At 33.1% G+C, this 72089-nt stretch overlaps 5 protein-coding genes across 7 annotated transcripts in view; 1 reads left to right on the top strand and 4 right to left on the bottom strand.

Annotated features, from left to right (window-relative positions):
- Nucleotides 1–2918, top strand: part of LOC129902735 (DNA ligase 1) — a 10676-nt gene extending 7758 nt beyond the window's left edge. The window contains exons 9-17 of the mRNA XM_055978111.1: nucleotides 335–447; nucleotides 970–1071; nucleotides 1142–1203; nucleotides 1284–1355; nucleotides 1449–1522; nucleotides 1614–1670; nucleotides 1988–2065; nucleotides 2312–2389; nucleotides 2499–2918. Coding sequence (XP_055834086.1) covers nucleotides 335–447; nucleotides 970–1071; nucleotides 1142–1203; nucleotides 1284–1355; nucleotides 1449–1522; nucleotides 1614–1670; nucleotides 1988–2065; nucleotides 2312–2389; nucleotides 2499–2567 — 705 coding nt within the window. The 3' untranslated portion in view covers nucleotides 2568–2918. The remainder of the gene's footprint in view (nucleotides 1–334; nucleotides 448–969; nucleotides 1072–1141; nucleotides 1204–1283; nucleotides 1356–1448; nucleotides 1523–1613; nucleotides 1671–1987; nucleotides 2066–2311; nucleotides 2390–2498) is intronic.
- Nucleotides 2919–15799: 12881 nt separating this feature from the next.
- Nucleotides 15800–17183, bottom strand: LOC129902826 (uncharacterized). Of its 2 annotated transcripts, none has more exons than XM_055978245.1 (2): nucleotides 16967–17183; nucleotides 15800–16706 (listed from the first exon to the last, which is right to left on the bottom strand). In XM_055978245.1, exons 1-2 carry the CDS (start codon nucleotides 17018–17020, stop codon nucleotides 16038–16040), a joined length of 723 nt encoding a protein of 240 aa, XP_055834220.1. In that variant the 5' UTR covers nucleotides 17021–17183; the 3' UTR covers nucleotides 15800–16037. The 2 variants fall into 2 exon arrangements, with proteins under 2 accessions (XP_055834220.1, XP_055834221.1); XM_055978246.1 differs by having other exon boundaries at nucleotides 16972–17182.
- A 31053-nt stretch (nucleotides 17184–48236) lies between these two features.
- LOC129902959 (SHUGOSHIN 2) lies at nucleotides 48237–51759 on the bottom strand. Of its 2 annotated transcripts, none has more exons than XM_055978422.1 (9): nucleotides 51363–51759; nucleotides 50878–50915; nucleotides 50657–50765; nucleotides 50519–50542; nucleotides 50363–50428; nucleotides 49390–49431; nucleotides 49203–49293; nucleotides 49063–49123; nucleotides 48237–48770 (listed from the first exon to the last, which is right to left on the bottom strand). In XM_055978422.1, the coding sequence occupies exons 1-9, from the start codon at nucleotides 51531–51533 to the stop codon at nucleotides 48482–48484; spliced, it is 891 nt and encodes a 296-aa protein (XP_055834397.1). In that variant the 5' UTR covers nucleotides 51534–51759; the 3' UTR covers nucleotides 48237–48481. The 2 variants fall into 2 exon arrangements, with proteins under 2 accessions (XP_055834397.1, XP_055834396.1); XM_055978421.1 differs by having other exon boundaries at nucleotides 49390–49437; nucleotides 51363–51755.
- Nucleotides 51760–52788: 1029 nt separating this feature from the next.
- Nucleotides 52789–65790, bottom strand: LOC129903286 (uncharacterized). Its single transcript, XM_055978796.1, has 13 exons — nucleotides 65665–65790; nucleotides 65477–65567; nucleotides 58304–58475; nucleotides 58150–58212; nucleotides 57949–58054; nucleotides 55786–55890; nucleotides 55638–55714; nucleotides 55417–55546; nucleotides 54729–54801; nucleotides 54310–54501; nucleotides 53692–53812; nucleotides 53298–53522; nucleotides 52789–53215 (listed from the first exon to the last, which is right to left on the bottom strand). Exons 2-13 carry the CDS (start codon nucleotides 65557–65559, stop codon nucleotides 53168–53170), a joined length of 1395 nt encoding a protein of 464 aa, XP_055834771.1. The 5' UTR covers nucleotides 65560–65567; nucleotides 65665–65790; the 3' UTR covers nucleotides 52789–53167.
- A 3924-nt stretch (nucleotides 65791–69714) lies between these two features.
- On the bottom strand, nucleotides 69715–71702 carry LOC129904393 (protein NUCLEAR FUSION DEFECTIVE 4). The gene has a single exon (XM_055979959.1). It carries the CDS (start codon nucleotides 71554–71556, stop codon nucleotides 69850–69852), a length of 1707 nt encoding a protein of 568 aa, XP_055835934.1. The 5' UTR covers nucleotides 71557–71702; the 3' UTR covers nucleotides 69715–69849.
- Nucleotides 71703–72089: the final 387 nt, after the last annotated feature.

Raw genomic sequence — 72089 nt, 5'->3', positions numbered from 1 at the left:
AGTCAATTTAGATGCTCTTCCAGGAGTAATAAACACAACTAATTCCTGTGCAGAGATTTTTATGTTGATAAAAAAGAAGATTCTTGGCTATCTATAGGTTTGATTGTTGCCAACATATATATAGGGTTCTTAAGTGGAACTTAAGGTTTTAGTTTCTTTGGAAGGAGGTGGCCTTGTGATGTCCTAAGATCTCATTCTCATTCTTAATATATTAAACTGTTCTGTCATATTGATATCTGGTCATGTTTACTTTTAGTACGTAGATGGGCTTTTGCTCAATGGATCCGATCCTTTTCTCCTATATTAACGTTCTTTGACTTCTGGCTTCAAGCAGCATCTTTACAAGTCATTTGAAGAAGAACCTGGATATTTCCAGTTTGCTACAGCTGTAGCCTCAAACGATCTCGAGGAAATAACAAAATTTCTTGAAGATGCAGTCAACGCCAGGTAACCAAGTCCTTTGAGAAACTTATGAGCATTTGAGCTATTATGAGTGCCTAAGGTGATGGTGGATTGAGAGGAAATGCTAAGTGAATTGCATCTCAATTATTTTAGCAGTTAATAATAATAGCAATTGATACTTAGAGCCTGTTTGGATAGGCTTATTTTAAGTACTTTTCAAGTTAAAATAGCTTTTAAGCTCTTTTATGTTTTATGGTGTTTGGGTAAATGAAGAAAGTGCTTTTGAACACTCATTTTAAGGCAAAACAACTTTAAAAAAGCTGAAATTTCCAATTTAAAAAAAGCAGCTTAAAAAAAGCTTATCCAAACAGGCTCTTAGTAAATGAAACTAAAAATATTTGAATTGTAAATAATGAGAGCCTTTTGCTTTGCCTTCACTTGTTATGCGAAGTAAACACGTCCTTTTAAAAATGTCTGTTATTTCAGGATTCAAAGATATGTTTCTTCCATGAGACATGAGACAGAGAAAATTAATTTTAATCACTTCAAATTTGTCCATTTCTGCAGTTGCGAGGGATTGATTATCAAAACACTAAGTAAAGATGCTACATATGAGCCTTCAAAGCGGTCAAATAACTGGCTAAAACTGAAGAAGGACTACATGGAGAGGTATGTGTCGGGAGTACTGCTTTAGATATGTTGCTGCTTGAACTTTCAATTTTACCAATTTGAGTTTCAGTATTGGCGACTCATTGGATCTGGTACCAATTGGTGCTTTTCATGGTCGGGGGAAACGTACTGGTAACTTCATCTACTTTTACGCTAATAAACTGAGCCTTGTAATTTTTGGTTAATTGGCTAATGCACTCGTTTTCGGACAGGTGTTTACGGAGCCTTTCTCCTAGCTTGTTATGATTGCAACAACGAGGAGTTTCAGAGCATATGTAAAATTGGTAAGCTATTTACTCCTGTAAACATTAAGTGGCAACAAATTAGCCTACTTATATACTTGGTGTTTATATGCCATGTTTTTTTTTTATTGTAAGGAACTGGGTTTTCTGAAGCAATGCTTGAAGAACGCTCTTCCAGCCTTCGTTCTAAAGTTATTGCTAAACCAAAGGTTGCATTTTTCTTCTTTCCCAAGTTTGATGGAAGCACTTTGCTTTCAGTTAGTGGAATTCATGTGCCCCTCTAACATGTGTGATATGCAGTCATATTATAGGTATGCAGAAACCATCAATCCAGATGTATGGTTTGAACCTACCGAGGTAATAGTTTTTACATTCCACACATATGCCTCAGCACCAATGGGCTTTATCTTGTTGAGGCAACACTAAGCAATAAATATTCACTCAATTGCAAAATTTCCAAGCTCTTTATCCATAGAATTGTTGTGCTTATCATTGTTATATTCTTGAATTACATGTAAACCATTGTATTTTATTCTTCATTTGTACCTTCTTTGAAGCTGTGCTTTAATTGGGTTTTGCACTTAATGTCTCAATAGAGCTCAATGCTTTTTTGCACTTTTCGCCTTTGATAACACTGATTTTATAATATTTATACAACTCTTTATTAATATCAGGTATGGGAAGTGAAAGCTGCTGATCTTACCATCAGCCCTGTGCATCGTGCTGCCCAAGGTATCGTGGATCCCGGGAAGGTATGTATCTTTTGAATATAACATGCAACGAGAAAACTGAATCTTGCACTTTTACGCCTGCTTAAGTCGTTCTTCATTGTTTGGCTTACCATGCCAAAGCATTTAACAAAAGTTAATAGTGCTTTTATATATCGGACCCTAAACAGTTGGGACAATCTCTTAGTCAAATGTGCAGAATAAATGCCAATATAGTGTGATTAGTGGCAAGTTGAGGATAACTATATCATTTACTCTTTGTTGTCTTAGGGAATTTCTTTACGATTTCCACGTCTGATGCGTGTACGAGAGGACAAGAACCCCGAGGAGGCCTCATCAGCAGAGATGGTGATTTTTTCTTAAATTTCTTGTCATCTCATCTTTTGCTGGTTTCTATTCTATTTATTCGTGATCTCATTGGTTTGAACTCTTTATCTCCTCATGCTTTGCTTCTCAGATAGCGGATATGTATAATGCTCAAAAGCACAATAATAAAAACAATCAGGATGACAATGATGAAGACTAATCAAAGACCACTTCACGTCTAAAAGTGATCAAGGAAGACAATGAAGAGACAAACCAAAGATCGCTTCACGTCTAAAAACTTATCAAGATGACAATTAAGAAGTCTAACTGAAGATCGTGTCACGTCTACAAAATGATCAAGATGCCATTGAAGAAGACTAATCAAACATCACTTCTCATCTTTTATCTGAACAAATGATCATGTCCATTGTACAGACTACAGATTGATGTCCTTGGCAGATGTAAGTTGCCTCAAACCAATTTTCTGAAAGTTGATCTGTTAGTCTATGTGTCAACACTTGTAGTATGTATAATTTGATCAGTTTAAAAGTGAATTTTCAAGCCTGCTTTATTTTGCTTTACTTGAGTCGAAGGTCCTCTTTGCAGTCACATGATAGGGGTGAGGTCCGCGTGCACAGTATATCCCACACTGAGTGCGTTGTACTTGAATCATAGATCTATATGATCTTTTAAGACATAAAAATTGACCCTTGTTTTGGTATTATTATTATTCCATGTGATTGTTAAATGTTAGTGAACCACATGTAATGTGCAGCAACATGTTTGTATGCTGCATGGACCTCATTGTTGACATGTTTTTCATAAAAGGTCTGGTCTTTTGACTCAAAAAACCCATGGGATTAGTTAAGCTTTTGGTTGACAGAGTCATCCAATAGTGATATTGGTGGGAGAGAAAATGACCAAAATAGCCCTTAATGTCCTTAATATTATACCGCTTAACATAACTATGGTCCTTGATGTATACTAGAATTTGGTCATTTTCTTTGTTGGCGGAAGGTAACATGTATGTAGTGTAAAATAATTGAGATGTGGGGAACTAGCTTGGATATCGCTATTATAGAAGAAAAAAAAGGGGATATTTACGCGCTGTGTAGGTGTCTTGAAATATCGCCATCATTTTCAAACTTGAAAAATACATCTTTTGTTAGATTTCTTAACATGTCTCGTGATTGTGATTATTCAATTTAATGTTGTCATATTGCAAGAATATTGACATTTGGCATGTTCAGTATCTGTATTGAGACTCGACTAAATCGAGATTTATGCATTTCATGGCCTATCCGTAGATGCCAATCATTCTCAAACTTGCAAGTTGCAAGCACTTTGTATTTTAAGCTTTACACAAGATTTGTTAGATTTATGGGACTCTACCTGAACAAAGAAAATAAATTTCTTCTACGCAATTAGGTCTTTTAAAATGGTCAATTCAATTTTCTTCCAACTTATTGTTTCTCGTTTTGTTACTTTTTCAAGAAATAAAACACAACTTTTTTTCAATTATTTTTCTTAGCAAGTCTTGTTTTGTGATGATTCAATTAATGTTGTCACATAAGAATATGCATGCATGTATATTATTATAAGAAAGCAAGAATATGCATGTATTAAAAAATATTATTCTCCATACAAAACACACCCTATGCATGATAAGAAAACAACAATTCGATATTTCATGTTCTAAAAATCAAAACTCAAACTATTACTTTTGGATTTTTACTGGTGTCAATCCAAATAACTGTCTTCATTGAAAATTTGGATTGACACCAGTAAATTTTCAAATTTTCAGTCAAATCCATGAAAATTTGGATTTTTGTGTGTGTTAGCCCATGAATATTTTGGTGATGACTTCAGTTAAATTTTTTTCCAAACCTTTATGGGACCCTCCATAAGTACCCGTGGGAGTAGTACTTGTAGTCTCAGCAAGATCCACGACATATTCATATCATTTAGGGGTCGCACTAGCGGAATTAGGCTGTTTACTCATTTTTCGTATATGTTAGTCCATGAATATTTTGGTGATATGAATTTCGATTAATTTTTTTGGAAACCTTTATGAGACCCTCCGTAAGTACCCGGAGAGCAGTGTTGCCTCGACACGATCCACGACATATTCATAGCATTTAGGGGTCGTACAAGTGAAATTAAGCGATTTTCTCATTTTTCGTGTGTGTTAACCCATGCATATTTTGGTAATATGGCTTTTGGTCATTTTTTTTGAAACCTTTATGGGACACTTGGTAAGTATTCGGGAGAGCAGTACATGTGACCTCGGCACGATCTACGATATATTCATAGTATTTAGGGGCCGCATAAGCGGAATTAAGAGATTTTTTTATTTTTCATGCGTGATAGACCATGGATATTTTTGTGATATGATTTTCGGTTATTTTTTTCTCGAAATCTTTATGGATCCTTTGTAAGTATCCGGAGGAGTAGTACATGTGCCTCAGAACGATCCACGACATATTCATAACATTTAGGGACCGCACAAGCGGAATTAAGCGATTTTCTTATTTTTCGTGTGTGTTAGCCTATAAATATTTTCGTAATATGGATTTCAGTCAATTTTTTGAAACATCTATGTGACCCTTCGTAAGTACCTGGGTGATTAGTACGTGTAGCATCGGCACGATCCACGATATATTCATAGCATTTAAGGGTCACTCAAACGAGATTAGGCAATTTTTTCTATTTTTGTGTGTATTAGCCATGAATACTCTGGTGATATGGCTTGCAATCAATTTTTTTTCTGAAACATTTATGGGACACACCATAAGTATATGGGGGAGAAGTACATGTAGTCTCTATAAGATCCACGACAATATTCAAAGCATTTAAGGGCTGAACAAACGGAATTAGATGATTTTCTCTTAGCCCATTAATAGTTTGGTGATATGACTTTAGGTCAATTTTTATCTGAAACTTTTATGGGACCCTCCGTAAATATCCGGGGAAACAATACGTGTTGCCTCGACACGATCCACGGCATATTCATAGCATTTAGAAGCCGCATAAATGGAGTAAGGAGATTTTCTCATTTTTTGTATGTTTTAGCCCATGACTATTTTAGTGATATGACTTTCGGTCAATTTTTTTCAAAACCTTTATGTGACAATCCATAAGTACTCGGGAGAGCAGTATATGTGGCCTTGGCACTATCCACGGTATATTCATAGCATTTATGGGCCGTACAAGTGGAATTAAATAATTTTCCCATTTTTCGTGTATTTTAGCCCATGAATTTTTATAGATATAGTTTTCTGTCAGTTTTTTACGAAATCTATGTGGGACCCTCCGTAAGTACCCGGGAAAGCAGTACGTGTATCCTCAGCACGATCTACGATATATTCATAGCATTTAGGGCCGCACAAGCATAATTAGGCGACTTTCTCATTTTTCGTGTGTATTAGCCCATTAATATTTTGATAATATGACTTTCGGTTAATTTTTTTCAAAACCTTTATGGAATCCTCCATAAGTACCTGGGTGAGTAGTACGTGTAGCCTCGGCATGATCCACGATATATTCATAGCGTTTAGGGGTTGCTCAAGGGAATTAGATGATTTTTTTTTTATTTTCGTGTGTGTTAGCCCATAAATATTTTTGTGATATGGCTTGCGGTCAATCTTTTTTCTGAAACCTTTATAGGACACTCCGTAAGTATATAGGGGAGTAGTATGTGTGTTATCGATACTACCCACGATAATATTCATAGCATTTAGGATCTGCTCAAGCGGAATTAAGAGATTTCACATTTTTCGTATGTATTTACCCATGAATATTTTAGTGATATCGCTTTCGATCAAATTTTTTTCGAAACATTTATGCGACCCTCTATAAGTACCTAGAGGAGCAGTACGTGTAGCATCTGCATGATCTATGACATATTAATATCATGTAAGGCCGCACAAGCGGAATTAAACTATTTTCTAATTTTTCGTGCGTGTTAGCCCATAAATATTTTGATAATATGGCTTTAGGTCAATTTTTTTATGAAACCCTTATGAGACTCTTCGAAGTACCCAGGACAATAGTACGTTTGGCCTCGACACAATCCACAAAATATTCATAGCATTTAGGGGTTGCATCATCGAAATTAAGCAATTTTTTCATTTTTCGTGTGTATTTGCCAATGAATATTTTAGAGATATGACTTTCGTTTAATTTTTTTTTGAAACCTTTATGGGACCCTAGGTAATTAATTACCAGGGGAAGCAATATGTGTGACCTCAACACCATCTATGGCATATTCATAGCATTTAAGGATCGCACAAGCGAAATTAGGCAATTTTCTCATTTTTTGTGTGTATTAGCCAATGAATATTTTGGTGATATGGTATTTGGTCTTTTTTTTTCTAAACCTTTATGAGACTGTCCGTAAGTACCTGGGGAATCAGTATGTGCTGTCTCGACAAGATCCATGATATATTCATAGCATTTAAGTACCGCACAAGCGAAATTATGTGATTTACTCCTCTTTCTTATGTATTAGCCCATTATATTTATGTGATATTTTTTTTTATCAAATTTTTTTCAAAACCTTTATGGAACCTCTGTAAGTATGCGGGAGAGCAGTAAATTTGTCCTCGGAAAGATCCACGACATATTCATATCACTTAGGGGCCGCACAAGAGGAATTTGGTGATTTTCTCATTTTTCATGTGTATTAGCCCATGAATATTTTGGTGATATGATTTTCGATCAGTTTTTTTTCGTAATCTTTATGGAACCCTTCGTAAATACCCGAGAAATTAGATTTTGTAGACTTAGCATGATCCACGATGTATTCATAACATTTAGGGAGAGATTAAACGAAATTAGGCAATTTCATCATATTTCATATTATTAGCCCCATGAATATTTTAGTGATATTACTTTTGGTAAATTTTTCTAAATTCTTTATGGACCCTTTATAAGTACCCGGAGGGGTAGTACTAGTAACATAGGCATGATCTACAGCATATTCAGAGCATTTACTGGCCGCGCAAGCGAAATTACAAGATTTTCTCATTTTTCGTATGTGTTAGTCCATTAATATTTTGGTAATATGTCTTTCGGTCAATTTTATAAAAAAACTTTATGGAAACCTCCGTAAATACTCGCGGGAGCAGTAAGTGTTGTCTTGGCACGATTCACGACATACTCATAGCATTTAAGGGCTGCATAAGCAGAATTAAGTGATTTTCTCATTTTCATGTGTGTTAGTCTATGAATATTTTGGTAGTATGTCTTTTGGTCAAAAAAAATTCAAAATCTTTAAGGGACCCTCCGTACGTATTCGGGGGAGCAGTAAGTGTTGTCTCGACATGATTCACGACATACTCATAGCATTTAGAGCTGCACAAGCAGAATTAAGTGATTTTCTCATTTTTCGTATGTGTTAATTCATGAATATTTTGATGATATGTCTTTCGATCAATTTTTTTTGTAACCTTTTTGGGACCCTCTCTAAGTACTCTAGGGATCAGTACGTGTGGCCTCGGTAAGATCAACGATATATTCATAAAATTTAGGTGGCGTACAAGCGAAATTAGGCGATTTTCTCATTTTTCGTGTGTTAATGTTAGCCTATTAATATTTTGGTGATATGATTTTTGATCAATTTTATTTCAAAACTTTATGGCATCCTCCGTATGTACCCGGGAGAGAAGTACATGAGGACTCGACATGATCCACGACATAATTATAGCATTTATGAGTTGTAGAAGCAGAATTATGCGATTTCATATTTTTCATGTAGGTTATCTCATAAATATATTGGTGATATGACTTTTGGTCAATTTTATCTAAAACCTTTATGGGAACCTCTATAAGTATACAGGGGAGAAGTACGCAGGGACTCAGCACAACCCACAGCGTATTCAAAGCATTTAGGGTAGGCAATTTTCTCATTTTTCGTGTGTGTTAGACCATTAATATTTTGGTAATATGACTTTCGGTCAAAAAAATTCGATACCTCCGTAATACCAGGGGGAGTTGTACCTGCAGTCTCGACACGATCTACATTATATTCATAGCATTTAGCGACCACGCAAGTAGAATTAATTGATTTTGTTATTTTTCGTGTATGTTAGCCTATGAATATTATGTTGATAATAATTTTTGGTCAATTTTTTTTCAAAACCTTTATGGAACCTTTCGTAAGTACTAATAGGAGCAGTACGTTTGGCCTCGCCACGATCCACAACTTATTCATGCATTTAGGGGTCGCACAAGCAAATTAGTCGATTTTCTCATTTTTCGTGTGTGTTAGCCCATTAATATTTTAGTGATATGATTTTTGTTCAATTTTTTCATTAAAACTTTTATGGAATCCTACGTAAGTATTCAGGGAAGTAGTACATGTTGCCTCGGCATGATCCACTGTCTATTCATAGAATTTTAGGATTGCACAAGCGGAATTAAGTGATTTTCTCATTTTTCGTATGTGTTAGCTCATTAATATTTTTGTGATATGAATTTTGATCATTTTTTTCAAAAACTTTTGTGGGACCCTCTTTAAGTACACGAGGGAGAAGTATGTGTGGCCTCGGCACGATTCACGACATATTCATAGCATTAAGAGGATGCATAAGCGAAATTAAGCGATTTTCTAATATTTCGTATATGCTATCTCATTAATATTTTTGTGATATGATTTTCGATTAGTTTTTTCTAAAACCTTTATGGGACCCTCCCCATGTATCCAAGGGAGCAATACGTGTAGCCTCAATACGATACACGGTATATTAATAGCATTTAGGGGTCGCTCAAGCGGAATAATATGATTTTCTCATTTTTTATGTGAGTTAGCCGATGAATATTTTTGTGATATCGCTTTCGGACAATTTTTATCGAAACTTTTATAAAATCCTCTGTAAGTACCCAGAGGAGCAGTACGTGTAGCATCGGCATTATCCACGGTATATTGATAACATTTAGGGGCGCACAATCAGAATTAAATGATGTTCTCATTTTTCGTTTATGTTAGCCCATAAATATTTTGTTAATAAGGATTTTGGTTAGCTTTTTTCGAAACTTTTATGAGATCCTCTGTAAGTACCCAGTGGAGCAGTACATGTAGCATCAGTACGATTCACGGTATATTCATAACAATTAGGGGCCACATAAGCAGAATGAGGCGATTTTCTTATTTTTCATGTGTGTTAGCCCAAGAATATTTTGGTGATATGATTTTCAGCTAATTTTTTTAAACATTTTTTATGGGACCCTCCGTAAGTACTCGGAGGAGTAGGACGTGTAGCGTCGGAATGATCCACGATATTTTATTAGCATTTAGGGGCCACCTAAGAGGAATTAAGCAATTTTTCTCATTTCTGTGTGTGTTAGCCCATGAATATTTTGTTAATATGATTTTTAGTTAATTTTTTTCGAAACCTTTATAGGACCCTCCATAAATACCCGGGAGAGCAGTACATGGAGCCTCGACACGATTCACGATATATTCATAGCATTTTGGGGCCGTACAAGTGAAACTAGACACTTTTCTTATTTTTCGTGTCTTAGAGCATGAATATTTTTGTGATGCGAATTTTGGTCATTTTTTTTGAAATCTTTATGGAACCCTCCGTAAGTATCTGGCGGATAAATACGTGTAGCCTTGACACGATCCACAATGTATTCACAATATTTAGGGTTTGCTCAAGCGGAATTAGGTAATTTTTTTTATTTTTCATGTGTGTTAGCCTATTGATATTTTGGTAATATAGCTTTCAGTTAGTTTTTTCTGAAAACTTTATGGGATCCTCCGTAAGTATCCGGCGGAGAAGTACGTGTAGTATCGTCATGATCTATGGCATATTCATAGAATTTAGGAGCCACAAAAGTGAAATTAAGAGATTTTTTCTTATTTTTCGTGTGTGTTAGCCCATGAATATTTTGGTGATTTGACTTTCGATCAATTTTTTTTAAACCTTCTGGGATCCTCGGTAAGTACTCAGGGAAGCATTACGTGTAGCCTCAGTATGATCCATGACATATCCATACCATTTAAGGACCGCTCAACCATACCATTTAAGGACCGCTCAAGTGGAATTAGACAACTTTCTCATTTTCATGTGTGTTCGCCCATGAACATTTTGATGATATGACTTTCAATTAAAAAAAATTCAAAATTTTTATAGGACCCTATGAAAGTACCTAGTGGAGCAGTACGTATAGTCTCGGCATGATGCACGACATATTCATAGCATTTAGGGTCCGCTCAAGTAAAATTAGGCGATTTTCTCATTTTTCATGTGTGTTATCCCATTAATATTTTGGTGATATAAATTTCGTTAATTTTTTTCAAAATGTTATGGAACCCTCAGTAAGTACCCGAGGGACAAGTATGTGTAACATCGACACGATCCACAGTATAATCATAGCATTTAGGGCCGCACAAGTTAAATTATGCAATTTTCTCTGTTTTCGTGTGTGTTAACCCATTAATATTTGGGTGCTATAACTTTCAATATTTTTTTAGGAACTTTTAAGAGAACCTCCGTAATTACCTGGGGGAGAAGTAAGTGTAGCCTCGACACGATTCACGCCATAATCATAGCATTTAGTGGCTGCACAAGCGAAATTATGCAATTTTCTCATTTTTTGTGTGTGTTATCTTATTAATATTTTGGTAATATGACTTTCGGTCAAAAAATTTTTGAACCTTTATTGGATCCTCAATAAGTTCCTGGGGGAGTACTACGTGTAGACTCGGCATGATTCATGGCATATTCATAGCATTTAGGTGCCGCTCAAGCAAAATTAGATGATTTTCTCATTTTTCGTGTATGTTAGCTATGAGTATTTTGGTGATATAACTTTCAGTTAATTTTTTTTTCATGGGACCCTCCATAAGTGCTCAGAGGAGTAGTACATGTAGCATTGACACGAGTCATGGTATATTAATAATATTTACGGGTCGCACAAGCGGAATTAAACGATTTTCTCATTTTCATGTGTATTAGTCTATGGTTATTTTGGTAATATGGTTTTTCATCAATTTTTTTCCAAAATATTTATGAGACCCTCCATAAGTATCCGGGGGAGTAGTACGTGTAGTCTCGGCACGATCTACGGCATATTCATACCATTTAAGGTCCGCATAAACGGAAATAAATAATTTTCTCATTTTTCATTTGTGTTAGTCCATGAATATTTTGGTGATAGAGCTTTTAGTCAAAAAAATCGAGACCTTTATGGGGTCCTCCGTAAGTAAACAAGGGAGCAGTACGTGTAGCCTCGGCTCGATGCACGACATATTCATAGAATTTAGGGGTACTACAAGTGGAATTAAGCTATTTTTTTTATTTTTCATATGTGTTAGCTCATAAATATTTTGATGATATGACTTTCGGTAAAAAAAATCCAAAACTTTTATGAGACCTCTGTAAGTACCCTAAGGAGCAGTACATATATATTCAGCACAATCCACAACATACTCATAGCACTTAGGGATTGCACAAGTGAAATTTGAGACCCTTCGTAAATATCCAGAGGAGCAGTGCATATAGATTCGGCATAATCCACAACATACTCATAGCATTTAGGGGTTGCACAAGTGAAATTTGATGATTTTCTTATTTTTCGTGTGTTAGCCTATGAATAATTTATTGATTTGACTTTTTGGTCAGTTTTTTCTGAAAACATTATGGGATCCTCTATAAGAACCCGGGGGTGCATTACATATAGCATCGGCATGATCCATGATATATTTAGAGCATTTAGAGGTCGCACAAGCAAAATTATGTGATTTTTTTACTTTTCATGTGTATTAATCCATGGATATTTTGGTGATATGACTATTGGTCAATTTTTTTCTGAAACATTTATGGAACCCTCCATAATTACTCGGGGGGCAATAGGTGTGGCCTCTGTACGATCCACGATTTATTTATATTATTTAGGGGTCACACAAGTGAAATTAGATAATTTTCTCACTTTTCGTATGTGTTAGCCCATTAATATATTGGTGATAGGGCTTTCGATTAATATTTTTTAAAAACATTTATGGGACCCCTCCTTAAGTACCTGGGGGAGCAATACGTGGAGCCTCAACATGATCCACAACATTTTCATAGCATTTAAGGACCGCACAAGTGGAATTAGGCGATTTTCTAATTTTTTTCATTTGTGTTAGCCTATGAATATTTTAATTATATGACTTTCGATTAATTTTTTTTGAAATTTTATGGAACCCTCCCTCGGGAGAAGTACGTGTAGCCTCGTCGCAATCCACAACAAAATCATAACATTTAGGGGCCGTACAAGTGGAATTATGTAATTTTTTTATTTTTCATGTGTGTTATCACATTAATATTTTGGTGATTTGGCTTTTGGTCAAAAAAAATTCGAACCTTTATGGGACCTTCAGTAAGTACCCGGGGGAGCAGTACGTGTAGAATTAGCACGATCCACGACAAATTAATAGCATTTAGGGGTCGTTCAAGCGAAATTAGGCGAAATGCATATTCATAGCATTTAGGGGACGCTCAAGCGGAATTAGGCGATCTTCACATTTTTCGTGTGTGAGCCTATTTATATTTTGGTGATATGACTTTTGATTAATTTTTTTATGGAACCTTTATGGGACCCTCCGTAAGTACTTGGAGGAGCAGTATGCGTAACATCGACACGATCCATGATATATTAATTGCATTTAGGGTCCGCACAATCAGAATCAAGTAATTTTCTCATTTTCGTATGTGTTAGTCCATGAATATTTTGATAATATGACTTTCGGTTAATTTTTAAAAAAACCTGTATTGACCCTCTTTAAGTACTAAAGGGAGTAGTACGTGTAGTTTCGACACAATCCACGACATATTTATAGCATTTAGGGGACGCACAAATCGAAATCAGTGATTTTCTCGTATTTTTTTTGTGTGTGTTAGCCCATTAACATTTTGGTGATAAGACTTTCATTCATATTTCTTTGAAACCTTTATGGAACCCTCCGTAAGTACCTGGGGGAATAGTACGTGTAGCCTTGACACGATCGCTGGCATATTCATAGCATTTAAGGGTTGGACAACCGGAATCAGATGATTTTCTCATTTGTCATTTGTGTTAGCCCATGAATATTTTGATAATATGACTTTCGGTCAATTATTTTCAAAACTTTTATGGGACCTTTCATAAGTACCCGTGGAGCAATACGTGTTGATTCGACACGATCCACAATATATTCATAATATTTAAGGACCACACAAGCAAAATTAAGCGACTTTCTTATTTTTTGTGTGCGTTAGCCCATAAATATTTAGTTGATATTGCTTTTCAGACAGTTCTTTTTCAAAATCATTATGGGATCCTCCGTAAGTACCTTGGGGAGCAGTATGTGTAGCCTCGACATGATCCACAGCATATTCGTAACATTTAGGGGCTTGCAAGAAGAATTAGGCGATTTTCTCATTTTTCGTGTGTCTTAACCCATGAATATTTTGGTGATATGACTTTCAGTCAATTTATTTTCGAAACCATTATGGGTCCCTCCATAAATATCTAGGTGAGCAGTACCTGTAGCATTGGCACTATACACGACATATTCTTAGGATCACACAAGTGGAATTAGACGATTTTTTTCATTTTTCGTGTGTATTAGCCTTTGAATAATTTGGTGATATGACTTTCGGTTATTTTTTTAAAACCTTTACAGGATCCTTTGTAAGTATTTGGGAGAGACATACATGTGGCATTGCCATGATCATATTCATAGCATTTAGAAGCTACACAAGAGAAATTAGGTGATTTCTCTTTTTTTTTTTATGTGTTAATCCATGAGTATTTTTTTGGTGAATTTAGTTGACTAGTACAGTATTGGTATTTTTTTAGTTGGTGGTTTGTATTTTATAGCCCTTTTACTTGGAGAACAACAGATTATTATATGCATTTATTAAAAAACATTATTGTCCATACAAAACACACCCTATGCATGATAAGAAAGCAAATAATTCGATATCTCATGTTCTAAACAGAAACTATTACTTTTTTATTTTACTGGTGTAAATTGACATCCCTTCGTTGAATAATCGTCTCTTTTATATACATAATTTTCAATGAACAGAGTTATTCGATGCTTATTCCAGTATGAACTAACAAGTACTATTATTTTGATAGAACTAACTAGACGCGCATAAATTAGTACAAACACTATTATTATAAATACAAGAAAAGATCAAACATATTCTTAAAATATGTTCAATTTCATAGCGGAAAAGGTTAATTATGATCTTAAACTATGCGAAATTGAGCAGATATATCCCTCCTTCTTGTGGGGTTTGACAAGATAAACTTCACCTCATAATTGTTATGTTTAATATCATAATCTTGTGAAAAAGCAAAGATACATATGGATTGTCACAAGAAATGAACTAGTGGGATTTTTGATAGCAAAAGCATAGAGACTAATTGATCAATTTAGAGAAAAGGGAGAGAGAGAAAGAATGATTAAGAGAGATACATCAAATCAAATTTAAATAATTAATTTTAACATTATATTAGTAGTAGATCCTAATTTGATTTGTGGGTTCCATTCCATTACTCACTCACCAGACAAGGTTGAGATCTTAGACCCTTCTGGTTGTTGCTCTCTAACAACTCCTTAGTCCACAACAAAAAAAAAATCCAAAATAAAATAATAATAATAATAATAATAAATCAAGAAAAGCTAATATTTTTGTCTGAACAAATAAGATTTGTTCTGATGGTTAAGCATTTTTATTGATCAATAATTAGAGATTCGAGTTGAAAGGTTAATCAAAATATTGGTGATTCTCTCAAATAGAGTGTGAATGAGAAAAAGAAATAGTTCCCTCCAACATGTATACATTTTTTTTTTTCGTTTTTCCTAATTCAAAAAAGGAAAGGAGGAAAAGGAATCAACCTCTACAAATTGTAATCATACCAGCTAACACATCGAAGTTAAGTGTGTTCAAAACAAGAATAGTATTAGAATGAATGACCTATTTACAAGAAGTTCTCATGTTGCCTCCTTCCTTTTAAAAAAAATAATCCGAAAGTGGTTATAGAGTGAAGGAAACAAGAATATATTAAAGAACCTTGGAATTGAATATCTTTATCCAATGAGTAAAACTTGTTCAAGCCAGTGAACACCTTCACCATCAATCAGTAGGTCGAGGGTTCGAATCACATTGAAAGACAAGTAATAACACCATTGATTCTAATGATTTGAAGATTTAAGTCACACTGATTGATAAATCAGAACACTATTGATCTTCGAGAGGATTCGACTTACACTAAACACTAAGTGAAACTGAATTTCAATTCTCGTATCTCTCTTTTATACCATTATCTAATAACAAAAGAAAGAAAACCAAGAAAATGCAAGGAGTAGGATAGTGAACTCACTAGCAAATTTACACATCAAGAATCATGATAGGAGAATTTTTTTTAATCAAACTCTAAATGATTATAATAATGATGAAGGAAAGAGACAATCCAACCAAACATACTATTACTGAACCAAACCAAAAAAAAAAAAAACTAAAAATAGCTCAGAACAATACTCTTTTCTTCTTTTCCCTTTTCAACAACAACAAAAAGTCAATTTTTTTGATCTTCATCTCCCTCACTCACTTTCCTAAATCAAACCTCTTCTCAATTTTGTACAAAAACTTCTAAAAATCAGTCCTTTTTTCTAAAAAATTGTATCTTTTTATCAATTGGAAACTCACAGCACAACTCTTTGGTATTTGTTTCCATTGTTAGAATCGTTAGAATCATCAAAAAGAACACCACTACCTCTTTTCTTGTTTAGTCTCCCACAGTTGTTAAAACCATTAAAAATTGGATCTTGACATGGAATAACCACAGGAGGTGGTGGGATTTCATAGGTGTCCATTGGGGGTGGGGGGTGGCGCCATTGAGGTAAAGGGCCAGCAAGAAGAAGTGTTTGTAGAAGTGGTCCTGCTTTCATTACAGCTTGCAAGAATTTCCCATTTTCAGGTAATGGTTTGTCTATAAGAATAGGCAAATCTTGTTGTTTCTCTTGTGGGGAAGACACAATGCTTTCATCACAATCTGAAGATGAAAAGGACCTGTTTATAATTGGTTCATCTTCAATGCTTGAAACACCAGATAATGGACCTGTTTGTTGTTGAAACTGTTGATGCACCAGAAGTTGCTGTTGTTGTTGTTGGTGGTGGAGTAGGAGTTTTTCAAAGATTAATTTTTGGCATTTCTCTTGAGCTTCATTTTTTTCATTGATGGTTCTGTTTAACAGATCTTTCAGCTGGAGTATCTCATCTTCTCTAATTTTTAGCTCTTCTTGAGCTTTCAATCTTGTGTTCTCCAGCTCCATTGTTGTCAGCAACAGTGTCTGACTCAGCTCATCCATGCCCTGAAAATTATTCAAAGAAAACAAAACCCCATCAACATTTTGCTCCCAAATGCAAGAAAAGAGAACCCCATCAACATTTTTTCCTAAAATTCCAAGAAAAGAAAGCCCCTTTAAGATTTTAATCTAAAATTTCAATAAAAGAAAACCCCATCAAGATTTTGCTCCCGAATTCCAAGAAAAATGGTTTTACATTATCCCCAAAAAATGAAAAGATTATTGAAAATGCATAAAAATGTAGAGTAGTGAGAAACTATGCTGACCTTGCCTTGGCAAAAGTAAGTCCAATTAAGAAGAGTAGTTCTTTGGTTATCCATAAACTTAGTTAAATTTATGGAGAACTTTGTGTTTTTTTGTCTACAGAAGGAAGAAAGATTTAATATTTTTTTAAGACAAAGTAGTGTGATGAGAGAAAGGAGAAAAGGGAAAGTAGTATTGTTACTTTGTTTTGATTGCTGTGATTTGCTCCCATATAAGGACTACTTTTTGACACTGTGTTGCTCTTTTTCTCACTTATCTTTGTATAATTACCAATAAGGGACAATAAGTTTTAAAAAAAGAACACTTTGGGTAAAGTTCCATAAGTAAGGTTCGATACGAAGATAGAATAAAGGGCAGCCCGGTGCACTAAGGCTCCCGCTATGCGCAGGGTCCGAGGAAGGGCTTGACCACAAGATAGAATGTACGTAGAAATTTATGGAATAGCGAAACTTATTTTCGATAAATTTTCGAGACAACAATGCATTACCAAAACAATCAAGAAAGCTCACAAATTATTTCTACAAAATTTGACTTGGTAAATAATTTCACTTGTGAAATTTCATTCGATATGTTGTTGTTGTTGACAACTTGGTTAATAAGATGATTTATGCACTTGATAGAGTAATTTGTAACCATCTTTTCTGTTGAAATTTACTTTAGTAATTGAAGTACTTTTTAGTATAATAAGTTGTTTAGGTTTAAGATTAGGGAAATTTTAAGTTTAGATAGTGATCATCCAATTCGCTCCAACAATAAATATAGTTATGTATGATGAGACAAGATTATAGTTGATCTCGGTTTATATACATACAAATTATTGAATTCTCTCGACATAATAAAATTCTTTAGTCTAATGGTTGAGGTATTTGAAAAATTGTTTTAGCATGTTCGAATTCAACTATTGCACATTCTTGCCTCTCTCGAACCCCTTAAAGTAAAATTCTCGACTCTGCCATTAAATTAATCAACTGAGATTCAAAATAAATCTAAATACATCTCAATAGAGGTGAAAAAAGAGAAGTGATGGTAAATGTTGATACCCCTTAATAAAAAATTTAATTTTATCACTGCATATGATAATAAGTGGTAACTTATTAAATAAGTATTAACAAATTAGTCGAGACACATGAAGTGTGTCAATGAGAAAAAAGGGAAAAGATAGGTGTAAGACTCTAGAGTAGAAACTAACACAACTACCTAAGAGTTTTTTATTATTATTTTTTATTCGATGTTCAGAATTTATGAAGCTTCGACTAAAATTCGAATTGCACATTACAAGATCCATTTAAAATTAACGCTTTCAATAATAGAGTTTTTTTCATATCTAAATTTTAAACTCAAATTTAAAACCTCTAATTAAAGATCAAATAGTCCCACCACTGCTCTAGGATTTGTCACAACTACCTAAGTTGTCCACAATATAATGCTTGAATTCCAAAAAGAAAGAAGGTATAGATAGGGTTAAAAGACAAAATGCAGAAAAGGCCAAGTCGGCTGATGGCTTATCTCAGACTTTACAAATCAGCGCCAAATGCGGGAGTATAAGACAACTCCTTCCTCACTGTCTAATGATGTTACATCTACGGTATACGTGACTTCTTCGTATTTTAAAATATACCAATAATACTTTAATTTAAATATAATTTATGAATTTAAAAATCTACCGAATCATTCATTTTATAATCTTTTATATTATAAATCTTCATGTTCTGTCATCTGGCTTATGTTATTCATGTAGCATTCAGAGATCGAATGACTTTATGAAATTATGTTTGATACTTTCACATATGATAAATAATGTAAGTGACATTTCTATTTTTCTCTCGAAGAATCATTAGAATTTCCACGACTTAATATTCAATTCACCTCTAATCATTAAATGAAATGCTCCTCTCTTTGAAAGACGAGGTGCTTCAGATTCTGACAGTACTTAAAACAATTTTATCTTCTTCATATTATTACTCAAAGTACAACAGATTATATATTACCTTAACTGATATATATATATGTGTGTGTGTGTGACCACTAACGACTAGAACTTTTAGATAGATGAATACATGTGCGCTATAGAATTGCACAATCTAAATATGTTATGTAGTTCGTTAGTTCAAGTAATTTTTCCTTACACAAATAATTTGGCCCTTCTCGATTATGTTACTTTTGTCAATCAAGAAGGCATATATTGAATTATTTGTGTAATGATAGAAGCATAAATAGTCTCTCTCTTTTTTTAATTAAAGATATATTTGCTTTAAATCATATAATATATAAATATATTAAGACTTTTTTTTTCATATTTCACTAATCTCGATGAGTTATATTATTGGCTATAAAATGGCACATGCATTCGAAAGAAAAATGATTATATAGGTATGGTAAAAGTAATCTCGAGGTTTAACCGCTAATCATTAGTCCCACTTGTTTGTAATTATTATTATTATTATTATTATTATTATTATTATTATTATTATTATTATTATTATTATTATTATTATTATATAAAGAATATTTTAATGAGTATCTTGGATTATCTCGAGCAAAATGTACAATATTATTTTATCTTGGATTTATAATTGGGTTGAAAAGTACTGCTTACCTAGAGGTTGGAACATAGTTTAATGAGTTTAACTGAACAATTTTTCCTCCACAGAATTATATATAGATTATGTAAAATAATAATAATAATAATATATAGATAGATAGATAGTTACTAAAGTTCAATGAAATTAACAATAAGAACGTTAAAGGTTTTAAGCGACCTAGTTTTAATTGACACGTAATTTAAAAAAGAAAAAAAAAGATTCTGAGATCTTGATATTTTAAATTTTGTGTTATTTTAAAATTTTTGAAATTTATAATTTTAAATATTTTATAAGATTTATGTAGTTATAAAAGTTTCTTTTTGAGGATAAATATAAATTAATTATTTTCAAATTTAAAAATTATGAAATAATGATAAAAACCGTAATGATCGAACCCATCAAGTTGTTCCTTACCACGTACAAGTAGAATCCTAAAGAAAAAAAGCAAAGACATGAGCAATATTGTGTAGACTAGTAAGTCATTGGAGAAAAAAAACTAATTTTCTTTATATCTGAAATTATTGTATTTGAGTCGAGGATCTTTCGGAAATAGTCTATTTACCTCCATGAGATAATAATACATACAATTTATCCTCATCAAACTCCACTTATAAAATTTTACTGAATATATTATTGTCATAAAATTTAAATAATATAATTACGTGTAGATAGTCTTCTTAAGAATGTACTATGTATGTAAAAAAAGATTATCATGCATTATCATGTTAATTAAGTATTAAATTAAGATTCATAATTAAATACACTTATAATATATTTATTGGAATTAGGTAAAGGGATCTTTTACTTTTGCTTTGAAATTCGAGACAGCCTTTTATTCCCTTTTGATATTTTAATTGTATGGTCGTATTAATATGTTGGACTTTATCTTATTTGGAATTTAGTATGTATATATAAGCAACTAAAATTGTGGAGCGGAAATATTAAAATTAGAGGGCCAAATTGTTGTGGATTTACTTGGGACTGAAATGGCGCATGAATTCGAATTTAGTTGAATTTAATGTGAATTTTAATATTAGGTGGAAATCAAAAAGTAGAGATAAATTTTATAAATAGTATTATTTGTATTTGAATTTGTAAAAATAGCAAATTTTTTTCTTAATTATAAATTAAATGTATTTGATTTCAAAACATAGTGGAATGCATTATATCCATGGATATAACAGTAGTGAACTATATTGTGTTTGTGATACGCATAATAAGTGTATTTGCGCATATCCACGTGCATAGTAATAGTACACTAGAATATATCCACACACTTAATAAATGTATCCGTATTTATATATACAATACCTATGCCTATTGTATTTACACGAATAATAAATATATCTACATGTTGCTGCTATAAAACCTCAAATTATCGATATGTATTATAATTTTTTTAAAGTATCACTATATATTTTGGATAATTAAGAGGGCTAAGTTAGCTTAAGTCAAATAATTATTTATTTATTTTTTTTTAAAAAAAGAAGACTTGTGGAAAGCTGTAACGATCTATTAGGTCGTTTTGAGAACTAGAACTTTTTATTTCATAAAAGACTCATCCCGTAAATTTTTAATGGGTATTTTGGATTATTCAATAACTATGATTATTTAGTTGAGGGGTGAATTTAAATAACTAATTAAATTAATGGGTTAAAGTGTTAATTTAATTAATACTATATACCAATTATTAAAGGAAAAGGATAGGGTTTATAATTTTTTTATACATAATTAGTTTGAAAAAAAGAAGAAGAAGAGAACAGCGACGCAGAATGTAGAACGCAGAATGCAGAAGCTGGAAAAAAAATACGGAGGAAGAAAGAAAAGAAAGGGGAAAAGAAAAAGAAAGGAGAAGAGAAAAATAAGGATTTTCATTCCAAAGCGTCAAGATAATTATTTTCATCCTTTCCATTAAATTTTTATGTGATTATGAACATATTTTTAGGGTATATTGGTGGAGAAATAATGTTGAAATAAGAAAATATGACCCTAGGATTCTTCACATAAAATCTTGATTTGGGGGTCGAATAACGATCCGTTTAAGCTAAAATTTGACAGGTGAGTTTATTTTATCATGAGTGAACATAATCGGAAAGAAAATTTCAGATTTGACTTCAATGACTCAGGATGACTTTTTGACCCAATTTTTAATCCGAAAATAAATATAGCTATATGGGTGTCATTGGATTCGTATTTTTATGAAGATTATGTATTTGAACAGATTTTGATCGTTCGGAAGAATTACGAAAAACTCAAGTTTTAAAGTGATTATTTAATTTAATTGAGATTTAACCCTAGTTTTGAAATTCAGAAAATATGAGAGTTGACATGTTAAGTGACATCAAGATTAGGAACGTGTTTATAGAATTGGGTGAGTTATTGGGGCTAGGTTAAACATATATATAATATTGGTGTTTACGAATTAGTTTACTTATAAATATTATATATTTGATAGATTGAGATTGATCTGAGGCATTGAAGAAGGGAAAAGACATTATTGATTAGCTTGCTTTACTTCAGTTCTTCGGTTGAAGTAGGTTATGGTTTTTATTCTATATCATAGATAGACTCTTAATAGTGATTGATATTCATTGAGTAATGTGTGAAGTTTACTACGCATTTAATTGTTGTGGTTTGGATGGTTGATATGTTGTTGTAATTGGTCTGAAATCCCGAGGCCATGAAATCCATAATCTTGAACTTGCCCTATCAAAAATGGTGCCTTGAATAAAAAAGGCTTGATAAAATATTGTTAATGAAGGGGAATGTAATCATGAAGAATGATAAATTAATTTAGATCGGGTGTTACGTTTCGACACGGTATATTTAGATCGGGTGTCACATTTCGACACGGTATATTTGGATCGGGTGTCACGTTCCGACATGATATATTTGGATTGGGTGTCACGTTCCGACACGGTATTAGTGGATCGGGTGTCACATTCCGGCACGGTAATATAAAAGAAGAACAATTTAAAATGACTTAATGCTACCCAATCTCTAATAACTCATTTTCCAAAAGAGTGTGATGTGGAGGCATGAGTCCTCCTGTGTGATCTTGATATTGTTGATTGGTTATGAAATTGTTCATTGTGTTGTCACTTGATCTTGATCTTGTTGGTTGCCACATATTAAGTGCTACGGTTGATTTTCTGCTATTACTTATTGCATATTGATTCCTATGTTGAGTCGGCCGATGATACCTACTCAGTACATGTTGTCCTGTACTGACCCCTACTTGTATCTTTTCTTGTTTTATTTGTGGAGTGCAGCGAGTCTTCCATCGGTTTTGACTCGACCTCAGCTCTAGTCAGTCTCCAGTTCATAAGATTTCAGGGTGAGCTATCCTTCTAGCTGGCGATGGAATCTCTTGTCATGGCATGACGTCCTTAGTTTTTGGATACGTTATGTTATTTATTTGGTGTTTGATAATTCGAGACTTAGTTTTAGAATTTAGATGTCCTCCATGTGATGACTTTCAGATTTTGGGGAACGTCTCTTGTGGATTGTTAATTCTTACTTTATAAGTTTGAGCTACCGCGTTGTTGTTATACATTATATGTTGGGATTTACATCGTTAGTTCTCCCGCCTAGGAGGTTAAGGGTGGGTGCCACTCATGGCCATTTTGGGTCGTGACAAAAGCAAACTCCAATTCTCAACCTACCATATCACTTTACATCTCCAAAACAAACCAACAGAGCATAATCAATGACGTACAATTTTTTACTCTTTTTTTATAAAAAATAATATAAAAATTATATTTCAACTTTATTTAAGATCGATATTGAGTATGGAATTACTTTTGTTAGACAATATTTTACTCCCTAAAATATGAAATATACTGATACAAATTCAAATTTAGTCAAATCATAATATAGATATCGAACTTCGAACGACTAAAAAAATTATTGTCAATTTGTAATGAAAATTAATTCTAGGTCTATTGTTTAGTTTGGGTTCTTATAACTAGGTGAGTGGTCGTTGGTTTAATAATGATATTTTAAACAAGTGATGCTATTTTTTTGGTAACTAATAGTTTTTATTAATCACCAAGAGATATTTACATAATCATAACAAACTACATCACAGTTTGTTATCCAACAAGAAATAAAACTCAAAGTAAGACTTCAAACCTACAATTAGTTTCAGAAAAGGAGAGATTGTTGTAGTCGAGTACTAATCGCCAAAGGAGCTCTCAAAGTGCACATATATGCTATTTCCTTAGTTATCTCTTCATAGTTTCTTCTTTTTTCTTCAAAAGTTCTCTGGTTTCTTTCCATCCATATTGCATAAGAGCACTCAGCATATATTAATTTGAAGAGCTGTGCATTGTGACACTTGCCTTTAGATTGTTTCAGAGTCCATTCCAAATGCATATCCAATGTATCAGCGTGAAAGAGTGGCCATTTAATTCAATTAAGCAATTTCTTCCAAATAGCTCTAGTAAATTCACATTGAGTAAACAGATGCTCTCTATTTTCCAGATCTTGTTGACAGAGTTTGCATTGTTGGTTGACATCCATTCCCCAGGAGGTTAATCTGTCTGTAGTTGGGAGTTTATTCTGCAGCATGATCCACATTATAACAATAGCCTTTGGTCTTGCACTGTTGTTAAACATCATATTTTTCCAGGGGGCTGTTGGTCTATTACCCAGCAAATGCACATAAAAGTTTGCAGTAGTTGGTGAGTCTCTTTGAGTGTGTATCTGTTCTAGTATCACTCTATCTGCAAGTATCTTCTTAACCATCCATGAAGCCTGTTGAGGTATAGGAACATTAAAGACAGTATGGGATTTTATATAATAAGAATGGATCCATCTAATCCATAGTTTATCAGTTTTATGAGCAAGATCCCAGCAGGTCTTAGCAATAGCAGCTTGGTTCCATAGGTGTATGTTGATGAGCCTCATTCCTCCAGCAGATTTAGGCAAGCACATCTTCTCTCATGCTATCAGTGCTCTCTTGGTGATGGTGTTGGTACCTGACCATATGAAGCTCCTACAATAAGCCTCAATGAGTTTAAGGACTTTTGTAGGTATAATGAATAATTGGGACCAGTAAGCTTGGATTCCAAAGAGAACTGATTGAACTAATTGCATTCTTCCTGCATACGAAAGTTTCTTGGCAGTCCAGGAGGTAATTCGAGCTACAATTTTATTCACTAGAGGTGTCCATTGCGTAAGAGATAACTTTTTAGTGGATAAAGGAATACCAAGATACTTGAAAGGGAACTCTCCATAGTTAAACTGGAACTGATGCAGTATGGTCTCCTTCATCTGATCAGTGACTCCACCAAAATAAATGAAACTCTTATTCATATTTGCTTGCAGTCCAGAAGCTAGGGAGAACTTGTGGAAACACTGATATATGGTCCCTATTGAATGCTGATCCCCTCTGCAGAACAAGAGTAAGTCATCTGCAAAACATAGATGCTTTATTCTCAATTTTGCACATTTAGGATGAAACTTGAATCTTCCATTGTCTTTGACTTCATCTAGGCATCTGCTCAAGTACTCCATAGATATAGCAAATAGATAAGGGGAGATGGGGTCCCCCTGTCTAAGTCCTCTTGCAGCATTAAAAGGAGGAGTGGGTTCTCCATTTATCAAAATTGTATAGTTCACAGTGTGCAAACACTCAAGTATCCAGTCAATGAATTTCCTAGGGAAGCAGAGATTTTCTAGCATTTGCTCCAAGAATGCCCATTCCACAGAGTCATAAGCTTTTTGCAGGTCTATTTTGATCATACACCTTGGAGAGATGTGTTTCCTAGAATAAGCTTTAACAAGCTCATTTGCTAGGATGATGTTATCTGCAAGTTTCCTTCCTGGAATAAAACCTGATTGTGCTTCACTGATAATATATGTCATAATCCTCTGCAGTCTGGTAGCTAGCACTTTAGCAATGATTTTGTATAAAATGGTGCAGCAAGCTATAGGCCTATATTCTTTAATATTTATTGGACTAGCAGTTTTTGGGATTAGAGTGACCATAGTGCAATTGACTGGTCGATAGAGTTTTCCAGTAATAAAGAACTCTTTGATGGCTATCAGTATCTCATCTTTGGTGATGCTCCAAGTCTTCTTATAAAAATAGGCATTGTATCCATCTACTCCAGGTGATTTATCATCCCCAATAGAAGCTAATGCATTCCAGATTTCTTCATCTGTAATATCTCTACATAGTTTAGCTCCTTGTTCATAAGTGAGTGTAGCTCCTCTCCTCATAGTCTTCTTATCAACAGCTTGTAATTCTGTACTGCTAGATCCCATGAGAGCTTTATAGAATTGAGTAACTTCCTCCTTAATAGCTGCTGGTGTTTTGAGGCTTATTCCATTGAGCGAAGTGAGTTCTAGCATCATTTTCTTATTCGTTCTCTCCTTGATCATTGCTGAAAAATACTTGTTATTGTTGTCTCCAAGCTTTATCCATTTAGCTCTAGATTTTTGTCTGAGTGCACTTTCTTCCACTAGATTCCATTTCTCAATATTCATCAGTGCTTGCCTTTCTTTGCTAAGAAGTTCATCTGTGCATTGTTGATTAATCTGCTTCTGTGTTTGGATTAGTTCAAGTCTAGCTTCAGTTATTCTAGTGGAGATGTTTTGGAATTCCTCCTTGTTTAAAGTTTTCAAGATCTTCTGTAGAGCTTTCAATTTTGCCCAAATATTTGCCATTTTCCCTGGTACTAGTTGCTTGTGCCATATCTCTGTTACTTTTTCCATGAACTTGCTATGATCAGCCCAAATATTGAAGAATCTGAATGGAGGTTTGACTGTCCATTGGTTGTCCTCAATTTTGATTAGCATAGGAGAGTGATCAGAGATGTATGGTACTTTATATTGTGTAACCACATGGCCCCAATGCATCATCCAGTCTGAATTGCCAAATATCCTGTCAATTCTGCTATAGATTCTAGCAGTACCCATCTGTTTATTTGACCAAGTATAGTAATCTCCTTTCCAAGGTAGTTCGTTGAGATGTAAATCATGAAGACATTTGGTGAAGGCTTGAGTTTCAGCTGAGGATACTGGTGCACCATGTAATCTATCTTTTGGATACAGCACAGCATTAAAGTCTCCAGCTATAATCCAAGGTCTATCAATCCCTTGTTCAATTTGTGCTAATTCTGTCCAGAGTTCTGTCCTCTTCTCATTTGTGTTAAAAGCATATATAATAGTATCAAAACAAGATACAGTACCAGTGCTATTATTGATCATGCAATGGATTGATTGAGCAGTAGTTCTACTGTGTGTTACTTGATAATGGTTTGTATCCCACATTAGCCATATCCTTCCATTCTCAGCACATTGATAGTTATTGAGAGATTGCCATCCAGGATTGATATTTGCAATAATCTTAGGTGCTTTGTGAATCTTGACTCTAGTTTCCACTAAAGCAGCTAGTTTAATACCTTTCTTCCGTAAATAGATTTTAAGTTCCTTCTGCTTATGCCTCTTATTTAGTCCTCTTACATTCCATATGAGCCAACTCATTAGGTACTGTGTGGTTGTTCTCCTTTATCAGGAGGTGCTTGATCATATTCACTGAGCCTTCTGGAAGTATTTCCCCATGCATTCTTCTTTGGCCAAGATCCCAAAAGTGGGAAATCAGTCAAGTTCAGTTCAGGGCTATATACTACTTCTCCATTCTGAATTCTGCTGGTGGAGCTTTGAGGAACTTCAGTTATTCTTCTCTCTGAATTTGTGTCCACCTGAACCATTTTTCCTTTTGCACCTTGGGAGGGCTTATCCTCTACTTGTTTCGGCACTGAAGCTTCTTTTATTTCTGGAGCAGGTTCTCTGATCACACCTGTAGGTTTCCATTCTTGTTCAACTTTTCTAGTGCCTTGCTTCTTCTGGAGTTGAAAGGTTTGTTGTTGCATTGTTTGGCATACATGTCCAACCATTGAGCATTTAGGGCAGAACTTAGGTTTTCAATCATATAGAACCTCCTGCTCAAACACTTTCTCATGAAGGTCCATAACAGCAATCTTATCAGGCAGTGGTTGAGTAACATTCACTTCAATCAACATTCGAGCATAAGAGATCCTTGTTTGTTTAGCAGTACATTCATCAGCATATATTGGGACTCCAATGACACTAGCTATTCTACTCAATGAGCCTTTCCCCCAGCAAGACATCGGAAGTTTTGGAAATTTCACCCAGAGAGGAATTGTTGTAGGGAATTCCTTACTGAAATCAAAATCCACAGTCCATAGTTTAAGAATTATAGGTCTATTATTTATGGTATAAGGCCCTGAGTAGAAGATTTCATTCATATCTTCAGTCGATCGAAATCTAATCACATAGTACCCTTCTTCATGGTAATAGAGTTGAGGTGTTGCCATATTGGACCAGAACTGCGTAATGTATCTTGTTAAAGCATTATAACCCGGTACATCACCTATGAAATAGGCTATTAAGGCAGTGCTCTATTTTTTGATTTCCTGATTTACCTCATCTTTGTCCAGGTGGACTATTGGTTTCCCATTCAGCATTTGAGGCGGGAGATAATCTAGTGATAATCCATTTGCTGCAGCTCGATTTTTGGTAAATAGGCTCGTCCACTTTCGTTCCTCTACTACTACTGCATTTTCACCAGATTTAGGGCTTTCTGTAGCTGGATCTACTGGTACTTCATTTGCTGAGCCCTCAGATCTGGGACTTGCCGGCATTACTGTTACAGGTGTTTGAGGGGTATTACTCATGTCTAATTTCTTTGAAGCCATACCTGAAGAGTTTTGTGTAACTCTTTGCTCTACTGCATCTTTATCTGGATCTGGGGTTTGAATGCCCATTCCAGTGTCTTCTAGCTGAACACGAACATTTGCACTCGGTACTTTTTTAGGTCTTCCTCTACCTCTACCATTTCCGCGTCCTCTTCCTCGAGCTCTAGCCATGTCTTCACCGGCGCTTGTAGTGCTCACAATCGCCGGTGGTTAGAGAGAGAAAGTGATGCTATTTATATATAAATACTTATTAATTTTTTTTGATGAAACGATGTCGGATGAATGCTTATATTTAAACTCATTTTAGTTTAGTATCGTATAAATTAAAAAAAAATACTAAAAAATTTCGATATTTTCTACTGAAATATAAATCTACGAAAAGACAATTGTTAGTCCTTTTTTTTCTTTCATTTGTGTAACACGAGTTTTGAAATTTTTGGGCAAATAAAATATTTCTAAATCACAGAACAGGCAAAAGAATTAAAAAAATAAATTCTATTTGACTCTTTAATTATTGAACTTGGAATTGTCTGACTAAAGTACATGTTTTTCTTGGACAATCAAAATTATTTCTTATTCTAAAGAAACCGATTCAAACTCTTTATATATGTTAAGAAATTCACGAAATATGAATAAATATTAAATTCTGAATTCATATATATATATATTAGTACTTGAAGCCATCGTCTTAGAATTCCATAATCATAAAATTCAAATCTTAAATTTATTTTTACTTCAAATCTTTTAAATTATTGAAATTCTAAATTTGCCTTTAATTATTTCAAAACTTTTAAACTACTAAAGATCGTATATTTCTTTGAAATCTTAATTACAAAAAGCTCTAAAAACTCTAAATAGTAATTTCAATGAGTTACATTTACGTATCGTTAGTGTCAACATTGATATTCATTAATAACACACATGTATATCAATCATGTATTTATGAGTAGAATTTTGTTGTTGAAAGTAAGAAGTTAGCCTAAAGCAAAGGGAATATTATAAGGGAAGATGAGACGAATTAACAAATATATACTAGTCAATTAAGATATATAGTTATAATTTAAGTTAATTTTTATTCGCGGCAAACTTTTTCTAGTAATTAATATACATAGCTATAATTATCGAGAATTTATATAATTAAGCTCCCAATTGTATAAATTCAGAATTTGTTTATATAAATTTTGAATTTGTTTATATAAATTCAGATTTTTCTAATTGAATAAATTCAGAATTTGTATATGCTTACCCTAGCATATATATAATTATAATAATAATTTATTTGATTTGTATAAGTTCTGAAAAATTCCTAAAATATATAAATATGGAATTTATATATACTTACTCTGTTTGTATATTTCCAATAAATTATACAAACGAATTTGTATATTCGCAGTGAATTATATAAATGAGTATGCGAATTATATAAACTGTTGCTATGGCTATAATTACAAAATGTACTTACCTAAACTAAAATTATTTCGGCCTATTAAATTTTTTATAGTAGTTATTTGTAAAATATACCCAATATTATAATTGGCAAAGAGAAGTGAACTTTCTAAATAAAGTACATATTATTAGACTATTGTAAGAACAATATTGAAGTACTAGTAAAACTACTACAACAATAAACATCAATATATCAAATCATGTAATTAATGAGTATAGTTTTCAACCTTTGAAATTTAATTAAATATATATACCCTCAAGCACAGGGAACACTTCTATTGGCTAGTGAACATTCCACAAGATGTACTTGGATAGTCAAATGTGTTAGTTTTACGACTTCTTACTTCCACTTGTCCCAAAATAGGTGTAAATTTTTCTCATTTCGACGGGTTAATTATCTGAATTTTTATGTTATTGGTGAGAGTTTGATTCTCATATTATAATTTTATCTTCAATTTCTCCTACCCCAAATTTTTTATTTTTTGTTTTAATTTTAAAAAAGACTAATATTGTTGAGATTTAGTTGAATAAAATCAATTCAATAACAGTAATAATACACTCAGTGTAATTTCATGAGTAAGATTTTGAATAGGTGATGCGTACGCAGTCTTATCCCTATCTTGTAGAGGTAGAAATGTTGTTCTGATAGAACCTTAGTTCAAGTAAAGCATATCAAAATCAAGTAAAAATTTTAAAATTTAAATTTAAGTACTAAAAGATTATAAAAAATATTATAAAGTTTCAATTTTTTCATATTAATATGATAAAAAATATATTTTAAAATATGAATCAACATTTTCATTACTTGAATACCAAAAAGTGAAAAGTGACACGTAATTTAGAACGGAGGGAGAATATTTATAGTAAGCAAACACCATGTACAAAGAATGGCACTTGCATTTTGACTCAAATAGAAGAATCTACATGTGCACTTATTTTTCACAACATGCACCTTTTTTAAACCCAACATGTACTCATTTTCCCCAATTTATACTCTTCAAACTTGTACTGACTTCTGTTTCATTGAGGACCGAGTCAACTTTTATAGATTCAATAGTAGAAAAAAAAGGTCGTTAAAGAGTTAAGTGCGGCGGATGAATATGTTTCTCTCTTAATCAGTAATCGTGATTTTGAGTTTTGGATATAAAAAAAAAATTGATAGAAAACACTTTTCCAAAATAGATCCTATGAACTTCCGTATAATTATAGAACATCAAATAAGAAATCGAAAATATTAGCCAAAAAAAACAAGAGATAGATTTTGGGGGTAGGTTTACAAAGTCTTGTTTGAGGGAAAAGAGTTGGGCTTCCATTTTGAAAAATAGGATAATATATAGTGCCTCACACCTCAAATAAGTGCCAAATAGTATTTTAGAACATGTTTAAAATTTTAATCCCATGATTTCGATGTATTATAAGAAAAATTGGGGTTGATAATTGGGAAGCAAATCCAGAAAATTAAAATCTATAGCGCAATGTTATAATATAAGGTTTTGTATCATGGTAAAGGGACACGCGTTCTCGCTCCATAGTAGGATTTATCAGAAACAATCTCTCTACCTCACAAGATAGAGTAACGTCTGTGCACACTCTAGCGTTTAAGGTTTGTGAACTTGTCAATCAAGGTAATTCTTAGTAATATTTTCTAGGCATAATACATTAAATGTACCTTTTAACTTAGCCTCAACTTACATCGATGTCTTCTAATTTTTGGGTGTGCACAAGTAGACATTTAAACTTGTATAAAATTAAACAAATAGAAGCATTCGTCCTAAATGATAATTTTGTGTCCAACATGGCGTTGTATTATGTCACATAGGATGCATGTGTCTACTTATTTATTTTTATATAAATTTAAATATCTACTTGTGCATATTCAAAATTAAAAGTCATAAATATCAATTATAACTAGATAAAATGATATATTTATGTATTATGCATACTTTTTTTACAGTTAGCTTTAACGTTTTATGACAATTATGAATATGTCATTCCTTGATGGAATCTCTAAACGGTCACAATGATTATTATTTTTATACTAGCTGGAACAAAACAAAATAATATGTATAAAAAATATTCTAAAGTGGCCAATAGTCAAAGAAATATGGATATTATTGCAACCTATGGATAAAGATTAAATTATCTACCATGCCGTGTGGGACCATTATGTCTTTTCAATTGTAAACTTTGTGGAAAAAAAGAGAAAAAAAACGTTGGCTTTCATATAAATATAATATAATAATTTTTTATATAAATACAAAATCTAATATAAAAATAAGGAATTCGCCAGAATTCATAGTTAATAAGATGTTAAAAAATTAAGATGTTTGGCTAATCAATAAAATTATTTTTAATTGGAAGTAAAAACAGTTTTTATGCTTTTGGGGAAAAACAACAACAACAACAACCCAGTGAAATCCCACATCGTGGGATCTGAGGAGGGTAAAGTGTACGCAGACCTGACTCCTACCAATGTAGGACGACTGTTTCCGAAAGACCCTCGGCTCAATAGAAGCATAGGAAAAAAGGTCAGACAAGAATATTAAAAGTAGAAAAGCAGAAAAGTAGATAACGGAAGAGTTCCAAACAATAGTATAATCAAAGCACCAAAAAACAGTAGATATCGTCAAATAATAGCATAAATACCATAAATAACATAAGATAACATAGCATACATAACATAAATAACCTAAATCAGAGTACAAGAAATCATAGTGCGTTAATACGCCTACGGATAAGGGGGAATAATGTCACTATGTACTAGCCTTCTACCCTGATATGTGTCCTCCACACCCTCCTATCTAAGGTCATGTCCTCGGTAAGTCGTAAATGCGCCATGTCCTGTCTGATCACCTCTCCCCAATATTTCTTCGGCCTACCCCTACCTCTTCTGAAACCATCCATGGCCAACCTCTCACATCTCCGCACTGGTGCCTCTGGGACTCTCCTCTTCACATGCCCAAACCATCTCAGTCGCGTTTCACGCATCTTGTCTTCCACCGGGGCCACTCCTACCTTGTCTCGAATAGCCTCATTTCTAATTCTGTCGCTCCTGGAATGTCCACACATCCATCTCAACATTCTCATCTCGGCAACTTTCATCTTTTGCACGTGTGAGACCTTAACTGGCCAACACTCCGCCCCATATAACATAGCTGGTCTAACCACCACTTTGTAGAACTTGCCCTTAAGTCGTGGTGGCACCTTCTTGTCACATAACACACCGGAGGCGAGCCTCCATTTCATCCATCCTGCCCCAATACGATGTGTGACATCCTCGTCGATCTCCCCGCTGCCTTGCATGATAGAACCAAGGTACTTAAAACTACTTTTCTTTTGGATGGCTTGGTCCCCGAGCCTAACTTCCGCGCCAACCTCTTGAGGAGTCTCACTGAACTAGCACTTTAGGTACTCTGTCTTGGTCCTACTCAACTTAAACCCTTTAGACTCCAAGGTGCGTCTCCAATCTTCCAGCCTAGCGTTAACTCCGCTATGAGTCTCATCGATGAGGACTATGTCGTCCGTAAAAAGCATACACCATGGCACCTCACCTTGAATTTGTCGCGTCAATACATCCATCACCAAGGCAAATAGAAATGGACTAAGAGCTGATCCTTGATGCAACCCCATCACAACTGGAAAGTATTCTGAATCCCCTCCTACTGTCCTTACCCTGGTTTTGGCACCCTCGTACATGTCCTTGATCACCCTTATGTACGCTACAGGTACACCTTTAGCCTCCAAACATCTCTATAGTATCTCTCGTGGGACTTTATCGTAGGCCTTTTCTAAGTCGATGAATACCATATGCAAGTCTTTCTTCCTCTCCCTATATTGCTCTATTAGTCTCCTCATAAGATGGATGGCTTCCGTAGTTGAGCGTCCCGGCATAAATCCAAATTGGTTCTCTGAAATAGAGACGCCTCTTCTCACCCTCATCTCCACCACTCTTTCCCACACTTTCATAGTATGGCTTAGAAGTTTGATACCTCTATAGTTGTCGCAACTCTGGCTATCCCCCTTGTTTTTGTATAGAGGGATCATGATGCTCGACCTCCATTCTATGGGCATCGTTGCCGTCGTAAATATGACATTAAATAACCTAGTCAGCCATTCCAAACCTAGCGAGCCCGCACTCTTCCAAAATTCTCCAGGGATCTCGTCAGGTCCGGTCGCTCTTCCCCAGCGCATCCTACGAACGGCCTCTTTAACCTCATCGTCCGTAATACTCCTACAACCTCCAATATCGTGACTACTCCCTGTATGTTCCAAATCTCCCAACACAATTTCTCTGTCCCTTTTGTCATTCATAAGTTTATGGAAGTATGACTGCCATCTTTGTTTGATAAGGGTCTCCTCTACCAACACTTTTCCGTGTTCGTCTTTAATGCACTTCACTTGATCCACATCTCGTGCCCTTCTCTCCCGGGCCCTAGCTAGCTTGAATAATTTCCTGTCCCCGCCTTTCTCTTCCAGTTCAGCATAAAGGCGTTCAAAAGCTGTCGTTTTTGTCGTTGCAACCGCCGACTTCGCCTCCTTCCTCGCTATCTTATATAGTTCCCCATTCGTCCACTTCTCCACCTCATCCTTGCTCTCCATCAACTTAGCATACGCTACTTTCTTTGCTTCCACTTTCCCTTGTACTTCTCCATTCCACCACCAATCCCCTCGATGTCGACTACGACTACCTGTCGAGACTCCTAACACTTCCCTTGCTACAGCCCTAATACAACTAGCTGTCTTATCCCACATACCGTTCGCATCCCCACTGCTATCCCAGGCCCCCATATCCTTCAATTTCTCTCCCATCTCTAGGGCACTAACCGTTGTCAAACTCCCCCATCTGATCCTAGGTCGTTCTTCCCCGACCCTCCTCGTCCTCGTCATCTTGATCCCTAAATCCATCACTAAGAGCTTATGCCGAGTTGTAAGGTTGTCGATCGGGATGACCTTACAGTCTTTGCACAAACCTTTATCATCCTTCCTAAGGAGTAAAAAGTCTATCTGAGTTTTAGCCACTGAACTACGGAAGGTTATCAAGTGGTCCTCCTTCTTTGGGAAACTCGAGTTGGCTATTACCAACCCGAAAGCTCTTGCGAAATCCAAAAGTGTGATTCCTCCTCCATTTCTGTCTCCGAAGCCAAAGCCCCCATGCACATCATCATACCCTCCTGGAATAGACCCGATGTGCCCATTGAAATCCCCTCCCACGAAAAGCTTCTCAGTAGGTGGTATGCCTCCCACTAACTCGTCCAAATCCTCCCAAAAGCGCCTCTTATCCTCCTCGCGTAAGCCCACTTGCGGCGCATAAGCACTAATAATATTCAACGTGATCCCTTGAACGACCATTTTAATCGACATCATCCTATCATTGACTCTTCTAACCTCCACCACCTGATCCCTTAAATCACTGTCTATTAAAATGCCTACCCCATTCCTATACTTCGATTTACCAGAGAACCAAAGCTTATACCCGTCTACCTCCTTAGCTTTAGAGCCTACCCATTTTGTCTCCTGGACACAGGCTATATTAATCTTCCTCTTCTTAAGAATCTTAACTAGTTCTATGGATTTACCCGTTAACGTTCCAATGTTCCAAGAACCTATTCTCAGTCTAGACGCTCCTTTAACCCAACTATTTTTTGAAGAAAGTAAATGCAAAAGTAGAAAATTATTTTTTCAAAACCAAACTATCCTTGTCAATACATATTTACTAATATATCTCTTACATTTATTTATTATTGTAGTGAATTTTCGTATGTGATGATTTATTTGTGGAATGATTTTTAAATTTATTTTGCTTGATATTTTAATTATATTTAAATATTATGTTAATATTATATCAATATTTAATTTATTTTTTTATTTATCTATGTATAATATTGATAGAAAATTTGGATATGTACATTTTAATTTAATAAAAATAAAAATTTAATTAAAAATTTGGTAATAGATATTTAAATAATTTATTTTTTATAAAATAATCTTAATATTAGAAGTTCATTGATATTTGTCCTTTTTCGTAATTTAACTCTCAAAAGCACTTTTTTAAAAAAATTAGTCAAATTTAATATACTTATCAAAAGCACTTTTCAAATTAATTAGCCAAATACAAATTATTATTTTTAAAAAAGCACTTTTTTAAAAAGTCATTTTAAAAAATATTTCTATAAATAAGTATTTTTTAACAGCAATGTTAAAAAGGCTCCAACTAACTAGGAGTAATCATTATTAAATTTTTTTTTTTCTACAAGAAGAAACCAAAAGAAAAGCAAAGACATAAGCACATGTATAGTAAAGTCTTTGGAATATAAAAATAAACTTAACATATTTCTAATGTAAAAGCAGGATTATTTTCTTTGAACAATTTGAGCTAATTAACTAATTTTAAGAATTTCAACTTTTTTCTTTTTTGAAAATGACATCCATTTTTTGCTCAAGTTGCACACTCACTTTACAAACTTTGACGTGAGCTAGTTATTTAAAAATTAAAAATAAAATAAATGTTCGATCGATGCACAAGATATTCCGCGATTATGTAGAGTCCGAAAAGAACTTCACCTCAAGCCTCAAGAGGTGAAATGTAAATAATATAATCCAATATAAGTATTAATAACTGTTTTCACGACTCAAACTCATAACATATTAAAAATTAGAAATAGTATCTCTATATTTTTCCAAAAGAAAGACAACTCACAAGTTTGAATTCCTTATGACAGACAAAATATAAGATGAAAATTTGAGAAAAATTGCCTTTTTGGTGACTTTAGTTTGCAATGGAACCTTCTTTTTAGAAATCAAGAATTAATATGATTATCAAGTATGAATTTTTACAGGCTGAAGTGCATATATATCCGATTTTGGAATTATCTAAATTATATTCTTAACGTGTAAAAATTTACAAGTCTAGCTAATTTGAAAAATTAAATATGTGGTATGTGAAATTAGATTTATATGACTAAGTTAATTCATTCATTTATACTTGAGTTTCAGTCATATATGGTTGAATTCAGTCATTTTTTTAAAAAATTCTTCATTTTTGCTTGAATTTCAATCATATGCGGCTAAATTCAGTCTGTTTAGTCTGAACTTGAATCATTTTTGCTTGAAGTTCAAGTAGAAATGTATGAATGTACTCTAGCCATAACATATGTGAAATTAGAGATTGTCAAGCTCTGATTCTGAACCATGCATATCTGAAGTTGTTCTGAGAAGGCCGATAGATGTGCTATTTTTTATAAAAAAATTAATATATTTTAGAGAGAAGAATTGTAAACACCCCTAAATTCGGCGCGAATTATTAGTTTCATACTGAATATCTGAAGTTGTTCTGAGAAGGATAGACATGCAATTTTTTTAAAGTTAATATATTTTAGAGAGAAGTATTGAAAACACTCCTAAACTGGCGCAAATTATTAGTTTCATCCTCGAACTATTGACAGCCTTAAAAACATCCCTTTACTACTTGGCAAACTGAACTTAAATACACCCCTAAATTCTCGCCAAGTTGATGGGTATTTTCAACACTTCTCTCGACTTTTTATTAAGAGTCATGTGCTCCTATAACAGTTTGAGACCATTTGCTATGTCATGTGCCAGATCTGGGGTATATCTAGGTTTAGTTAGTCAAATAGGAAGGTATTTTTAAGCCTGTCAATAATTCAAAAATAAAACTAATAATTTATGTCAAATCCAACTGTGCTTTCAATACTCCTCTCTAATAGTGATGTCCAAATAGATTACCTTGTCACTTTTTTTCTTTTTTTACACAACAGCGCAATAAAACCCACACCAAACATTTTATTTCATTTTAAAATAAATTTTAGCCATTGTATAATCAATATAATTACTATACGCACTGTTTATAATTCTAACATTTAGAATTCTTATTTTCTTGACATACATTTTTTTATTTTTTTATTTTTAACTTTCAGATTTGATCGTTGAATTGTTTTGACTCTGTCATAATTTTCATTTTTTTTCATCTTTGACAATGGCTTGATTATAAAAGAATCCATCCATTATTTTATCCCTAAGTTTTTAATAATAAAATTACGACTGAATTAAATTCTTAAAAGATTGGTTAAAATATGTCGACAAAGATTACCATGCCCTATTATATTATATTAAATATTAAATCAAACGTCATAATTAAAATATACCTACAATGCAAATTAGGTGAAGGGTCTTTTACTTTTGCTTTCATGTCGAGACTCTTTTCGCTTAAGATGGAATGAAAATTATTTATTTTTTTATAAGTTAGAGATTTTGAATTTGAATCGTGAATATGAAATTATGTTCGTTAGAAAATGCATGCTCCTAAGTCGAAACCTTATTAGTAGTGGAGAGTGAGACCAAATTTGGAGTTTGAAGAAAAAACAAACACAGAGCTATATTCGTCAATAAATTGTACATATTTTTTATGCAAATCTACATTTAATTGAATCTCAATAAATATCAAATATTTGTGAAAAATCAAAAATAAAGTAGAAATTTGCTTTTTGTTATTTTTGAAATTGATGGTCGTACTATAATTTTTTTTTTTAGTAGATATGTCGGACTTTATCCATCCTATTATTTAATTAGTGTGTAAACATAAGAAAAATATCTTCTTCTTTTTAATTTATCCATTAAAAAGTTGGACGACAGGCATTAATTTATTCTTAATTAAGTAGATTCGTGAAAGCAAACTTATTAAATTCTCAATTAACTACCAAATCATTCTAGATTTCACTCTCATGTAAGAAAAAATATATAAACTAAAGTAAATATATATATATACACACTTTAGCCAATAATAGAAATATTCAAAGAGGGAATGCTAGCTATACTGAACATTCTAAATCGATATTTTTTTCATACTCTCATTTAATTTTATATAACATTGTTTGACTAATAGAATAAGTCCTTAATCGGATGTTTCGGATTCGAATATCTAAAAATAAAAAAAATCCTATTCGAAGCACCACTTCAAAAATAAGCGTTGCAATGCGCGTTTTGATTTAATCATAATCAATCTCCAATACTTTATTTTTTGGTTTCTCATACATAAGATTGTAAAATTTACATGTCAAACTCTAATAGTTATGTACTAATATAGAAAAATGTCATTTTTGTTTTAGACAGATCAACAAAGAAAGAAGTAAAAATAACATTCACTAGTCAATTTCTACCTCTATAATTGGAAATAATCATCTTCATGAAATTTTGAATTACACATATACGATATTATACGTAGAACTTTAAAATATTATCCTAAAGTTTCACATGTAGAATTTATACGCGAAACTTGAAATCGCATAATAATAAATATATATTTCAATTATAATAACAGAAAAATGGTTATTTATGAATTACATCCAAAGAATAACTTTAGCTAATTTTACAAGTAACGTTTACATTTACATTTGACAAAAAACATTTACATTTGACAAAAAAGTTGAATTTGCATGTGCACATCTTTTTCACAACAAGCTGTGTTTTTCTTTTAAAAAAAAATAAAAAAAATTAAAAATAAATAAATGTGTTTTTCTAAACCCAACATGCACTCATTTTTCCAGTTTCTTCTTCTTTTTTTCTTTATGAATTTTATTTAATTATTGATGGAGTCAACTTTAAAATAGTTTTATTATAAGTAGTCAGAAAAAGAAGCTGAAAAATGTTGATAAAGTCTTGTTTGATGGGAAGGAGTTAAACTTCCATTCCACAAACAAGAAAACGAGGTCTTTAAATTATACTTATTACTCTATAATATAAACGTGAATATTGAAGAGCTTAGGGTCAGTCAGTTAATTGATCGATTTACCCTTTTCCTTCAACTTTTTTTATTATTTTATTTATTTTAATTTATTTATTTTGTTTTTCTTTTTATATATTATATATTTATAAAAATAGTACTAAAAATCAATTTAAAATATTTAAAATATGGTTTATTTTCGAAATTTCACCCGTAGCATAATTAGAACCGTGAGAGTAATATATATTATTTGAAAATTATATTTAAAATATTTGAAAAACATATTAAAATGTGATTAACTCTCAAAATTTCACAGGTGCCGCATAAATTGGGATTGGTTAACTCTTGAAATTTCACCCGTACTGCATATAGGACAGAGGAAGTAACATGTATTATTTAAAAATGACGCTAAGAGTACTTTAAATCTGAATAATTAACAGTTTAAAATATTTGAAAAATATATTAAAATGTGATTAATCTTGAAATTTTACATGTGTCACATAAATTGAGACAGGGCGAGTAACATATATTATTTAAAAATTACGTTAAGGGTACTATAAATCATAACTAAATATTTAAAACATATTAGAAATATTAAAAACATATTCGAAGTTTGGTTAACTCTCGAAATTTCACATGTGCCACATAAGTTGGGATAGAAAAAATAACATATATTATTTAAAAATTTGCCTTAATTAAGAGTAATATAAGTCATAATAATTAACAACTTAAAATATTTTTAAAAAACATACTAAAAATTTGGTTGACTTTTAAAATTTCACATGTTCCACATAAGTTGAAACAAAGGAAGTAACATATATTATTTGAAAATTACGTTAAAAGACCGTACTTAAATTTGGTTGACTTTCAAAATTTCACATGTACTTATAAGTTGGGATAGAGTGAGTAACATATATTATTTAAAAATTTCGTTAAAAGTACCATTTATTACAATAATTAACAACTTAAAATATTTAAAAATTATATAAAAATTTGATTGATTCTCCTAATATCATTTATGCCACAAAGATTTAAACAAATTAAATAATATATATTGCACGGGCTCTTATATATCTAGTATACTAGTAGTATTAAAAAAAATCTTGTATTATAAGTAACTAATTTACATTTGTGATTATAGTTATTATTTTTATAAAATTCTTAATAATAACTATCATAAAATAATTAAATATAATTATTTAATAAGTGATCTAATCATGTAAGTATTTTTTTAATAGTGTTAATGTTTAAACTTAAATTCAATATATTGAGAATTGGTGTTAGGTTCACCTATAATATGCTGTTATGTTCTAAAAAGTGATATAATTATGACTTTAGAAACCCCAATTTAACTTTTAGCTTTTTTTTTGTTCAAAACATAAGGCCATTGATTGTACGTAGTTCATACGTATATATATTATAATTTTTGATAAAAGATATTTCATTGACCATCCTTAGATCTATGTAACTCTGCTGTTAGAATTCAAACTCTTTTGTTTTGTTTCCTTCTTGTTTTTTCTTCTTTTGAAATTTATAGATTTGGAGAACTCACATTTCACCTAGCTTAGTAATTAAAAAAGAAAAATAGGATTCATCATAAATATATATAGTAAAAGAGCAGTCTGATACATAAAATATTTCGTGTTAGCAGAATTTGAGAAGGGTCGCACTCCAAGGGGTCCAAGGTTGTTGCTCCAATGTTTTCCTTCATTCACAATAAATAATATCCTACGAAAACTTAATTTTTCAACAAGAATAATAACAATATATATATATATATATATACACCCAATTATATATATATACCCAATTTAATTCTATAAGTGAAATTTAGAAAAGAAAAGATATTGTGTATGTAATCTTACCTCTACTTTAATTTTTCATATAATATGATATAAGAATTAAAAATAAAAGAACAACAAATAAAACAGCACTTTTTGTCGAATCTAATTAAGAGTGAATATATGGTAATTAAGATGTCAATTTTAGAAGATTTGATAAGAAGGTGGATCATAGAGGGTTTGGATCTCAAAGTATATATATATATATATATATATATATATATATATATATATATATATATATATATATATATATATATATATATATATATATATATATATGAGCATAGAATGCTTTATGGATCGGACTGTCTTTTTTTATAAATCGTATTTTATTAAACAAAATTATTTTCACTTACCTTTCAAATAATAATCTTACTTTATTCGTTTTAATTTATATGACAATGTCTGAATTTCAAGAGTCAAATAAACTTTTTTTTATGTATAAATTTTTCATAGATCTCTTAAATATTTAAAAGAGATACTTATTATAATTTATAAAGTATTTTTACGTGTGATATTTAGATAGAAATTGAGAAAACATATAATTAGTAATTTCACATATGATTACAAGCGTACGTAGAACCATGACTACTTTAATTTCACATGCAAAAAGGATATGGGGACATCAATTATTATTAATTATTATTGCTTTAACCAACATTAGTATATAATTCCATCAAATCATTGATAGAGGAATTTTAAAACTCCTTGTGGTACTTAGAAAAGAAAGTTTAGGAGGTAAATATGAGTAAGTTTGCCCCACCGCTATTGAAATCATTGATGCTTATCTTTGTGGTAAAACTTATATATATGTCAAAAATTAGAAAAGGAGAAGGGTATCTCAAAATAAAATTCTTCATGATTAATCGAAGTTCGTCAATCAAATTCAGAAAAATAATCATTTATTAATATACATAAAAAAATATGTTTATAATTATGAATTTGTGTTTCATCACTTTGAAATGCAAATAAAATGTTATTTGTTGTAGTGAGTATTGATTACCAAGACATTTTTGATTGATCGATTAAATTTCAAATTAATCAAAGTCCGTCAGCCAATATCAAGAAAATCACCATATATAAATATATACTAAAAATGCACATAATCATGAATTGCTATTTTATGACCTTCGAAACATCAAAAAACAACGTTTTTCATGGTAAGTATTGGTCACTTACCCATTTTCAATTGACCAACCAAATTTCAAATCAATCGAAATTTGTCAATCAAATTCAAAAAAATCAATATGTATTAATACACAAAAAAAGAAGAAGTTCATAACCATGAATTTGTGTTTTACGACTCTGAAACACCAAAAAAAAGTTTGTTATGATGCGTACGTTGATCATCAGATCATTTTTAATGAAGCGATCAAATTTCAAATTAATCGGAGTCCATCAATTAAATTGAGCGTCCTAATACAACGTTGATGAGACATCATAATGCAAAGATTTAAGCAATTCTTTAATGCTCCAATAAATGCTATTTATAATTATTAATACTAAGAATTAAATGGAATAAATTGGTATTGATGATTAATAATTCTAACACTATCTTGCAAATTTAAACTTTTTTTTCCTTTTGGCTATATATATGATTGATGAAATCATTTTCAGAAACAAGACAGGTTCATTTTTCTTTTAAAAAAAATGAGTTCTTTTTTCTTTTCACATTTGATTGTATTTGGAAGACAAAAGAGAAGAATAGATGGATGTTTGCATGTGTGACGAGATTTGTCACTTATCATGATTAAAATTAATTGTCAAATTATAATGACAATTAATATGAGATTAATTATGAGTTTAAAGTTGTACACATGCATTAAAAAAAAAGATTTAGTGATTAAGCAAATGCATAGCTAACGCGATTTTGCCAGTTTCATATTTTAACTATCTATTGTTTTATCTATCTATTTAAACTATTGCTTTTTTCACAAGTTTCATAACTTAATTATCACTCCCTTTGTATTAAAACATATCTCGATGTGGAGTTGGCCTACATGCGCTTGTTATCGATAGGGAACAAATATTTAGTCAACTGATCAACAACGAGGTGTATTTTAATACAAAGGAAATGATAGTTTTGGAAGATAATTAAAAAGAACAATGATTAATCGTTGTGGTATGAAACTCGCGAAAAAATGATAGTTTAAATGTGTTTTTAATCATTAAGAATGCCATCCTTTCGTGTATCCATCTGAGATTGTACTCCTTCCATCTGTATTTACTTATCTAATATTAACTTGACACACTTCTTAATAGACCAAACAAAAAATAATAATTCTGTATTATTATTTTTTGAATATAATAATTTCAATATTTTAATGTGTATGAATTGGAGAAAATAATTTATTGATGTGTATGAATAGATCACTTTATAAGTACTTATTCTAAGCTAACTTTATTTATTATTGAAGTGTTGGAACATTAAATGGATTTGGTATACAAATTATTTGCACACATTAAATTCGAGTGTGGTACAATAGGTTTTGTTAGTTATTTTCTCATAGGAATTGTTGTGGGAAATAAATGAACCTTTGACTCATCCCTTCCTATGCATATTTATTTTCGATGTCACAAGATACTGCTACGTCAAATAAAATTATATATTTAAATTAAATATAGAACGAAAAGTGCCACATAAATATTAGCATTTGGTACCTGGTTTAGAAGATTGATGAACTAACCCCTATGGATTTAAAAAATTATTGGCGGAATACATCGAAAACTCCTATAAACTTATAAGTAAATTTTATTTAGATATTTAAATTATATGTTGTTTCAATTGAGTATCTGAAAACATGATAAAGTATTCATATTAAACACTTTTGACACAAATTTTAAAAAAGTTTTTGTGTGTATTCTTAATCGTGTATTACGTAAATAAGTTAATCATATAAAATATTTTACTTTCTATAATTATACACATCAATCTTAATTGGAACAAACTTGAGATTTTACGATTTATTGATGTCAATGCGTATAATTGAAGGATATGACATATTTTAAGTGTTCATGTGTTCAATCAAACTAGACTGTCATTCAGGTGTCTTAAATAAAATTTACTGCTAAGTTTAAACGACAGTCAATCCTGCCAAAATTATTTATAGACGGAATATTAAACTTAAATTCTTTTCTTATTTATGTCCCAAAAATGCAAAAAATAGGTCGATTAAGGGCCATCAATTATATATGGGCTAATTCCACAAGGCCAAGCCCAATTTCATCGGGAGGCCCAGATTAAAAGTACTCACTACTTTATATATTTTTGCGTGAAGTTCAGATATGTATGACTTAAGTTTAATTATTTATGTCGGAACTTCAATAAAAAAGTATCTGAACTTTAGTCATATGTAACTTTAAACATTGCATGTTTGAATTGTTCTAAAATGGATAGATGTTCTAAAAAGGTTAAAATACGAGTACAAATTGAATAGTTTTGTCTAAATAGAATACATCGTGAAAAATTTACTAAAAGCGTTAGTAAATATTTTTATTAGGAGCTATAGGATTAGGAATAAGGATATCCGGAACAAAGTGAGAGTGACTTCTGTGGTGGAAAAGAAGAGGAAATGAGATAGAGATAGTTTAGACATGTGAAGAGGAGATGTGCAGATGTCCCAGTTAGGAAGTGCGAGAGATTAGATATAGTGGGGACGATGAGAGGCAGAGTAGGCCAAAGAAGTATATTGAGGAGAGGAGATTAGACATGATATGACTCATTTTCAACTTACAAAAAATATGACCTTAGATACGAGTGTGTGGAGTTTGCGATAAGATTAGAAGGTTAATAGGTAGTCAAACATTGTCTTAGTATTAGCTTATTCATGTAATCTTTGGCCTGGTGGTAGTCTATAGCATTGTGTTTGTCGTAGTATTAGCCTAGCTATTCATACAATTTTTGACTTTTGATGTCCGATATCATTGTTGTTTACTAAGATCAAATAATCACACCTTGTTTTTTATGTTTGCTCCGATCTACTTTTCCATTAACTGTCGTATTTTTCTTTACTGTCTTTTTTTTGCTTTTCATTACTACTATGATTTGCTTAACTTTAGCTGAAAGTCTTTTAAAAACAACCTCCCGATATAAACAAAAATATGTGTACACTCTAACTGTTTGGTAGCTGATTTGAAAAAGAGTTATGCACATATTAGATCCTACATAGTAATACTACATTTGATAACTGCTTAGGAGGTAAGTTATACACGTATAAAATCAATACGGTGTTTAGTTTGCAATTTAGAAATTCAAGTAACTAGTGATTGTACAAGATAGAGTGAATTTATGTTTTATTTTATGTAGGATAGAAGATCGAATAACTAATACATAAATAATTAATACTTACATAAAATAAATTATAGATTTACTCATAACTAATTCCTACGCTAATAATACTTACATAATTCTAATCAACTATCGAACCAGCAAGACTAATGTCTACTTATACCTTTGAGAGATCCACTTATATTATTGCTGAGAATACGATTTCCGACATTGAACTTCAACAAAAAGGAGGAGAAGACCGCTAAGTGCCCAAATAAGTCAAAAACAGATTCCTAACGCGTAACTCAATGTAGTGTGGGTGGGCCCATTATTATGTTTTTTTGTGGGCTCTAATATTGGGTTCCACAAAAGTAGGGCCCAAAAGATAAGGCCTAAAAGCTTACTTATTATTTAGTCTCTTCTTTCTATATTTATAGGTTAGTTCACTACACTTTAACTTGGAATCCCAAGCGGTAGTTGCCGCTAAAACCATTAAAAACATAGGGAAAAGAACAGACAGTACAGTAAATATATATATATATATATATACTCTGATAATATCAGTATCAGATTGAAGAAGCAATGGTTCACTAAATAGAATAAGGGAGCTGGCGGGTAAATAATTTGAGCCGTGGAAGGGAGCTGGCGGGTAAATAATTTGAGTCGTGGATCCAACTCGAGTAAATAGTTTGGATTGGGTAAATATTTTATCTAATGAATCCAATTTGTGTAGTTTTTCTTTAAAAAAAAAAAAACCACCTAGTTTTAGATTTCTGTATTGATTTGACATACAATAAGGATATTATTCGCTTCGTTTTAATTTTTTTGTTCTATTTTGATATTAAATGAAGTTTAAGAATTTTTTTGAATCTTGTTATTTTAAATTTAAATATATGTCAAATTTATTGAAATTTCCTTTTAATCTTGTGGTTGTAAACCCTCATGTGAAAAAGAAAAAGACATTTTTTTTGAAATAATTTTTAAAAAAAATTAAAACAAACAAATTAAAACGGATAGAGTGTTGATTATATATCATCAAGGTAAACTTTAAATAGTTAGTGAACGGCTATTTAAGGTTTTTTTATAATTGTGGCACTTTAATTAATTTCACTGCTATCTTTCACAAATATAAATACTGAGTAACTTTGTCTATTAAAATTTGACATCACAGAAGATAGTATTTCTGGATTATTTTTATTTTTAAAATATAATTGATTTTTTTTTCGTGTTGCAGTAGTTAATTTTTCGATTTTAATATAATAAATTAAACATTAAATGATCATTTGTGTCATTATAATGAGCCATCAGACAGTCATTATGTATATTAATTTCATGGGGTCAAAAAGCAAGAGAAGTCAGCAGAAGTCTTAATTATAAAGTAGCTAATATATTGAATCTTTTTAAGGAAAAAATTAAAGTTGTGTGTAAAAAAGACAACATGGAAAGTTGCAACTAAAACCAACAACCATTATGAATACGTGGTAAGTACGTTTTGATCTTTAGTTATAAGTTTTGATTCGAGCTTTTTCTGTATGAAAGTTGGATTTGTTAGAAATTTTATCTCAATATAAGATTTTTTGGTGCGAATTCGAACTTAGCCGAGTTTGAATAAAGACAGCGATAACCAAATAAAAAAAAGTAGAAACTAAAAGGAAGGATATAGTTAACTATTCCTTCAAATAAGTCCATTTTCTATATAAAATAGCTAATATATTGAATCTTTTTAAAGTTGTTGTGTACAAAAATATTACATTGAAAGTTAGAACCTTAGAAACAATCATGATTGAGGTTGAGTGGTAAGTATTTTTGATCCTTAGCTAAAGGTCTCCATTCGAGCGCTAAGTATAAAAGGCAGATTTGTTAGGGTCTTTACCCTCAATGTGAGATTTTTTGGTGTGAACCAAAATTTACCAAGTTCCAATGTGAGTCTCGAATATTGAATGAAAAACAATCAAACAAAGAAAAGAAGTTGAAACTAAGGACCTAGTTAGCTATTCCTCCAAATAAGTCCATGGGCCTTCAAGAAATCAATTCTTATACATACTAATAAATATTAGTATGGAAAGAAAGATATCAAAGCAGTCATGCTTAAAACATACTAATAAATATTAGTATGGAAAGAAAGATATCAAAGCAGTCATGCTGAAATATAGCAGAGAAGAGAACAATAGTAACTACACATCAATGAAGCAAAGGAAAAAACAAGTAACAACAAGATCGAAGGACAAGATAGTATATGAGTAATAACACCAAACTGATAAGGAAAATTAGACAACGTTCGACTATCTATTAATCTTCTACCCCTAATCCTCGACCTCCATATCCCCAAGGTGGTGTGGATACAACATTTAAAAGCAAAAGAGTCTATCATGAGCCTAAAATATAGCAAATGACTAGTTAACTTCATTGTGCTTTGAAGTTGTTTTCCCCCGTTTTCAATTTGTTTGTCTTACTTTCTCTTTTAGTCTGTTTCAAAAAAAAACGTCTCTTTACTTTTTTTGCAATTCTTTAATTCTAACTTTCCACATGACATGCTTAGTACCACAAGATTAAAGAGCATCTTGGTACATTCTACGTATCTCTAATTTAAGTCACAAGATTGAAAAGGTCTTTTTTACTTTCTCAAACTCTATGGCCAAGTTAAAAACCAGACAAACAAATTGAAACATAGATAATATCATTTCCCACTGATATAGAAAGAACGAAAATTTTGCTACTTGTCTATAAGAACAACTAACCATATGATCCCAAGTTACATGGTTGAACTAATTTGTAGCCATGGAGACAGTTAACTGTTTTAAATACATCCATATACAGAACAATCAATAGTGTCACAAAACAGATTAACATGGAATAAACACAGCTTACATAACATATATGGAGTTATAATATTCTCTTCAAGCTCTATAAAGCTCATGCCACTCTTCTCATTTTGATGTTAACTGGAATCTCTTTGTAGGTATGGACCTTTTCAGCTGCTTTACGCGACGGTCTTCCAACAGAAGACCTTCGCGAAAGTTGAGCTACATTTTCCTTGTCATGTTTCACTTCCTCAACGCCAGATAAAGGCGATGGAACAAAACCATCTATGTGAACCGGGCTGTTAAAGGGTACAGCAAGGCCTTCTAATTCAAACAAGTCCTCTGCTGCTGGTTCTGAATGTTGGATTTTGGAAGTAGTAGACTTTCTTCTCAAACATCGCCTGAAAAAGATATGATTGGTTCGAAAAATGTCTTGAGATTGAAGCAATCATGGACTGATATAACTAGTAAAAAAAATACGTTCTTCCTCGCCACGTCAATGTACTTTATTAAACTATTTCTTTATTTGCTGAATTTTGAATTAGACGCTCATTTTCGGAGTAACATACAATGAAAATATTGAGTTTTCCTCAGACAAGTTTGCCTTTTTAACGTTCGTATATCGAAGCCAATGTGGAACAACAAAACAACACCTATAATACCAGTTAAAATTCTACTGTAAGGAAAACTAACCTTTTGTTTTCTGTTGCTTCTTTTTCTGCAGCTTGTTGAGAGGTCATCGAATTGCCCATAGCTGAAAGATTACTATACAGTTAGGGATCACAAAGATAAATTGGAAAATCAAGAAAACACTAATGGAAACTAGCATTTACATTGACTTCTTGTAGCACGCTGGCGTCTGTTACCATTTCTAGGCTTGCTATGTTTGTTCAATTGAGAGTCGATATCCATAAACTCTTCATCCTAGTGTCAAAAACGCGAAAATCTACTTAGTGAGAGAAGATAGAGGAATGCCAACAATTGCAAATGGAGAATAAATTGGAAGTTCAAGTACCACACCTGCAAGTCATTTGTTGGCTGGTCCTTTTGTTGTTCTTGTTCCTGCAACTACAAGAAATTGACACCGGTTTACGCCTCTACTGATCAATATCGAAAAGCACCACTAGGCTCATCTAACTATTTACATCTAAAGACTAGGTGACAAGCAAAAAAAGGTTTCAAATTTGCAGCTTGAAATTATTCATTCTACAATGGCCTAAGGTAAATGAAGATGTCACATTATGTCGCAATAAAAAAGAAGATAAAAGTATCAATTGCAATTTTAGTTATGGTGGCGGTTACATTGAACTATCAATCTTCAATTAGTCCTTCACATCCAGACAAGTAAAACCAATCATTTATTAACTTAGGCATGACCAAATTGAACATAAAAAGGAAACTTATTCTACTCGAACCAAATTGATGACACTTCACGCTATTGCCAAGAGGTCAAGGTAAGGGATTGGGTAATCCATTTAAGTGTGAAATAAGACCTGAATTGGGATGATATTCATTGATGGCTTACTCTTTGTGTATGTTATGGAGTCTCGTGAACTTATGCATGACCAAATTGAACATAAAAATACAACTTATTCTACTCAAACCAAATTGATGAAACTTCACGCTATTGCCAAGAGGTCAAGGTAAGAGTTTGAGTCATTCATCCAAATGTGGAAACAAGACCTGAATTAGGATGCTATTCATAGATCGTTGTGTACGTATGGAGTTTGAGTCATTCATCCAAATGTGGAAACAAGACCTGAATTAGGATGCTATTCATAGATCGGTGTGTAAGTATGGAGTCTCGTGAACTTATGCACGACCAAATTCAACACAAAAAGGCAACTTATTTTATACTCAAAACCATATTGATATAACTTCATGGTATTGCCAAGATGAACTTAGGCATGACCAATATTTCTTTCAGCAAAGGCACCTAAAAAATTTATACATCAATATGTAACACATATTAGCGAGAGTACAAAATCCTTACCTCTTCTAAATTCCGCGATTTAAGTAATACTTCTTTGCAAACCAGCTCATGTTGTAGCGATTTCATCTGTTACAAAATAAATTACTAGCTCATGTTTAACAAATAACTCTAGTCTCCCCTACAAGTAACAATCTTTTTTAAAGAAAATATTTTTACCTTTTCTCTGTTCAAATTGAGTTCCTGCAATATTAATCGATAAAGGATAGTAAATTAATTTCAGTAGTTTTCCTCAATGCAAGAGCACTACTTACATCTGAAATTACTCATCAATGAAGAGAAAGACAGAAAACTAACCGCCAACATATGACTATTCGATTGAGCAAGATTCCAGTTTTGTAGCTGCATTTTTTGAAGATGAATCCTCATTTTTTGAAGCTCAAGTCCACTCAACTCTATAATCTTGCTGTTAACATAATCAAAACATATAAAAAAACATCAACCAACTTGATAGTAACAATGTTAAAAAAAAAGTGGCATGCTCTAAATTGTGTACTATATTGTATACTATTACATACTTCTTTTCTTGAACAATTTTCACCAATGCAACATTTTCCTGTTTCAAGCAACCAAAAACAACACAAAAAGGAGAAAATCAGACACAAATCACCAAAAATACAACAACAACATTCCCTGTGCAATTCCACAGGTGGGTATGGGGAGGGATAGTATGTACGCATACCTTAACCTAAAAGAGGTTGTTTCTGATAAACCCTTAATAGTACAAAGAAGTCCAGAAAAAGAATAACAGAAATACAAGAAATAACAGATAATAACAAAAACAATACATAGTAACAAAACTACAACAAAACAATATGATAGTAGCAAAAAGCAACAAACTATAGGAGCAATAGTACGACTACTGGTATGAACGGACAACATGACATGCACTGTTACCTCCATACCCTTCTATCTAAGGTCATAGCTTCGGTAAGCTAAAACAAGTCACACAAAATAAATTCAGAAAAAACCCATTAAGTAAAAAAGCAAAAAAGAACCATACTTTGGCAAGATGATTAATGTAGTCCTTCATTGAAGAAACATCTGGCGAAACCTTATCGACATCAATTGGCGATTTTTGCTGTGTTTGTGGAAGAGAATTTGTTATATCTGATAGCCTCTTCCTCACAATGCTTCCAAAAGATGATCTTTTTGCCATTCTATCCCCTTTCATTTCTTATGGATAATCAAGAAAGCTTTTTTAACCAAAATTTCAAGAAACCCAAGTTGGGTATAATCAAGAAAGGTTTTTTAATCAAATTTTCAAGAAACCCAAGTTGGGTAATCAAGAAATGACTTCAAAACTCAAACCCCGCAATTTTTTTTCTGTGAAACAAACTCTCATATACCAAAATTCAACATAAAGGTGAAAACTTTGTTAGTTTTTTTTTTTTTTTTTGAAGTAAAGAATTTTTCTAAAAGTACTGTGATTAAATCTTTGATTTTTTTTTCTTTTTTTCTGAGAAAAGGGTTTTGATTTGCCTTTGATGAAGGAGGGAAATCTAAAGAAGAAATGAGAATTAAAGAGAAAAAAAGATGAAATTTTTTTAGGTTTGGACTTCCAACGGCTTTCCGAAGCTAATACTAACTGGTTTGGTAAGAGTCCGAGCCTATTTTTCAAATTTCGATGGCCTTTATTCTTTATTCCATTCTTCTTTTTTCTTTTCTTTATTTCTTTTTCATATTCCTTCTCTTTTTTCTTTAACAAAAATGTAGAAAGAATATATTTTTGAATTTTGAAAATCATGTAAAAAATTTATACACTTGGTTTTGTTTTGTTTGGACGAGAAAAGCGTCTTTTAAAAATAAAAGTGTGATCGGATAATAATTAATTTTAAGTGTGAAATTATCTCGAGTGAGCTTTTATCTAAATCGATGGTATATCGGAAACCTCTCAATAAAGTTGTGTATGCATCACTCTATCTAGACTTTATTTATGGGATTTACATAATTATTTTATTGTTAGGAGTTAAAAATAATTATTTGGTACAATGATAATATGAGTTGAAGTTAAACGCAGATGTGAGAATTCATATAGCCGACTCAAACTTATTTGAGGTTAATGCATAGTTATTGTTGTTTTCTCGTATCGTGTCAACTAATTTTTAATATCATCGCTTGCTAATCAGTCAATCCTTTTTGACTTCAAAATTTTTGGGGTATAAAGTGAATTGTATATACTATATAGACCAATTTGTTACAAAGTTTGAGAGGTCAGAATGAATGAACCAATACTATATGGGCATAATTGACGTTAACAATAATATTTTCCATGTCCATTTTTCTACGGAGGAATCAATTGATGATGAAGATATCCGACACAAAGCATTATGGATCATTCCTACACCAAAGTTTAATGCTTAATTGTTAGACAAGGTGGAGCTAGAAGATGGTTTATGGTTTCGATCAAATTCAGAAAACTTTACGTCTTAAATGAAAGATATGTCAAAGGAATCAAAATGCCCTTCAAATTTTGTAATCTTACACATATCATGTGAAAAATTGAAGGGAAAGAAATATTCTTTTAACCGTGCAAAGTTATTCCATCTAGTGAAGGGCCAGAATGACAAAAGAACCCGGCAGATCGATCAATCTTAACAAAAACTGCATTGCTTACAAAAAAAAAATGTCAGTAAAAGATGGCCATCTCAAACTGTATACTTTCTGTAGATGCTAGGATGAATCTTCTGAAGCATCTCTATTCTGTAGATTATACATAAAATATATATCGATCTCTTATGCTCAGAGTTAGTTAACTTTGTCACCGCCTGATCCATTATAGGGAGAATTTTCTGCACTAGGACAGAGTCATCTTGTGGCAGTGCCTTGAAGAAGATATGATGCTTTACTACGAACCTAACCAAAACGACAAACATCAGGAGGAGTTCGAAAAATAATTAAGATGATAAAAGTTTAAGACGGATTAGCTTATGTTTACCTTAGAAGCATAGGACCTCAAATCTGTGCTAGTGATTTGACAGGAACAGTTTCTAAGGCACGCGCTCCACATCTCACTGAATATTGGTTTATCTTTTAACAACGGGTTGCAAAACAGCCAGTTTTCTGCCAGAACCAGGTGAATATACATTTGGAGAAGATCACAATTCTTATCCTTCAGATTGATGGAGATTAGAGATCTCAAGATCTGTTCTTCATCATGTAGCTGCATGATTAGTTAGGTAACGTTAGTATACCAAAAAATTGTGAGCTTCACACGAGAAAACACATTTCAGCACCTGGCATGACATATACATGACGATGACAAACATGATGAGGGGCACAGAAAGGATTCTTAAATGGTAGTAGTGATGGTAAAAGCGCGTCAAAGCTACCTTGTCATCAAAACATGCTACAAGAAACTGAAAGGCCAGAACACTCCTTAGATGCTTGGACCGAGCATCCAGTCCAGCTACGCTCTCCACAGACCTCAAGCAGTTGACATCAGTAGGAACTCTGAACAAATGATATGTACCGTCATATAACTTTAACGTAAGGAGTTTAGAAAGAAGATGAAACTTCTATATCTACAGATCAATCAAAGCAGGTATCTAAAACATAAAGCTCCAAGGAAAAACAGAGATGAATGAATAACAACTTCTAATACTTAAGATGCAAAAGCATCAGAATAGAACAATTTTTAACATGCTTTGCAAATAAGTCACCGGGACAAATGATCCCTATAAATTTTTCCACCCTCTACAGCAATGATAAAAATGAGATTCAAAATGCATCCTTTAAGCTGGGAGGTGTATGTTACAATTTGTATTCATATACAACTTGTCTGATTCTTCCACTACATTAATCTCCTCTTTCCACTTCTCTCTTTCTACAAAGTGGAGGAGGAATAAGATCCATCCATGTGCAGAAACAATTGAATATTGGAGGTACTAAATTAATTTAGAATGCAAACAAACCAATAGTAGAAATCAATGAAATCTATTACAAAAAACCTGTAGGCGAGGGATTTTGCTATTTTCTGACAGCTTGAATTGAATGCATCATCACTAAAGAAGCTAATAAGTGAGTGCAAGCAATCCTTCAACGCTGAAGATAGGCCAATAAGTTGCCGATCTAAGAAGAGATAGATCACTGAGGTAATCAGATCTTCTACCTCCGAAGTTGAGAAAACTGAACGTGTAGTCCTACAAAAAAAATAAAAAGATTGAGATTTAATATAATGCCATGATTGGATTAACAGATCCTAAATGATTCTGATCAAAAATAGGTCCCAAAGTATTTCATATTAAACATGGCTCTACATCAAGTATTAATTTTTTTTCTAATTTCTAAACATTTGACATAGTTGTATGAATGTTTGCAATCCCATAAACACAAATACAGCTCCCAAATAGACAGGCACATCACATACCTTGCTTGGCAACAAACAGAAACATACTTTATCCAGGATTTGATATTTTGAGGCGGTCCAGCAGAATCAGAATCTAAGACACAGCATATAAAGTTGTGAGAAGTTGTAATTGAGAAGTATGAAATATGGGCCTTGTAAATACGGCATAACACTATACTAGTAATGAAATCCTAAGACCCTAAGAAACTATGTCCGTCCCTCTTCAAGGTCTAAAGCCAAGTTTGCCAATGTTAATAGACTAACATAAAGTCTCCAACTGCGAAATCAATAAATTACCTTGGTACCTTGCATACCATTGCCCATTTTGTAACCCTAGCTCCCATTTTATCGTATTTCCAGTTCAATCCAAAAAATACGGAAATTTATAACACGTTCATTTAGCAACCAATATGTAAAGTGAATAACTAAAACCTTATTTGAAAAATATGCACACATGTTGAATTTGTGCCATGATATTTAGTACCCTATAAACAAGAAAGACCGCCACTGACATACCCTTTCCCCACTGCTCTTCTGCCTGTAGTTTTAGGTAAAACTTCCTTGCAAGCCAAGAATTTATGGTTACTACATAAAAGTATGAATTGAAGAAAATAAGGCAAAATAAGACACACATTGACTAGAAGCTTCATTTGCAGAGGACAATTATTGCTATCAGGAAAAATCAGACTAAGGTGGAAAATTTGTGTACCTCCATACACAAATTCCATGCTGGTGGAAGATTTGGAAGGGAAATCCAACAGAAAGCCATATACTTCAAGTGCTCGCCTCAGTTCTGAATGGTTTGGCAACCATTCCATCTCAAACATTACAACATCAGCCTTACAAACCATGAGGAGAGAAAAATAACTTACGAAATTTGCATTAATAAACAGATGATATTTTATTCATTCGCAGAATATAGATGAAAACCTGATTTTTAGGTAAAAGAATAGAACACCAAAATTCACATGCTGCTGCCCTCAACTCTTCTTTTGGTGAATATAACACTGAGAGGGCATAAGGCAATTGTAACTATGGAATCCCTCAGTGTCAATAATTGGAAAGAAGTACTACTCACTGAGATTAAATGTCCATGCTCCTATGCACTTTTCAACTCGACCATGATCTGTGACCAATTTCAAAAGCCAACCGTTCACAAGCAATCCCTCCAGAAATGCTTCTCCTACAATAGCATCATGGATAGGGAACCCCACAGTTAATCCCCAATAAAATCGATTAAATTACTCATTTGAATTTTCTAAGAACTTATTCAATTACACCTAATGCTGGCAAATGGGAGGATCAGATCAGATACGGGCGGGTTGAAAATAAGTTAGGAAAAAATGGATAAGCATCTGGCCCCTCGTATTTAATACAGACAAATACAGATAGAGTAACAGATAATATGGATCCATATTTTCTATTTATATGTTTTACAGGATTAGAATTCATTAACATATTTATATCAACATCAATGGAATAGTTTGACAAAATATTAGGAGTAATTTTTTTGCATCACCCAAGGGTGTAGCTTAGTTAGCCAATGACATGAGTTGAGAACCATGAAATCTCAAGTTCAAATCCCAACAACAACAACAAACCCAGTATAATCCTACAGTGTGGGGTCTAGGAGGGTAGAGTGTACGTAGACCTAACCCCCACCTTAAAAGGTAGGGCGGCTGTTTCCGAGAGACCCTCGGCTCAAGAGAGGAAAACAAGATAAAAGGTCAGATAGGGACAAGCATATCGAAAACAAGATGAAAACAAGGAATAGCAAAAGTGAGAAAGTCATGGTAGAATAGTACGAAAAGAAAGAGGCATTAACTACTATAAATAAATAAGATAATCAAAGTACAACGGCCCCACACCTATAAACAGCAATACAATGCAAAAATCAAATGGCAATAAACAATGAGCAGAACTACAACTACTATGGTGTAAGGATAAGTCACCTAGCCTTTTATCCTAATCTGAGTCCTCCACAAAAGAAATTATAGTGCACTAATGCGCTTACTAATAGGGAAGAATAACAAGACTATGTACTAGCTTGCGCTAATGCGCTTACTAATGGGTTGAGAACCATGAGATCTCAAGTTCAAATCCCAACCGAGGCAAAAAAAATACTAGGTGACTTTTTCCCATCTATTCAAATCTTAGTGGACAGAATTACCCAGTATTGTGTTGGTTGGAGGTAGCAGGTACCCTGTATAATTAGTCAAGGTATGCAAAAAGAGAATCCATCTATATATTTCAGTACCAGCTTATAAAATAAAGAGTAAAGAGTATTGTATCTTTTTGGATCTGATAAATTAGCATACATTGTTTTTCCTCACTCACTTCAACGTTGCTTTCTTTCTCTCTTGTGAAGCAATAGTTTTTTCTAACTTTCGGTACTACTTGTTTTTTGGATGCTTAAATTTTTGGATGCTTATACAGTAGATGCTAGAATCAAAAGGATTTGAATCAAGCTAAAAATTTATTTAATACTCTAATTGGGTGTAACTGGTAAAAGTTGTTGCCATGTGACGAGGTGGTCATGGGTTCAAGCCTTGAAAACAGCCTCTGGCAGAAATGTAAGATAAGGTTGTGTACAATAGACCCCTGTGGTCGTACCCTTCCCTGGACCCTGCGCATAGCGAGAGCTTTAGTGCACCAGGCTGCCCTAATTGGGTATTCAGCTATTTAAATTGAAAACAAATAAAACAAACTGTGGCAAAAAACTTGACAAAGCTACCAGAATTTGAGTTGTAAATATTATTCAAATTGATTGCAGAAATGAGAAAAATTTCTTAAACTAGGTATGAATCTGCTTTGCTTTTACAATCTGTGCAAAAGAAAATTATATGTTTGTTCAAAGAAGAAGAAGCCCCTCCACGCCCCTCCCACCAAAACCAAAAATGAAGTCAGATTAGTTCAGTAGCAGCAGAGCGGAACTTATGGACTGTGCACTAGTCATGATGGGAATTCTGATTTACCCATCCATTTTTTACCACAAGTTACACGGTTTGATCCATATTTAATCCAGTTTTAAGAAATCACTTATCCAACCCACTTCTAGATGGGCGGATTGGACAGATACTTGGTATTTTATCCATTTTGGCAGCACTGGTACTTATAGCTCGGATAATTCAACATAGAGCCAAATCTGAAGATAAAGATGTCATTAACAAAGCAAAATTGAGATAAATATCACTAAAATTGGAAGAAGAAGAAAAAAAGGAGGGAGAGGAGGAGATAACACCTTCTTCTGTTTTGAGTTCTAACAGTGAATTGACTTCATGCCCCATAAAGGACTGCAAAAGGACACAACTCCTAAGCTCGGGAAAAGTAAGCACGGGCATAGCTTTCTGCAGGTCAGACAGGAAAAGAATTATAATTCATTCAAACCCAAGATACCATCAGTGTCAAGTGAACGCCAGGCTCGTCTTAGTTCATAGATAACCTGGTCCCCAAAAACATGAAGACCCCATAATGGCATCTGATCATCAGTGCTTATTTCATTCATCTACAAAATAAAAACAAAATTCAATGTTGCCAAACTTTAGGATCAAACTGAGAACCATACCCAACTGGGAAAAAGAAACAAAAATGCATACCTGTTGTTGACATTTGTTAACGTAGTTATAAAGCTCTGCTTCTCTGGTATCCAAATCATCATCTGACTCGTCAGACTTGCGGATCTTTGCACGTTTAGATTCCTTCTTAGGTATGTCGCTCTTCACTTGGTAGAAATCACTGAGAAGATCATCTAAGCCGATTACCTTCTTCCTAGAAAATATTAGTTGAAATAAGAAAACATAAGACGGTACTACAGTGTTAAGACCATTCAATTGGCTGAATAAATAACAATGGAAGAAATGAACAATAGACTAGCCTGTATCCAGTACTACATTCACAATCAGGTAAACATATGCATATTCTCTATGTATTCACTATTTCAGGGGCAACAACAACATAACCAGTGTAGTCTCACAAAGTGTGGTCTAGGGACGGTAGAATGTATGCAAACCTTACCCCTAACTCAAAGGTAGATATCCTTAGACTATTAGAAAGTCTGGGAACAAGAACCGGCCAACATTTGTTATTAGTGAACTCAGACACCACTAGGATTAAAATGAGAAAAGTAGCTCTAAATGGCAGATAACTGCAACTCTCTTCACCATCTCTATGGATTCAAATGGTACAGTTCTTTTTTTTATTTTGGATAAGTAATCCGATTGGTATTTTTCACATAAAAAAAGGGCAGCCCGGTGCACTTAAGCTCCCGCTATGCGCAGGGTCCGGGGAAGGGCCTGACCACAAGGGTCTATTGTACGCAGCCTTACCTTGCATTTCTGCCAGAGGCTGTTTCCAAGGCTTGAACCCGTGACCTCCTGGTCACATGGCAGCAACTTTACCAGTTACTCCAAGGCTCCCCTTCGTATTTTTCACATACCATACCAAATAAAAGGCACCAACTACTTCAGTCCTAACAGCTTTTGTCCATCTAATAAAAGAGGCCAAGGATAATTTTACAGATCTCCAAACACCAGCACAGAAATTTTAGCTACACTCATATCATTGGTCTTCTGAAGTAAATGATGCCATGCAAAAATATGAGATCATCAAAGAATGTAGTTCAAATGATATCCCTATAGAGGTATGCAAGTGTTTTGAAGAAGTTGGAGCAACATGGCTTACCGAACTGTTTAAGAATGGAAAGATGTCAAGCAAGTGAAGAAAAAACAACTTGATTTCTATATACAAGGGCAAGAAGATAATCAAAAGTTCAGCAACCTACCTTGCCTTGAACTTATGAGAGATGCGATGAAACTCTGGAAAGGAGTAATAGCGTAAACAGTACGTTAAAACCAAAAACCTGAATTCTAATTGCATCTAGCACCATATACCTACTTAAGTTACAAATATAAAATTAAACTTCACTACCAGTAGGAAAACCTTTAGCTTTCTTCTATACCTAAACTTACACCACTCTTTTCTTTTCCTTGTTTTTCTTTTCTTTATTAAGAGTGTTTAATCTTGTAAATACACAAAAAAAAATCTCAATGATATCCTAAGTAAATTTTCACAAGTACATGTTGATCCTATCTAAAGTTCCAGAAGCATCTTTTAATTTTTCAATTATCAACTTCTTTCTTCATTTTTCTTTTTTTTCCCTTTTTCTCGTCTCTCAGCAGAAAGCAAATAAGAGGGAAAGCTTTCCACATATGTTTATCCATGCCTTTAGCTTACTTTTTATATCTCAGATGTTTCTAGTAAATTCATATTTCCTGGGAATGACACATGGGATTTTAAATTAAATTAAAGTTAAGGTGGAAGAATGTTAATTGCAGGTTAAAATTAAATGGCATACGGCTGAATTAGATATCCTGATTAATTTCAACCGGCTAGAAGGCTCACATCATATCTGCAACGGTAACATATCTGCAACGGTAACTTGCTTATCTTAATAAAGTATTCAATTCGAAGAACAGACCTGCCTTGATCCAAAGAAAAGAAGTTATCATTTTGACACAAATTAAAGCAGTCAGACAGATAACTATGATCTACCGGGGACCAAGTTTTGGGTTCACATCATGTGTATTCCTTAATCAAACCCAAATCTGTACCTTCATTGGAACAAAGGCGCCAACTTCTATAGGGGCCATATCTGGAGGTTGGTCAATTTAAACTTGGACATAGAACATCAATATTCAGATTTTCCGTTAAGGACTGGTTCTAAAAAATTATTAAGCAATTCTTTATCCAAAAAAAAAAATTATTAAGCAAACTTCATTGGTGGAGATTTCTATGGTCATATCGGTATAACTTCTAATGGTTTCGATGATGTCCATGGAGGCTTTGGTTTAGGGTAAGGAATGGCGGCGGGGTATCTCTTCTGGAGTTTGCTAAAGCCTTTGAGTTGGTTATTGCTAACTCGTGTTTTCTCCTATTTTCACTCGGAATAACCTTGCAATCCTCTATGACCGACCGAGGATTAGATGGGGGGCGTAACTCCCGCCCTTTCTCGGGAGATGGTGGGAAGTTGACTGGTTCAGGAGCTTGGAGCAGTAGTGGGGATGCGAATGACATGTGGGACATGGCAGCTGGTTGCATTAGAAAAGCAGCTCCCGAGGTTCTAGGGGTATCGAGAGGTATATTCGGTGGTCATCAAAGAGATTGGTGGTGGAATGGAGAAGTACAAGGCAAAGTGAAAGCCAAGAAGGTTGCTTATACGAAGTGGATGGAGTGCGTGGATGAGGAGGAGAAGAGCAAGCTTAAAGATATTTATAAGAAGGCGAAGACAGAAGCGAAGTCGGCGGTCACCAGTACTAAGACGGCAGCTTTTGAACGCTTATATGTCGAGTTAGGGGAAAAAGGTGGGGATAAGAGATTGTATAGGCTCGCCAAAGTGAGAGAGAGAAAAGCCCACGACCTAGATCTAGTAAAGTGCATCAAGGACGAGGAAGGTGAAGTGTTAGTGGATGACACGTCTATCAAGCAAAGGTGGCAGGCTTACTTCCACAGAGACAATGTACTGGGTGATTTGGCGTACTCTCATAGTCTTCGAGACTTTGGGTACTGCAGGTGTTTTAGGGTTGAGTAGGTTAGACGGGCTATTAGCAGGATGAAAAGGGGGAGAACGACCGGGCCCGATGAGATTCCGGTGGACTTTTGGAAGAGCACTGACAAGGCAGGTGTGGAGTGGTTGACTAAGTTGTTTAATAATGTTTAATGTTATTTTGAAGACTGCTAAGATGCCCGATGAATAGAGGTGGAGTACTATGGTTCCATTTTACAAGAACAAGGGCGATATCCAAAACTATAATAATTACAGGGGATCAAATTGCTAAGCCACACTATGAAGATTTGGGAAAGAGTGGTGGAGATGAGGGTGAGGAGAGGAGTGTCAATATCAGGGAATCAGTTCGGATTCATGCCACTAAAGCAATCCATCTTATGCGGAGACTGGTGGAGAAATTTAGAGAAAGAAAAAGGGATCTTCATATGGTATTCATTGATCTTGAAAAGGCTTATGAAAAAGTTTCGAGGGATATTCTCTAGAGGTGCCTGGAGGCTAAAGGTGTCCCGATGGTGTATATTAGAGCGATAAAGGACATGTATGATGGAGTCAAGACTCGAGTTAGGACGGTGGAAGGTGACTCAAAGCATTTTCCTGTTGAGATGGGACTACATCATGGATCTGTACTGAATCTTTTCCTTTTTGCCTTGGTGATAGATAAGCTAGCACGGTCTATTCAGGAGGAGGTTCCATGGTGTATGCTATTTGCGGACGACATAATTTTGATTGATGAGACTCGAGACAGAGTTAATGATAGGTTGGAGGTTTAGAGACAAACTCTGGAGTCCAAAGGGTTCAGATTGAGCAAGACCAAAACTGAATACTTGGAGTGCAAATTCAGTGGTGCGATGGATGAAAAGGGCATAGAAGTGAGGCTTGCCACTCAGCCTATCCCTAAGACAGAAAGCTTTAAATACCTTGGATCCATCATCCAGAGCAGTGGAGACATCGACGAGGATGTCATGCTTCGCATTGGGGCATCATGGATGAAATGAAGGCTTGACTCTGGAGTCTTGTGTGAATGGTGGTTAGACCGGCGTTGTTAAACGGAGTGGAATGCTGGCCGGTAGAGAACTCTCATGTCCATAAAATGCATGTTGCGGAGATGAGGATGCTGAGATGGATGTGTGGACACACTAGGAGTGATAAGATTAGGAATGATGTCATTCGAGAGAAGGTGGGAGTGGCCTCTGTGGCAAACAAGATAAGAAAAGCGAGACTGAGATGGTTTAGACATGTGCAGAGGAGGGGTGTCGACGCTCCAGTTAGGAGGTGCAAGCGGTTGGATTTTGAGGTTATACGGAGGGGTAGGGTAGACCGAAAAAGTATTGGGAAGAGGTGATTAGACAAGATATGGCGCTACTCCATATCACCGAGAACATGACCTTAGATGGAAAAGAGTGGAGGTCGCAAATTAGGGTAGAAGGCTAATAAGGGTAGAATGGTGTCTTGCCATATGTCGATTTAGGGTGGTCGTAGGTCTAGGCGTGCCATTATAGTTGCGGTGTTTTAATTACCACATTATATTTTTATCGTTATTATCCTTGTCTTGTAAAATTTGCATCGCTTTTCATTTTTTTATGCCATTATGCTTTATATGTGTGTGTGTATATATATATATTATTATTATTATTTTTTCTTACTTGGGAATGTGTCTTTTGAGCCGAGGCTCTTTCGAAAACAGTCTCTCTATATCTATGAGGCAGTGGTAAGGTCTGCGTACACCCTACCTTCCCTAGACCCCACTTGTGGGATTCTACTGGGTATGTTGTTGTTGTTGTTGTAAGCAAACTTCATGCGCTGACAAATGAAGAAGCCTCATATTCATGTGAAAATCATTTTAAATATTCCTATGTTTGGAGAAAGTTGTGATTCACTGTGAATTTTGTTAAGCTATGTTGCTCGGACTCTTCAAAATTGCTTTCGGGTGCGTGTCAGATCCTCCAAAAGTTGTGCATTTTTGAAGGATCCGACATGGGTGGGGCAACAATTAGGAGAGTCCAAGCAACATAGTTGTTAAGGAGATAGCCTGAAATCTCACTTGTCATTTGTGGACCTACATTTACCTCCTTTTGTTTGAATCTAGACTTTGTGTTCATTAATTATAACCAGAAGGGTGGTATGAGACCCAACTAACTCTTGGCTTGTCATGAGTAGGCTAACTTCATTCCTCAAGTATCATTGGAAATATCCTAATTGTTAACGATTAGAGTGTAGATAAGTAATTATTAACGATTCAACAGAATCAATTCTTCCAGCGTTAAGACAGTGTGGTAACAGATTGTTGTAAAAGTTTGTCTCGGGCTTAAGCACCAATAACGATGGCAGTTGCTATCATGGAGGTGAACGATTAACCTCACCTGTCTACCATCATAAAAGCACTAACTCAAGATAGTGCTTCTATATACTATGCTTAAGCTCTCTTAAGGTCATAAGGTTAATTCTTACACCTTTTACTCTCACCAAACTGATATAAAACGAACAGCCTAGAGGGTATCTCGATTAGAATTAGAAGCTTAAGACTTCATTCAAGTAAGAATTCTAAAATAAATACTTATATACATGATAATACAGTTCAATATTCATAAACTGAGAACTTTAACACCGCCAACTTAACTACAAGTTTATGCAGGTACCTGTAGTCCACATGCATTAGTAACCTTAAAAATAGTAAAACCTGCAACAACCTATTAAACTACACTGCTACCTCACAACTTTTACCTAGTGCTTATAACTTAAATTTATATTAACATGTTAGAAAAGGCTCTCTAAGGCAGGGGTGGATCTAGAGCATAGGAAGTGGGGTCGGAAAAACCCATAGTTTTGGTTACCCCATTCTGCAGCAGATTATGAACACACGACAGCTCAATTTTGATTCCTATCTTCAGGAGCCCCCTGACACTAGTAATTTATTTTTCTCTTTCTATAAGGAAGATAGCCGCAAGTAATGGCAGATCACGTGTGCCGCCCCACAAGAGGTTATATTAAATTCCAGCGGTTTTGAGGGCCAGGCAGATTCATATCACGCCTCAACGAGCCTCAAACGCAGTGCCAATATTATGCCAGCCTTGGGAGATGACTTGAAGATGCTTGAAGGCAATTTCATGCCCTTGACATGCTTGTCAAAAACGGGTTTCAAGGAGCTGCACCAAAGCTGAATTGGGCAGTGTCCTTTTTGCCATTCATAGTAACCTTTGACTAGCTTTTCTCACCAACCCTTGTACTTGTGTAAAGATAGCCATTTTTAGCATTCTCTCGTGGGACCTTTAGTCCCTTTGTTGTAGCTTATTTTCAGAGCTTATAAGTCCCTTTGGACAGCCTCATTTGTAATCAACACTTGAAAGAGATATCAAAGAAAATTGGCACTTGCCTCCCAAAAGCTCTCTTACTTTGTTCCAACTGTTGGGCTGTTTGTGTGGACTAGTTTTGAGGTGTTTTTGTTCTTGCACTCGTATGCTATATTGTTGTTAGGACTGAGCCTTAGCAAGCTGTGTGGGCTGTTTTGGTTGTCCCACACGCTGTTGAAAATAGGCTCATGACATCACGGCCATATTGACTTGAAAGTGTAAGTTTTTGCCCGTTGGGAAATCTATTCTAGACCCATCTACCGTCCCTAAATCCATCTTACTCTGCCTTGGTCTTTTTCGTCTAAAAATAGGTTTGATTTGCTTCACATATGAGAATTTCTACCAATTCTACTTTTATTCATCAAAGCTCATCCTAATCTCCGTCAATAACAAATTATTTTACGCATTTGGTCATGAAATTTTTTTACTTTTTCCTTGAGTTGAACTCAAACAAACATGTTTGGCCATAAAACTCCACAATTTTCAAAAATTTGAAAAACACCAAAATTCTGTTTTCACTTTTTTCACTCAAAACTACTCAAGAGAAATTCAAAAAAAACAACTCCAATTTGTATTCATCATCAAACACAACTCCCAAGTTTCAAAATATCATTTTTCACTCTGAAAACAAAAATAACTTCTTCTTTTTTTTTCAAATACTCATACTTACATGGCCAAACACCTGCAATTCTCAAACACATAAGCTTCAAATCCTGACTCCAACTCTTCTCTAACATACTTAAGTAAACCACCCACAACTCAAAACCCTAGATACCTAGTATCTAATTTTGCAATCTAATCAACATGAAAAACGAATCAAACAAACAAAATTGTTGTTAAAAATGAAAAAAAAAACTCACTTTTTCTGCTTAGTAACAATAGGGCTAACGATGGAGGGTTCTTCAAATTCAAAATCTAGAGGTTCATCCATCTCCGTCATCATCTTAATTTCTTCAATAACAACAACAACAACAACAAAATTAAACACAAATCTAACAAACAAAAATCAATAAATCGATGAATAATATAGTAATTCTTCTATGCTTACGGAGATGTTTGAACAGAAAAAGAAAAAATGGCTCTTCGACTTGTTTTATAGCCTCAGGTTTGCCCGGGAAAACTAAAAATGTAGTTTCTTTTCCATTTGCATCCTTTCTTTTTTGGATGAATTGCACTTTTGGCTTTCTAATTTTCCATTGTTTGCCTTTATCACCTTCTTTTTTAACCCTTTTTTGGTACTACTATTTGAGACTCGTAGGGTGTGCATCAGTTGGTTCGGTTTGGTTCAATTCGATAGGTTTGATTTTATTGATATTTAATTTTTAAATATGCTAAACCAATATACCAAATCTATAAGATATTTTTTATTGGTTTTCGATATTGATCTTTATCGGTTCGTTTTAGATTTAACCAATAAGAAAATACTCATAAAATAATTATATGACTTTTCCAATAAGTTGACGAGACAAGACAATAACGAAAATTTATGGAATGCTCATAAAATAGATTCAGTAGCAACTAACATGAAAAAGAAATATACGAGTACAACACAAATAAAAGAAATAAGACAATAACGTGAATTGAAGGCTAAAGAGCAAAGATAGTAACCAATAAAATATTGATATTAATATTTAATATTTATGTAGGGGTAAAGAAGTAAAGTAGTAAATTAAATATTCCTTAATTGGTTATCAGTTTACCCAATAACCAATATTAAAAAATCAATATCAAACCAATAATTCGATAATTTTTTTATAATATAATTAAAAATCTATTAACCCATTAATTCAATAGAAATAACTCAATAATAATTTTTTTCGATTTGATTTTTGCACACCCCCCTATTAGCAGGAGTTGAGGGATTACTACTTTGGGTAAATAGTAATTGCATCGTTTTGATATTACGACATTTTTATTCATGTATTTTAGTGTCATTAAAGTGATTACTTTAAACATTTTTGACCGTGCATGAACCTTAAACACATTAGTGAGATGGAAGATTTTTAACTGTCTTTTTATAGAAAGTTTAAAATGTTAGATTGAAATGAAACATGAATAATTTATTTGGATTGGAGTTTGAAATGATTTTTTATGAAAATAGGTACAAGTTATAGCCAATTTTCATCAAAAGTTTTTCCAAAATGATCATTTTTGAAAAAATAACGAAAATTGAGTGATTTTATGATTAAAAAAAAATTAATTTAATGACTTTTCTGTGATAATACTATAGTTTGATGACCTTATGTGAAATTAACTCGATATTTATTCATTAGAATAAGATACATATAGATTGGGTTAATTTGTTCATCAAATTGGTGTTCAATTGTGTCTACAACTCTAGATCATAACTAGTCTTATTAATTGAACTTTAGATAAAATTAGTGAATTTAGCCGCGCTTCGCACGGATATGAAAGATGATAAGATGCATTCTTTTATTTTTTCTGAAATTGAGTAAAAAAATACAAAATATGCCGATTTATATATTACTCAAACGTATAATTGACTTTATAGAGAAAAACGTTTAGTTAGTAGTTAGTTGATTTTCAACCGTCATAAATTACTAATTTGAACCAAAAAAAAATATAAATTTACGACAATCAAAAATTTATATAAAATACAAAATAAAGAAAAATCATAGAGGGAACTACAAAAAATAAATAATGATGCAACATCATTTTTACGATTATAATCATTAAAAATAAAAGAAAAAAATACAAAATAAATGGACAATCTTCCAAGCTCTCATTGATAATCATTCCACAAGTCAATCACCATTCAATAGCCTTCATTTTATTCTTTAAGACAAACTAAAGAATGAATAAAATAAGCATATAAAACATAATATAAGTACCAAATAATGTCATAAATGCGACTATTAATTATATTAGGGGTTGTGGTAATAAAAAATAGTAATGAAAATAAAGACCTTTATGTTTTGCATTAAAGAATATGAATGAACTGTTAATTGACATATTTATTAGTCTACAATAAAAATAGAGAACTTTAATTGACAACTTAAAATGCTAATGAGTTCATTTCAACAAAGTTTTACAATATCTTTATTTATAGGACTACAATATAAAATATTAAATAATATCATGAATATGACTATTAATTATTTTTGATGTTATAACAATAAAAAATTATGGAAGTAATGAAAATAAAGTCCATTGAGTTTTGCATTAAAGAAAATTAAAAAATGACTTTTTTTGCTTCTTAACATTTCATATTTAACATAATTAAGAATGTTAAATGGGTTTTTAAAAATATTTTTAATATAGCACATAAATAAGGAAAAATAGAGAAAAATTCCAATAAATAATTTTTAAAAAGGTTGGTTCTTGACCAAAGAAAGGTGTCACTTTTTGTATTCCTAATTTTATTATTATACATAAATATAAATTATCATTGTTCACTTGTAGTGTATCTATCATAATAGCCATTTAAAGAGTACAGTTTTGTGTATTGTCTCTTTTTTTGTTATTTTTTTTCTCATTTTCATTTTATTATTTTTTAAAGCGGGGAATTAAACGTCTTATCTTACAAAGGAATTACCAAAACTTATATAAAGGTGAAAGTACAACCATTAGGTAAGTTAGACGAAAATTTTTTTTGAACAACTATTTGATTTTTTTGTTCTACATGATCAAGTATTTTTTTCTATAGCTATTTTTTTCTCGTTTATTTTTTTTTTAGTTTTTAAATTAAGATTTTTAGTCTTATACGATTTATTTTTATGTCTGCTTCATAACTTTATGTTCAACACTTTTATTGACATAATATACTAAAATTTGTATTACTTGAAATTTTTGTCATGTTCTTACTATAAATTCACATTATAAAAAAAATTTCAACAATAATTTTATGAGAACTTGTTTAGATTTTTCTCACTAAATTGCTAGATTGAAGTTCGATCCGTTAATCAGAAGATGAATACCACGAAGAAGATGAAATTTTCCATTCAACAACAAAAAAAAGCACCTGCAAAAAAACAATCAAATCTGATATAAGTAAAAAATCTAAAAGCATTATACAAGCTATAAAAACTTTTCATAAAGTTATAAAAAAAATTATCATTTTTGACCAAAAAGATGAGCAAGCTTCACCTAGTTAATCCCTAACTTTACTATACATATAAATTTGCATTTCTTTTGTAAAAAAAATTTCCAATGCTTCTATTTATAGGACAAAAATATGAAATATCAAATGATCTATTAATATGATTTAGGAGTTATGATCATGAAAAGTCATAGGACTAACGGAAATAAAGACAAATAAATTTTTATATTAAAGAATATGAATAAATGGAGTATTAATTGACACATTCATTTTTGTATAATAATAAAAAACAAATAAATAGAAACAATTGTCAAAAAAATAAGATAAAAGATAAATAGGATCCTTGGCCAAAAAGAGGTGTCACGTCACTTTTCTTTTATATAGCTTTATATTATATATATATAGATTGAGTCATATTAAAGTACATTTCAAGGACCACCAAAGGTTGCAGCCCTCCTCCTTAATTAGAGATTTTGGATTCGAACATTGAAATGAAAAAAAAAAATCTTGGTAGGGCTGTAGGAAACACTTTCCTCTTTAATTAATCTTACGTGACACATATCAAAATTACTCGAAGCTACCAGACACTGAATGGGAAAAAAAGAAAAAGAAAAAAGGAAATATGCCAAGAATATGATCTACTATTAGTCTATTATTTAGCCTGAGTATTTAAACTTGTGTGCCACCAGAAAAACAGACAAAATTAGTCTGTCTTTCAATTTCTAGCAAACTCTAGTTCTTAATTCCAAGTTGCAGAAAATCTCACAATTTTTAGTTTTTTCTAATGTTCATTTTTCTGCTCAATTACAAGTCTACAACAAAAACAACAATAACATACTCGGTGTAAATTCACGAATGTAGTCTTGAGAGAATAGGATGTATGGAGACCTTATCTATCTTCGTGGAGTAGAAAGGTGATTTCTGATAGACCTTCCACATGACGATATTACCAAAACAAGCAGTAAAGTAGCAAGATATTTTTCTGCTCAACTGTCCAACAATATACTATATAATGCTATGAATGCATACACAAACAGATATAAAATGACAATTTTTTTTCAAAGGATTAATACATAATTAATGGATACATAAATGATCAAGAAGAAAAAAACTACTTTAACTAGGCCAAAATTTGGCCTTAAATTGTGTAATGTTCTTAGTATATATATCCGCCTATTTATTGTTTGTTGCAGCCATTTCTGCCTCAGTTGCCTCAGCTTGTTCTCTGAACTTCTTGTATATATCACCTTTGTAAAAATTCCTAGTTCTTGCAACCAAAACCAACGAGGCTAACGCGCCAAAAAACGCGACACTAGCCAAGATTAGAAAAGCCTGTCGATAACATTGGCTCCCGATACATGTCAATTCTTTAACAGATAATCTAGTTAAGCCTTTTTTCGCGAGATCCTTCAATGCCTCTCTATCGTAGAGCGGTCCAGTTACCTTCACATTCAATATGTATGAGCCAAGAGGACTAGCCAATTGACCACAATTGAACAATGTGGAGTAGTACTTCAATCCGAAAAGTTCAGAAATGATTGAGAAGAGTAAAGGCAATTGTGCACCAAATGAGAACCCGATGATGATTGATGCAATGTATACTGATCCGTTGAATGGAAACGCGATGAGTAGTAGGCCAATGCAGGATAACAAAAGGACTAATGTCATCATAAGTGTCCTTGGGAATTTATACTTAACAAGCAACGCCTCAGATACAAATCCTGAGAAAATTCTCCCAAAAAAGTTCCATATGCTCAGAAGTGACACAAAGGACTTGATTGTTGTTGTTGGATATCCTAATGACTCTCCGATTTGTCCCAAGTTATCGACAGCAGTCAAGCTCGTCCCAAGTCCACAAAACGTAGCAACGAATAAAATCAACATATCAGTACTCAAAAGTGCTTGCAATATACTATAATCTTCACCTCTTGCTGGTTTATTCAAGAAAATGTCATTCAACGAAAAACATCTCAGATTGTTAGCATCTTCTTTCTCTTGTACTACTGGTGGAGGATGCTCGATGGTTACTCGTGGAGGATCGATGTTAGCCACATTCTTTCTACGAAAAACACCTAACTCTTCTCTAACGAAAACCAAAAGAGGTAGGAACAACAAAACACAAGCCACAGTAGCAGTACCAACATAAGCACCATGAGAAAATACAATTGCCCCCTCAACCAATGTCATAACCATAAGAAACAACGCGAGCACAATCGCTATAGCCAAACAATAGTAGAAAACATTCAACTGATTTGGTTGCTTAACAACTCTCATTTCACGAATCGTGTACACGAAAATCACAGATATTGCAGCAGGAAGCCAAGCTATAAGCAAAATAAGTGATTTAGCATCATTTCCATATACAGCTAAGTATAACTGTGTCATTATAGCACCACTTAATCCAGTAAAACCTTTCAATAAACCAATCATATTTCCTCTGCTTTCAGGGAAGTTTCTAACAGATGTAACAAGAGCACCAGTATTCGCGAAATTCTGTGAATTAGCACCAAGACATATATACATACACATAAGCCAAACAGTTGGTTTTGATATCTTTCCAACAACAGAGAACCATATCATGAAATAGCCAGTGAAATTCATGGCAGCACCAACTAGTAAAACAAACCATGTTGGACTAACTTCAGCAAGTAAACCAGATAAAACACCAACATTAGCACCAAGATCTTTAAAGAATCCTAACAGATTAAGTGTTGTTTGATCATATCCAAGTGAGGATTTTATTTCTTTAGAGTAAGTACCAAATAGATAAGTAGCACCTGCTCCAGCCATGATGAGAAATGAAGCAAAAAGAGAGAACCACCGACCTTGTACAACATGATTGGTGAATTGCAAAATTTCATGGCTTTTGCTCATTGGCATCTCTCTGTCTCTTCCTCTTCTGGAAAATATGTGAAGTAAACAACAAAGTAAGAGAAGGTAATCTCTATTCTCTAAGTACTACTATACACTTATCTTGTTTTTTTGTGTATTTTATAAATAGGGTTGGAAATCCGAATTAGTAAAATTTAAAATTTTGGATCCGACTCTATAAAATGTATAGTAGCTCATGTTGGTTAGTCAGTGGGGCAGAGTTACAAACCCTGTGCTTGTGTTAAAACTAACTATCCTAGAAATCAGAGCCTGTAAATTTAAAATCTTGAATCTGACTCTATAAATAAAATGTATATTAGATCATGTTGGTTGGTCAGTGGGGCGGAACTAAAATATAGTTTTGTCAGACTCGGTAGCTTTGATACAAACTCTATATTTGTGTTAAGAAGCCAACTATCCTGAAAATTAGAACCTGTAAACTTAAAATCTTAGATCAGAATGCGTGTGTAAGATGTATATTAGCTCATGTTGGTTAGTGAGTGGAGCGAATCTACAATATAGTTTTATCGAACTCAGTAGCT

The sequence above is a fragment of the Solanum dulcamara genome, chromosome 9, assembly GCF_947179165.1.
Source record: "Solanum dulcamara chromosome 9, daSolDulc1.2, whole genome shotgun sequence".
NCBI lineage: Eukaryota > Viridiplantae > Streptophyta > Magnoliopsida > Solanales > Solanaceae > Solanum > Solanum dulcamara.
The sequence above is the reverse complement of the archived record's forward strand: the minus strand, read 5'-3'. Positions and strand labels throughout refer to the sequence as shown.

What these genes read in the sequence shown, in the direction of transcription:
- LOC129902959 (XM_055978421.1), bottom strand. Translation starts at nt 51,533, where the DNA reads ATGAAAGGGGATAGAATGGCAAAAAGATCATCTTTTGGAAGCATTGTG. An exon ending in ACATTAATCATCTTGCCAAA is followed by an intron (nt 50,916 to 51,362) that starts GTATGGTTCTTT and finishes TGCTTGAAACAG; the next exon opens with GAAAATGTTGCATTGGTGAA. An exon ending in AATCGCGGAATTTAGAAGAG is followed by an intron (nt 49,438 to 50,362) that starts GTAAGGATTTTG and finishes AATTTCTTGTAG; the next exon opens with TTGCAGGAACAAGAACAACA.
- LOC129903286 (XM_055978796.1), bottom strand. Translation starts at nt 65,559, where the DNA reads ATGATGACGGAGATGGATGAACCTCTAGATTTTGAATTTGAAGAACCC. An exon ending in TCTGTTTGTTGCCAAGCAAG is followed by an intron (nt 54,502 to 54,728) that starts GTATGTGATGTG and finishes TTTTTTTTGTAG; the next exon opens with GACTACACGTTCAGTTTTCT. An exon ending in TGAGGTCCTATGCTTCTAAG is followed by an intron (nt 53,216 to 53,297) that starts GTAAACATAAGC and finishes CGTTTTGGTTAG; the next exon opens with GTTCGTAGTAAAGCATCATA.
- LOC129902826 (XM_055978245.1), bottom strand. Translation starts at nt 17,020, where the DNA reads ATGGATAACCAAAGAACTACTCTTCTTAATTGGACTTACTTTTGCCAA. An exon ending in CTTACTTTTGCCAAGGCAAG is followed by an intron (nt 16,707 to 16,966) that starts GTCAGCATAGTT and finishes AATAATTTTCAG; the next exon opens with GGCATGGATGAGCTGAGTCA.
- LOC129904393 (XM_055979959.1), bottom strand. Translation starts at nt 71,556, where the DNA reads ATGCCAATGAGCAAAAGCCATGAAATTTTGCAATTCACCAATCATGTT.